Raw genomic sequence first — 60,948 nt, 5'->3', positions numbered from 1 at the left:
AAACAGTGCCCTAATAATGACCTTGAAAAAAATGAGATGCAAAAGATTCCCTATGCTTCAGCTATGGAAAGTCTAATGTATGCTTAAGTTTGTACTCGTCCCGATATTGCATTTAAAGTGGGAGTTTTGGGCAGATACTTAAGTAATCCTGGGATGCAGCATTGGAAGGCAGTAAAGCATGTAATCCGCTATTTGAAGAGAACAAAAGGATATATGCTCACTTATCAGAAGTCTGACAGTTTAGAGATCATTGGATACTCAGACTCTGGTTTTGCCAGATGTCAAGATAGTAAACGGTCCACATCTAGATATATCTTTATGTTGGCTGGAGGAGCTATCTCTTGGAAGTCTGTTAAATAGACTATTATAGCTTCTTCAACCATGGCTACGGAGTTCATTGCTTGTTTTGAGGCATCCAACCATGGGATATGGCTGGGAAATTTTATCACTAATTTACGTGTGGTTGATGATATTGAAAGACCATTGAAAATCTATTGTGATAATAACTCTGCAGTTCTTTATTCTAATAACAATAGGAGTACAACCCAGTCAAAATTCATTGATATAAAGTTTCTGGTTGTTAAGGAAAGAGTTCAGAATAAGCAAATTTCTATAGAACATATAGGGACTAATTTTATGCTAGCTGATCCACTTACTAAGGGTTTGGTGCCCAAAGTCTTTCATGAGCTCACTGCTCATATGGGTGTAATTCCTTATAGTACCTTAATTTAGTGGGAGTCTCATTTATGTTGTGTCTTCTTTATTTTTAATTTTTCCAGATATTTGTATTATTTGGATTTTCTACAAAAATAAAGTTGATAATTCTATTCTGAGCTTGTTTTGCGCAATATATATATATATGTTGCGTTTTGAATGGATCTCTATAAAGAATAAAGTTTGGACCAGTTGGAAACAGACATGACTAAGATCACGTTGCATGTAATTTCCATCCCACTTATCCATATTTGATCTATGTCATTGAGTGCATACAATTGTGGTGATCATTGTGATTTAGTCACATTAGATAATGTTGTTGTTGTATGAGATGGACCAAATTGTTTAAGGGGAGTCTAAAAGTAAATAACATACAGTTGCGCGCCTAAAGATTTTTGTGATATAAATACTTAAATGAATATAAAGCCTAAATGGGAGATTGTTAGAAAATTTATTTCTAATAATTATTGTGGGCTACATATATTATTTGTAGTATTTATATTAATTATTTACATTTATTTGGGCTCAATAAAAATGATCTAATTTTAGTGAGTCTTTAGACTGCTAACTAGAAAAAATTGATATGGGCCCAAATAAGTGGAAACCAGATCTGGCCCGTTACGGGTTAATGAGAACCCTAATAAGTTTAAAATCGTAAAAATGGTCATGGTCTCCAATATGCCAAATCAGAAACACACGTCTCTCTGTCTCCCCATCAGAAGAGTAATATTAAGTCCCATTAAGGAATCTAGTGATTTGGCTGAGGAAGATCATTGCACCAAAAGACTATTCCGCTGCAACCTTTTGATCAACGTCAATGGATACAAGTACGTATTATTAACATTAACTCTGTAATCTAAGACAACGGTTCTTAATTTTAATTAATGAAAAATTTCTATTTAACTTAAGAAATTATTCCAACATGTATATATACCTATAACCCAAGATAAGTGCTTATCATTATGACTTCTCAATACAAATGCCAAAGCAATCAAAACTCAAGACAAATGATAGGTAGTAAGCACTATTGGATTTTATTTTACTTTTATTAGGAAAAACTACAACGCACTATTGGATTTTAAAGCTTATATGATTATTATTATTTTTACAAAGTACTTTTAATTAAATTTATTAAAAAATGATAGATTAAAATTTGAATAATTGCATTAGTTTATTTATTAAATATGTTTTTAATTAAAAATCCTTAAAAGTAACATATATAATAATAATAACGATGTAATTTTTACTGAGTATTACACCACTCAATAACTTTATATTAAATGTGAATTTTATAAATCTAACTTTTAGATTGAAAGTTCGTTATCTTTAGATATATATACAAAATAGAGCTTTGTAATAATTCTTAAAAAAAATTATTAAAAAATCAATAAATAAATAAATAAAGAATTTGATGCGTTATACCTTTAAAAAAAATTTGTGGATGCAAAATAATTGTGTGATTCTTATTTCTTAATAAATCTCAATTAAGATTGTTAAAAAAAAATCTCAATTAAAAATAGAGTTAATCACTTATAAGTATAAATTTTTTTATACTAACAACTAATTATATCTCTTAATTGTATCATGTCACTATTAAAAATAAATATGTTTACAATGACATGATATAATTAAGACATATAATTAATTATTATTGTAAAATTTTTTTACTATGGGTGAGTAAGTCTTAAAAATATGTGAGAATGTATTGTGTGTGATGTGATTAAAGTTTCGGCGATCGTGAACCGTGATGGCAAAGCATGTTACTTAGCGTGGCAGCGGTCAAGCTCCCCCACCTTCCCCTCTTGTTTCGTTTGTTCCCCCTAAACTGTGGGCTCGGATCTTCAAAACCAGTTTCGCTTCTTTCTCATATAAATACCTCATCATCTTCTTCTTCTTCTTCTTCCTCCTCCTCTTCATCTTCAACCCCAAACCCACTTTCACTTTCACAACACAAAGCAATGGTGACGCTCCTAGTGGCAACCACGTCCGACCCTGCTTCCATCAACCCAGCCAACGCGCTGTTGGCCATGCCCGGCTGGCAAACCGGTCGCCATTTCCAGGTTCAAAGCATCAACCATTTCTGGGTTCTTATTACGCACCTTTTGCTCTTATGATTGTTACTTTTTCCTGTGTTGTGTCCACTAGGATGACATGAAGAGCTTTGTGAATGAAGAGGTGAGGGTGGTGCTGCATGGGAAGAGCATAGTAGCGGAGGATGACTTGGACAAGAGGTGGGAAGAGGTGACTGGGGAGGTTGTTCATGAGGTCATCTTCTTCAGCAAGCACACTGCTGCGTCCAACAAACCTGCCCTCACTGTTCACCCCATTGGTAATTTCTTCACTTGTCATTGCCCTTTTTTATTTTTATGAGCAAAAGGGTGTTTGTGTGTATAAGTTTTTCAACTTATTAGAAAAAAATCATTACTCTTGATTATAATTCACGTGGAGACTAGTTAAGAAGTGTGTGGTCTAGGACTGAAATAATTTTTGTGCAAGAGGGTGTTTCTATGCGTGCAAAAGGGTGTGTCTTGTAATGATTTGTGGGGTGGTGTGTGTATGTGCAGGAGTTCCTCATTTGCGTGAAGGTGATGTTCCACCGCAAGGTGGCAGACCTGGATGGGCAGCTCTGCCAAATCCTAGGATGGGGCCTTGGCTTCGACTTTTGAAAAACATTGCTCAGGCTCATAATCTGGTCCCTGAATTCGAGGTGTCTTTTGGACTACTTTTCTTTACTTGCCTATTGATGTTGTTTCTTGTGTGGTGTGTCTTTTGCTATCAACCAAATTGGCTTTTGTTTCTCTAGTTATATCTTGAGTTCTTTTGCTTTAGATTCAACGTTCCTGCAAATACATAGCTTGTTTCCTGTTGAAGGAAGAAGCCAAAATGTTAATTTGTTAAACTTTGAAAAGCAATTCTGGCAGAATTTGATCTGTTTGCTCAATTTAGATTACTTTGGAGGCAACTCACCATGGACCAGTGACAAACAAGCCAACCATGTTTTTGGAGATTGGTGAGTACTTTTTTCTTCTTCCTAGATATATTTTTGATTTATAAGCACATTGCACGGTGTATTAGTTAAGTATTGTGAGAATGGTGTTACACTGCTACATCTCTGCATCCTCCATTGTTTGGTTTCAGACGAAGTTATTCTTCATTTTGATGTTTAGTCTCCTTTTCCACTCACATTTATTTCTCCCTTTTAAAGGATTAGTTTGTTACTTTACTTGCAAAGAATGTTTCATCTTTTCTACGTTTTCCATGCAAAATGGAAATATTGTTTATCAGATAAATAAAATAGTTCCAAATTTAGTTTAGTCGCTAGCATCAGGAAAGTCCAGATTGGCAGAAGGTGTTGAAGAACATATTTTCAAAGTATTTTCAGTTTCTAGGGTTAATTTATACATTTTGGTGCTCAATGTTTTATTGATCTTTGTGGACTGTAAAGGAATTACCAACCTGTCCTTCGGCCCTTCCTCACTCAACCCCTCTCCCCCGACCTTATATTTCTCTCCCTACTAGCTACATAAGTTTTAGTTCTTAACTAATTGGGTTGTCATTGTTTTTCATCCAACCTTAACATTTTTGTCATGTCTGTTCAAAGCCTAAACATTCCTTTACGCATTCAGCCTTTGTTTGCCTTTTGTTAGTCCCATTAAGAAGGTTTATAGCAGGAAGAATGATAACAGAATATTAGTCATAAGGATTTATTAGTAGTATTACTTTTTACTGGGCAAAGAATTGTAATATAGAGAGTAGGAATAGATGAGGAAGTGATAGTTTGTAATTGTCTGGTAGTCTATAAATAAGAAGAAAGTTGGAATAAATAGGAAAAGGGAGAGTTAGTATGTAAGATTTGAATCATATTCAATGGGAGACTTCAGGACTCTTGAATACTGGGTTATATGCTCTGTTTTCAGTGATTTGTCTTGTCCATTTCAGTTTAAGAATCCATCTGCTACTGAACTACAAAGTACGTATTGATTTGAATAATTTTTCCATTTTCTTATTATTTGTAACCCAGTCCTATCAATTGGTATATGTGCTCCTAAAAATCCAGGGAGCCTTTTTGGTTCATGGCACCCACGAGACTGAAGGGATGACCAAAATCTTTGCAGAAAAGTGTTGAGTCATGGAGGTAGAAAGGGAGCTTCAAGAAGCCAGGCTCAAGAAGATCAAATACTTGTTTGAGAGCCTTAATCAAATGGTAGGTGTATTATGGGTAGAGCTTCCTCGATGGCATCAAAAAATGAGACTATTGGGAGCAACTCAATGGGGAGATTGTCAAATGAACATCAAGAGGAGTGTTGGATGGGGCTTGATATTCCCTTATTATTTGAGAATGATGCCTATGGGTGGGTGAGTAGATGGGAAGATATTTTCAAAATAAGAGGGGTAACTGAGGTGGAGAAATTACAAGTAACAATGGTGGCTATGGAAAGGAAAGCCTTGAGTTAGTTTCAATGGTGGAGTCTTCACACCAAATCCATATTTGGAGAGTTTTATAAATATTATCATTAGAAGGTTCTGAGTTCCAATCTTCAGTGATGCAAAATGCCTCGTGTCTTATAGGCTATCTTGTAAATGTCCTCTTTTCTCATCTGAATCTGTTGATAGCCAGATTTTAAGTCCAACTTGAAAAATACTGTTGTAGCCCCTAATTTATCCAACAAGTCATCAATCACTATTATAGGGAATTTGTCAGGTATAGTGAACATGTTTAATGCCCTATAATCTATACAAAATCTCTAACCTCCAAATAAACCCTAAACCAAAATTACAAGGCTGGAAGTGCTTGGTTTGATTATTCCCTCTTGCATCATTTTCTTCACAATCTTGTCAATTTCATTTTTTGGCAGTAAGGATTCTTGTATGACTGAATGTTGGGAATTTGTGCCCTTTTTTTAGGTTGATAGCATGATCATGCTTTCTCTGTGGGGTTAGTCCACTTGGTTCCTAAAAAACCACAGGGAATGGTTCTAAATCAGTCCTAATTTCTGCTGCCATAGTAACCTCCTTCATCCTACAGGGCCTTGATCATGGTCTTCTAGGAAGCTTGGTTATTGCATAGAGAAGGATCTTCCCTTAACATCAACTTGTTGTCTCCCTTTCTCTACTTGATGATCAAGTTTCTGAAATTAGCTTCAATGCCCCCCAAGCTGACTAGCCAATCCATACCTAAAACCACTTCTGTGTCTCCGAATTCCATCATGAAGAAATTTGTTCTTACTCCACCCCTTGCACTACCATCTTCACTTTCTTGCAGACCCCTTTATTTCTTACTTTCTAACCTGTCTCCACTTCAACAATGTACTCTGAGATACCCTCCACAGGAAGGTTTAGCTCCTTTACTAACTTACTGAATAAGAAATTATTGTTTCCCTAGAGTCTACTAATATTAGTACGAGTTTTTGATCAATCTTCCCCCAAACTTTAAAGGATTGATTAGAAATTGACCCTTCTTTACTTCTTAATGACAATTGGAGAGTTTTAGCCTCTAATTCCAACTTTTCCTTTTTTTGTTGGAACTCAGTTTCCTCCACTTTCTCTCTATTCCATGAGTACCTACCAACTGGTACTGCTTAAATCTGCATACATGTGCTGGCCCCCGTTTATCCCCACATTTTAAAACAGAGGCCCTTCCTACTAGTGTTATAAGAACCGGATTAGTCATCAACTCGGTCGAGATACTGGGTTGGCGGATTATTGGTTGAATCAGTGAATCACTAATTGAACCACAGGAACTGGTATATATAACATAATTGATCTGCATGAACCAGTATATATAACAAAATTCCCAGTCAGATGGGTCCAATCAGCCGGATTTGATAACAGTGCTTCCTACTCATCTCTTAAAGTTCAACTTGTATGAGCCTCTTTCCTGCCCCCAAAATTCTTCTCCCCCTTGGTTGCATTTGATTGCTTTGCCTCTGTTGGGCCTTGATTACTGTAATTGGGCCTGGGCCCAAATGGCTTGGTTTTTCCTGCATCTAAAACTGTGGCCACAGTAGTTTTGGTTTTTGAGATCGTTGTATCATCCCTCCAATCCATCTTCTCCTTATGCATAGTACTTTTTTTTTGAAGAGCCAAATTGTTCAACAACATTGACCTATCCATGCACCTCCCCGCTACTACTGCCTAATAGGCAGTTAGTTATATTTCTCTCTATTGAAAGACAAGAGATAGGAGAATGAATTCTGATATTATTGATTATCTATGAATCTGTCAAAAATACCTAACTGAGAAATATTAATTATCTATTTATATTGATTGGAAGAGTGTTGAAGAAGCAACCTCGAGGAGCTTGGTTGTAACTGTCAGTTACAAAAAAGTAACAGAATTACAAATGAAATGAAAAGCAAATGAATTAACAGAGGAAAATATGTAAAAAACTAATAACAGAGAAATGATATTCTCTTACACTCTCCATCCTAAACCTGATTAGTTGCATCGCACTCATACTATAATTAGGAGCATTGTTCCTCTTATGCCTTCTCTCATAAACCTTAATTATTTTGGGCCTTGGATTTGGCTTTGCATCATACTGAGATTGTATGTTCTAACATGAATCCATCTGCTACTGAGCTACAAAGTGGGGATTTGATTTGAATAGGTTTTTTATTTCCTTATTATTTCTCATCCAGTTCTATCACCTTCATCCTTGGTTTTTCATCTGTGTTAGCAATGATTAACTTTTTCCTCGTTGATATAATTTCCCTTTGCACATAAATGAACCACACCTTTACCTATATTTTAAAGTAGTTTGTAGCTCCCAATCTTCATTCTTAAGTTATGCTAGAAGCTGCTAGCAGTTAGAAAAAAAAATGAACTTAAATACAACAACTGGTTTTCTATTCTGGTATAGGTAGCACTGAAGATTATTGGAAGAGACAGGATGCGGCTCAAGTAATGGCAAAGGTTGGGTGGACTTTTATATTTTTTTCCATTACATTTCCATTAATATCTGGAATTTCCCTGTGTGGTGATTACATTCCTTTACAAAATTAATCCTGAATATAAAACAGCCCTCTGTCCATCTATACCAAAATAAATGCTTTCGATGGAAGCTGGTTAGTGATATTTTTTGTTTACCAAAATGAAATTTTGTTTGGGTTATTGCAGTTAGTTTGGGAAGGACTTGGACTTGGAGGTGGGACAGATGTAGGAAACTGGAGCAGGTAAACTGATAAAGCTAAGTTAAACATATGAAGTGACGTTAGTTTGGTTTGCATACTCATTTTGTATTTGGTATATACCTCCTAATATTTTCACATCTTGCTTTCATTCTGTTTCATAAGATGCAATATATGTTTAATCTATGGTCCTTTGATTTTACAATTCTGGACTTGGTGGACTATATATCTTCATGAAACTTTAAAATTGTTCGTGTTATTGTAAAATTATGGACTAGAAATATTTGGTTTGTTTTCTTTCGGTCATTAAAGCTTCCTTATACAAATGGTGAAATTTTTGTAATCTGAATCTGATTCTCACGCTCTTACAGGGAGAAGGATAACAAGAAAATCCTTCTTGGGATAGGTGGTGGACATTATGTACCTCGGCATATGGATGTAGTATTGTAAGTAGTCAACCAGTCATTGTCAGTGAGACATGTCTTTATAATTGAATTTTCTGATGTCAAAGAAAGACTAGAACTATGAAGCTATTGTTAATGTCATTAATTTTTAGGTAACTTTGGAAACCCCTTCTTACTTTACTCTGCGATTTGCTTGAAAGATTTGGACTGTGTATTTTCCTTTTAAGGTTTCAACTATTGGAATTTACTCTCATTATCCATTTACTTAATCAGCTGATGTGTCATAGTATTACTTGAAAAGGAGAATAATTTTATTATTATTATTCATACATATTACATTTTCCTTATACCTATTTGTAACAATCTAATCTTCTAAAATAAGGAAATAAGGAAAAATATTCTGAAAAATATCCTAGAAGATTCTATAGATATTTTCTCTAATTAGGAAGATTTTTTCTCTAATTACAACACTCCCCCTCAAGTTGGTAAATGAATATCAATCATTCCCAACTTGCCTACAAGATCTTGAAATCTACCCGGAGGGAGCCCTTTTGTAAAAATATCTGCTATTTGAAGTTCTGTAGGAACATGAGTTGTAATCACAAAGCCTCTGTCTAGATTATCTTTGATGAAATGTCTGTCAATCTCAATATGTTTGGTCCTATCATGTTGTACTGGATTATGGGCAATGCTCATGGCAGACTTATTGTCACAGTATAGTTGCACGGAGTTGTCCACCTTGATTTTAAGGTCATCCAAAATGATTTTCATCCAGAGTCCTTCACACATTCCTTGAGCAAGGGCTCGGAATTCAGTTTCTGCTCTAGAACGAGATACTCTATCTTGCTTTTTGCTCCTCCATGTTACGAGACTATCTCCAAGAAACATACAATACCCAGAAGTAGATTTTCTGTCAGTAATAGAACCTGTATAGTCAGCATCAGTATATATTTTCATAGTCAATGTATCTTCCCCTTTGAACAATAACTCCTTTCCTGGACTTGACTTCAAGTACTGGAGAATTTTGTCAACTGCTTGCATGTGTCTCTCTCTTGGATCATGCATAAATTGGCTCACAACACTAACTGCATAAGCAATGTCTGGTCTTGTGTGTGATAGATAAATCAATTTCCCTACCAATCTTTGATATTGGGCCTTCTCTACAGGAGCACTTTCTTCACTTCCAATTTTGTGATTTTGTTCTATAGGAACTGTTGAGGTTCTACATCCCAGCTTCCCTGTTTCTTTGAGGAGATCAAGTATATATTTCCTTTGGGAGATGAAAATTCCATTTTTGAAATAAGCAACCTCTATTCCAAGAAAATACTTGAGTTTTCCTAGGTCTTTCATTTCAAATTGGGCTGCCAATTTTTCTTTTAATGCCAATTTTTCTGTTTCATCATCTCCTGCAATAATCATATCATCCACATAGACAAGCAATTGAGTGAGTTTACCTGTAGAAGAGTGTTTTATGAATAGAGTATGATCTCCTTGGCTTTGTCTGTATCCCAAGGAAACCATTACTTTTGTAAATCTTCCAAACCATGCTCTAGGGGATTGCTTAAGACCATACAATGCTTTCTTTAGGAGGCATACCTTGTTTCTTTCATTTTTCACTTCAAAACCTGGGGAAATCTCCATGTACACTTCCTCTTCTAGATTTCCATGAAGAAAGGCATTCTTCACATCCAACTGGTGTAAGTCCCAACCAAAATGAGCAGCCAAAGCGAGAACAACTCGAACTGTATTCATCTTTGTCACTGGGGCAAACGTCTCCTCATAGTCAATCCCATAAGTTTGGGTATAGCCTTTTGCCACCAATCTAGCTTTATATCTTTCTATTGTCCCATCTGCCTTGTGTTTCACTGTGAATATCCATCTACACCCTACTGCCTTCTTGTCTCTTGGCTTATCAACAATCTCCCAAGTTGAATTTTTTTCTAATGCATTCATCTCCTTTCATGGCTTGAGTCCAATGTTCAAGTTTCATGGCCTCCTGGATTGAGGTAGGAATTTCTGTGGCATCAATGACAGCAATAAAGCTTCTGTGCTTATCAGAGAGATTGTTAGTGCAAACATACTGAGAAATAGGATATTTAGCACATGATCTTCTTTCCTTTCTCAATGCAATGGGTAAGTCCTCAGTAATACTTACCTCCTCACTGTTATCTTCAGGGATCCTCACCTCCGAATTAGACAATTTTTCTTGCTCGAGAGTCGAAGTGGGTTGTTTTCTTCTTTCGTATTTTTTGCCAAAAAATTTGTCTTCCTCTTCTTCCGCTTCTTCCTCATTGTGAACCATGGTAGCTTTATTGCTTAGATCTTGGGCATCCTGCAAAGACAAATATGGTAATGACAAGAAGGAGAGCTCCTCCACTTCAAGTGCTTTCTCCCCCTGAAGTGGTGGACTGGCATAAAAGGATTGTGTTTCCTGAAAGGTGACATCCATGGTGATAAAGACGCGACGACTCTGAGGATGATAACATTTGTACCTTTTTTATTAGAAGGATACCCAATAAAGACACATTTAAGAGCTTTGGGATCTAATTTACTACGATTAGGATGATGAGAGTGAACAAAAACAGTACATCCAAAGACTTGACTAGGTAGACTCGATATTAGAGGGCAAGAGGGAACAAAAGACAATAGAGACTCTATAGGACTAATGCCATTTAAGATACAGGTGGGTAACCTGTTGATGAGATATGTGGCGGTTAATACAGCTTCTCCCCAGTAATTTTTTGGAACAGACATTTGAAAAAGAAGAGCTCTAGTTACTTCTAAAAGATGACGATTCTTTCTTTCTGCAACCCCGTTTTGTTGAGGGGTGTTTACACATGTTAGTTCATGAACAATACCATTATGAGACAAAAAATTAAGAAATTCATGATTCACATATTCAGTACCATTATCAGACCTGATTCTTTTGATATTTTTTCCAAATTGATTTTGGACCAGACAGAAAAAATTAACAAAGATTTGGAAAACTTCTAATTTATTTTTCATAAGGTATGTCCATGTGACACGGGTACAATCGTCAATAAAGGTAACAAACCATCTAGCTCCGGAAATAGATTCTACGACAGGTCCCCAAACATCAGAGTGAATTAAATCAAATGGAGAAGTACTCTTTTTATTACTAATAGGATAGGATGCACGATGGTGTTTTGACAATTGACAAATATCACAATTAAAAGACTTAATAGACTCCTTAGTAAACAAATGAGGAAATAAGGATTTAAGAAGGTTGAATGAAGGATGCCCAAGCCTTTTATGATGTAGCCATATTTGGGAATTTGCCCACGTTTCAGATGTAGCTTGTTGACTCATGATTTTTGTTTTGTTTTGATCATTAGATTCCAACAAATACAACCCACTCTGCTCTTTAGCAGTTAAAATTGTCTTCCCCGTAGCAAGGTCCTGAAAAACACAATGAGTTGAGAAAAATGTTACTGAACAATTTAAATCTTTTGTGAGCTTTTGCACAGAGATAAGATTATTGGCTAATTGTGGAACATGTAAAACATCCTTTAATACAATAGATGATTCCAAAATTATATTCCCAGAGCCGCATATGGGTACACCTTGACCATTCGCAACTGTAATAAGTTGTTCTCTATTCCTTTGAATATATGATTTGAAGATCATACGAAAAGGTGTCATATGATCAGTTGCTCCTGAATCAAGAATCCAAATACCTTGTGACACAGGACCCACAGTATGGAGAGAACTCTTACCTTTCATGGACAGAGTACATGGTCCAGAAGGCTTACTTATTGATTCAATCATTCCTTTCAAACGATCTAGTTCTTCTTTAAAAGCTTTCATCTCAAAAAATCTGATGGTGGTAACTTAATGGATTGATTCGGCGACTCTGTCTGTGGCGACAACGATGAGTGGGCCGTGGAACGAACTTAGGAGGCTCCGGCGACCAGTTCTGTGACAGCAGCGGCGAGTGGGTCTCGTCGGAACTAGGCGCGTGGGACGTCACCGGAAAAGGAACAAAACTCAAAAACTCAGATCTACTCAAATCTGCGCCAAATGGGACGTCACCGACCCGTGGAATGGACTCAGGAGGCTCCGGCGACTCTTTCTGTGGCGGCGGCGTCGAGTGGGTCTCGCCGGAGCTAGGCGCGTGGGCTACACGCGCCGGCGACGGTGGTGGCGCGAGGCGGCGCGTGGCGGCGTATTTCCCGGAGCGAATTCCGGCGTTGTGTTCGCCGGAGTTGGGCGCACCTTTCTGTCCTATCAACGACCCCAACGGCTACGGCGGCAGCCGTAGTGGCCGGACAGTGGCGGCAGTGGCTACTGTTTGCAGCGGAAACGGAGCTCCCAAGATCGGGAGCTCTGATACCAACTTGAAAAGGAGAATAATTTTATTATTATTATTCATACATATTACATTTTCCTTATACCTATTTGTAACAATCTAATCTTCTAAAATAAGGAAATAAGGAAAAATATTCTGAAAAATATCCTAGAAGATTCTATTAGGAAGATTTTTTCTCTAATTACAATAGTATTATTAAAATTGATAAGTAAAATGAAGCATTTTGTCCCTCATCAACTTTTTAATTGTTATGTTGTCCATAAAATTCCATTGTCAAATTTAATGGCACTATGATAAAAGGTTATAAATTTAAATAGATTATGGAAGTATATTGCACTGCTACTCGGGTTATACTGCACAGGTAGTGAAATTAAAGGTGGCTTGTTTAAAGTTATCCTCTACTTTTTTATATCAAGTACAAAGTCATGTTTTATGATGCATCTTGACTTTGTGTGAATAATTTTAGGGACCCTGAGGCCCAAGGCCCATTTTTGGAAATGACCCACGGCCCATTTTTAAAAAGTATTCTAGAAGGAAGTGTAGGGACTTTGGCACTGAGGGTGGGTTTTAGTAAGCTTTAAATAGGGTTGTATGGTGTGTAGAGAGGGTGTGAATTATCACTGTAATAACTGGAAACAGTCAAGAGAAGAGAGATTTCCCTCGGCAGAGGAAAACACTCTGAATTCTGTTCATTTGGTTTTTTTTTATATTTTCTTGTTCCGTTTGTTTCTTTTTATTATCAAGAATCTATCAAATAGACTTCTACTAAATCCTTTTGAGAAGATATTTACATAAAATTTTATGACCATGAAAATGCTTTATAAACCTTGCCAGCCACCTTAAATTTCTTCACTGTAATTAAATAGCCTTTATTTTGGAGGCACTGTAAATTTAAGTAGTTTTCTCAAACTTGATACTGTATCAGTTACCTGAGGGTGACTTTGGAATTAAAATGCTAAATGTGTGCATTATATTTTCTTGTGGATATGGATTTTACTCAAATGAATTATCGATATACTTACTCTGCTCTTCCAATCCAGGAAAGATAATGTATGGGTGGGTCACCTACTTTCTGGATATTCAGTGCCGATGGAAGATCCAAGCCAGTCAAAAGGAGAAACAAATGCGGAGATTGGTGGAACATGGAGACATTCTATAAAAGCTGCATATGAGGCCACTAAATCTGCTTTTCCTGGTGGTGAAATTCTTGCACATCTTGACCACAAGTGAGCTTAATGAGCTTTATCCTTATGCAATCAACAATCTGTATATATTGCTAATGCTAATGCCAAAGCAAGAACTGAATGCTGTGTTAAAAAGTATTCTAGAAGGAAGATGTCATTTACATTCCCCATCACCTCTTTAGCTGACTTACTGGGTTTGCTTGTTAGTAGTTAGCTTTAACACTTTGATGCAAATACATATCAACTGCAAAATTTCGAAATCCAAAATGAGTCTAGAATGAGGTTTTTTGCACAAGGGGGAAAAAGAAGAAAGAACAAAACACTATTTTCCCAAGATTGTGTATCATGTTAAAAGTAATCATGTATCTTTGCTGTGTATGCTTCTGACTGTTATCATATGGACCTTGCTTTTGTAGCTAACTGCATATGACAAGTGTCTGAATGCTAGAAAGCAACCTTCTTATGATTACTTTCATCATTTCCAGTGTGTCACTTGTTTATCTTAAGGTTTTTAATATGAAGGAAGAAGGTATGTTATGGGCATATGTTGAAAATTAAGAAATCTACGTATGATGTCTTGTAGAACAAAATTTTCAACCTGTTGTATTGTGACAGACTGATTTAAGCTGTGTTGATCCTTGCTTTGACATCACAGATAGATAGACCTTTTACTCAACTAAACGTTTACCCAAAGCTTGTTTTTCATTGAAGGAGTTTCAAGGGCTGGCAGAAGAATGCCATAACAGGATTCCTTGCGGAGCAGAACATTCAAATTGGAAAACCGAATAACTTCTATTGAGTGTTGACACTTTGGCGGATATTATTGTGAACACGGCTTCTGCATAGACAGGCTGAAGATTTTGGTAGACCTTACAATCAATTTAATTCAGTTCTCAATATTATTCATATGTAAAGATTGCCTTGTGCATGTATTAAATCAAATATGCATGTAAGAACCTACGTTTAATAAATGAAGACGAAATAGATTATAGAACAGAGTTCATTTACATTACGTTTACATTGATTGGCTGATTTCTCATTATGATATATAGACTGTTGTATAGCTTTTAATTTCTGTATGGAAAGTATTCTCTACCGTGCACCAGCAAATTAAATGGTTCACCATGCACCTAATAAAAATAACACCCTACTAGCAGCTACAATAGTGCCACAATAAAAGTTATTTTAATTAAATTTATATTTAAAATATAAATTAGTAAATGAATTGCCAACAAATAGATATTATTTTAATAAGTTAACAGATTTTTATTTCAAAACTATAAAATAATAATATATTGCTATAGTGAATAAATATTTTTGTTAATAGGTTAATTAAATTTTATTTAAATCTCTAAATAAATAAATCATGATAACAAATAAATATTATCTTAATAGGTTTATTAAAATTTATTTTTAAATTATAAAATAATACATGGTATTAGTCATAGTAGTTAGAAGCTCATCACAAGCAAACCAATTGGTAATGGAGGTGGAGGATCGTCTTTTATTCATACGGGGAGCAAGAAGTATGGTTGTCTTGGTCACGAGAAACCAAACTGCTAGGATAAAATGTGACTTGCTTCAACAGGATGATGTAAGGACACACCAAAAGGGATCATCCTAATCTTGCTGTTAGTTTTTGCTGTTAGTTTTATCAGAGTGGAGCTATTCAACCAAAGAATATCAGGTAGTTTTTGCTTTTAGTGGTATTGAAGTGACTGTTATCAAAATCGGATCGATTATTAACTCTGTCAGATCATTAGATTAGTAGGTATATTCTTTTAACACTCGATAGATTATTTCAATCAAAAAATTTCTAACAATCTTTTACTTGGACTTCATATTCTTTTAAGCATTTATTTTATAAAACTTTGTAGGTACACATCCGTATGTTATTTATCTTTAGTCTCTTCTTAAAAAAATCTGGTTCATTTCATACAACAATAATGAACCATTACAGCTTTCATCATAACTCAATATGATTAAACCATAACGATCACCACAATTGTATATATTTAATGACATAGACAAAAAATGAATAAGTGGTATAGAAATTACATGCAATGTGATCTTAATAATGTCTATTTCTAACTAGTACAAATTTTATTTTTTATAGAGATCAATCCAAATGCAACATAAATATTGCACACAAAACAAGTTTAGAATTGAATAATAAACATTAACTTTATTTTTGCAGAAAATCCAATCAATACAAAATGTATGAAAAAGAACAAAACATAGAACATAATTAGAAATCCCACTAAACTAAGATACTATGAGAAACTATACCCATATGAGCAGTGTGCTCATGAAAAAATCTAGGCCCTAAACCCTTAGTAAGTGGATCTACTACCATAAAGTCAATCCCAATATGTTCTATGGAAATTTGTTTGTTCTAAACTTTCCTTAATAACTAAAAACTTGATATCAATGAATTTTGACTTGGTTATACTCTTATTATTATTGGAATAAAGAATTGTTGAGTTATAGTCACGATAAATTTTTAATGGCCTTTCAATGCCATCAACCATACATAAATTAGTGACAAATTTTTTGCAGTTATATTCCATGGTTGCATGCTTCAAAACAAGCAATGAACTCTACAACCATGGTTGAAGAAACTATAATAATTTGTTTAACAAACTTCCAAGAGATAGCTACTCCAACCAACATAAATATGTATCCAGACACAGAGTGTTAGCTATCTTAACATCCAACAAAATTAGAGTCTGAGTACCCAATGATCTCAAAACTATTAGACTTCTTCAATTGTTCACCATTCTTGAATTTTATTAAAATTGTAAGATCATGATTGCGTTTTATGTTTTGATGGAATTCATAGATCTAGATTTAGATCTACGTTCTTGATTAAGTTCGTGTTGAATTAGGTTGATTGAGAATTCAGATTTATTGTTGAACTATGAAAATTTTTTCGTATGGATTGAAACCTTGAATCGATATTTCTCCGATTGAATTTTCAAATCTTAATTCTGTATTTTGTTGATTAAATATTGTTGAAATATTAAAATCCCCTTGTTAATTATGTGATAAAATATAAATTAAAAGTGTTTGTGTTTTCGTGAAGAATGACTTAGATTGTTCCCTATATTACAAATCTAGTTTACTTTTGATAGTGACTCGGCAACACTATCACATCCCACATTTCTTTGGTTATAAAGTAGCTACAAAACTTGTCGTACTCAATTCAGGATAACAAGCATGCAATGAGATAGCGCACCTTGGTGTTGTTCTGTAGGATGTTGTAATCTTCATAAATATATTGATCCTTAGGCTTAGTGACAGCAACATCACCTTGTGTTATAATCTTGCATAATGGATATTGGGTGGACTTAATGTACATTTCCATTCGATTCTCCCGGTATGGGTAGTCTTCTCCATTAAAGGTTGGGGGTCTTGTAAGAGAAGCTCTTTTTGGTAGATATTATCCTTCATTACTTCCCATCTGAATCTTTTTCCTTTAGCATGTTTAGATGCTCAACCCCATTAAAGACTGAGCTCTGATATCAAACTGTGGAGAAAAGATAGACACTAAAAAGGGGCCGGGGTTGAATAATATATATCACAAAATCGCACATTTGCAAGTCATTGAAGTAGTATATGCGATAGAAGAAGCATTAGCAAGAGTGATTAATGAACACAAGCAATTTTTATACTAGTTTACCCCAACTAGTGAGGCTACATCTAGTTCTCAATCCAACTAGATTGAGTTCCAATAACTTTTAACAAAGTTACAAGTATTTTTTCATCAAGCCACTTCTGGCTTAACACAAGTGCTTTTTAACTAGCCTCTTCAAGTTACTACCCTAGTGTTCTTTTTACAAATAAGCCTCTCTAGGCTCAACCCCAATTATTCTTTTACAAAAAAGCCTCTATAGGCTCTACCATATAACAATGGTTATAAAGGTATTACAAGGTTGTTGTTATTGTCCTCTTTAGACATGATTACAACAAAAGTTTAACTGCAAGAGATCTTTTGAAGGAGATTTTCTATGCATGTGGTTTTGTTTTGAGTTGTATGTGTTCGCTATCTTTTTCTATTCTTTTGAGTTCTAGAGCTTCTTATATAGTAACTTCGAAAGAGATGACTGTTGTAGCTTCTTAAGCTTGATTCATAGAACTGTTTCGTCTTACTCTTTTCATCTGATCTAAAGAGAAAGAAAGTATCCAATGGTGCATTAAATGCTTTAATTAATGTCTTTCACCAAAACATACTCATTATCTTTGATAGATCAGGCTACTTATCAGAGTAGAGCAGTAAAGTGGGAATAGTAGGAAACAAAGTTAGTGTACATCAAGGATGCAATGCTTTTAGTGCTTCTTTTTTCATGAGATTCAGGATCTTTGTCCTTTGTTATGATACTCTACACACCTTTATACACCTTTAACAAAATGTGAGTTCCAAGACAACGACTTTCGATTTATTAAGGTATAAAGCATTTATTTGAAAATTCAAACATGTTTGTCACACAATAAATAATGGATATTAAGAACATGACAGACAATTGTATCCTTCGTATGATTTACTTCATCTTACAGACGCCACTTTATCTTACAAAGTTTGAAATAACGACTTTTTGAAAACGCTTTCTTGTCAAAAGACGTAGTGTTATCATTAAAACTTAAAAAAAATGAGATATCTAAGATCGTCTTTTGACTTAACAATATTTTTATTTTCAATTGATCCATATTTCTTTCTTTCTTTATATTCTCTCATTTGAGGATTTGTGTTCTTGTATATTAGAAGAGTATTAAATTTATGTTATAAGAGTTAGAAGTATGTGTGTGATCTAGCAAGAAACAATTGTATGACAATTGGTTATGTATCAAATTTGATTGTTATTGTTTGTGTTATTAAAATAAAAAAGTAAATGAATTTATTATTTGATGACTATATAAATTCCAAAAATAAAATAAAATAAAATTGACAAAAACAATTAGATAGAATTAAAATACATTAACATTATCAAAAAAATGAAGAAAAAAAAGCGATGAAATGTAACAAAATTTTCAAATATTAAAAACTCGTCCATAATATAATTTATGAACAATTGAAGAAAAGTTTAAATATTTTTTTTTATCTAAATTAACATCAAATATAATGAATATTTCTTTTTAATTATAGTGAATATATAAAGACACTAAAAATTATTATCTTTTTAAATTATCTTTAGATTTTTTTTTTACAGTTTTATCTTTAAACCTTTCAAAGATTAGTTTTTTAAAATTTAATTAAATAATATTATTTTTTAACTACATAAATAATAATGTTTAAGATTAGACCAATTGAATGATATTCATATTTCATATTTCTTTAAAAATTATATAATATAATATTAATAAAGAGAAAAACTCAAACATAAATATTTTATTAATCCGAAAACATAACACTTCAAGAGGTTTACACTCATCTTAAAAGAATACATATTATTTAATTTAATTAACATATTTTTGCACAAATATGCTTTTGATTTAGAAAGAAGAGTTTTTTTTTTTTTTTTTTTGTTTTTTAGCTCGGTTGAATATATATATATATATATATATATATATATATATATATATATATATATATATATATATATTATTTTTTTTAAAATGCTCTCTTATTATTATAAACTCAATCTTTAAAAAATAATTATATGATTATTTTTTTATACTTTTTTAATTAATAGTAATATTATTATTATTATAAAAATGTCAAATTAAATATGGTTTTTTAAAGCTTACATATTTACTATAATTTTCAAAAAATAATTTAAATTAAAATCATTAAAAAAAAAGTATACTCTAAAACTTGAATAATTGTAGTAATTTATTTATTGAATATACTTTTAATTAAAAATCCTTAAAAAAGTATACACCATATAAAATGACTAAATTAGAACGAAGTACATTTTAAATGAAGGTAATAATTTTTAACTTAATTAAAATCAATCCCTTTAAAAGTTAGTCTAAGATTTTTTAATTTACTCTATATATATAATAGTATCAAAATAAAAATATATTTAGCAAAAATATAACACAATAATAAAGTGTATTATATGTATTATAGTGGTATATTTTTTTCTCACATCTTTCTTTATATATATATATATATATATATATATATATAATTTTTTTTATTTGTATACTTTTTTTTTACTTAAGTATATTTTTAATCTCTTAAATTTAGGGTAAGTTTATTTATAGTCTCTCAAACTTAAAATTAGACTTTTTTAGTTCTTGTATTTTTTTTTTAAAATCTTGTTTTAATCAATTTACTCAAACTTTGCTAGAAAATCTGTAAATATCATCACATAAAATTTATCTATTTATGTTTTTATTAGTGAAAATATTATATTAAACTTGATGCAAATTATCTTAATCTATTACTTTCAAATATGTTATTAGTTATTTGAAGAACTAAAACAAGATTTTTTAAAATTGTATAAACTATATACAATAATTTTAAATTTAAGAGACTAAAAATAAATTTAGGCTTAATTGTGTTTTTGATCCCTCAAGTATTGTAATTGTGCAATTTTGATCCTCAAGGTTTTAATTGAGTAATTTTAGTTCTTAAAAGATTGTAATTGTGTGATTTTAGTCTCTTAATTTTTAATTGAACAGTTTTAGCCCCTCAATTATTATAATTGTGCGATTTTACTCTTTCCCATTAAAAATTTAGTAATTTTAGAATATATATATATATATATATATATATATATATATATATATATATAATGTTTTAAAATTATACAATTGTTTGCTTATTTAAGTTAACATATATTATAATTTTTGTTAATATATCAAATGATATATATTTATTATTACTACATAAATAAAATTTATATATTATTAGTATTTTAATATTATTGATAAATTAATATCAATAATATTTTTAGTATATTTATAGATAAACTAATAATTTGATAAATATGACTTAGTATATATTAATATATTTTAAAAAAAATATAAATATATAAGAAAAGATATGTATATTTCTAATTAATATACTTATATTTTTGTAAAAGTATATTAATATATAATAAATTACAATTATCAAATTATTAGTTTATATATAAATATACTAATAATATTATTGATATTAAATTATCAGTAATATTATAAAAATAATAATAATATATAAATTTTATTTATATATTAAAAATAAATATATATCATTTGATACATTGAAGAAAATTATAATATGCGTTAACTTGAATAGACAAATAATTGTACAATTTTAAAATATTGTATATATATATATATTTAAATTATTAAATTTTTAATGAGAGACTAAAATCGCACAATTATAATATTTGAGGGACTAAAATTGTTCAATTAAAAATTGAAGGACCAAAATCGCATAATTGCAATCCTTTAGAGACTAAAATTACCCAATTAAAATTTTGGGGATCAAAATTACACATTTGCAATTAGGGATGACAAATATACCCGTACCGTGGATAATAGTCGAACTCGTCCCGACTTTGATGTAGAATGGTTTGACCAGGTACAAGTATGGGTAAAACCCGATATATTAAATCGGGTACAGGTACAAGTATGTATTTACCCGCCCTGTACTCGTACCCGTCCCCGTTCCCATTATTAATTTAATACCTACTTTCGATTTAATTATGTTAAAGAATTTTAATATTTTATTATGTGTAATTATTTATTATAAATATGAGATAAAGAAATAACTCAATTATAATTATAATATAATAGAAAAATAATTTAAAAATATTGTAATTTTTTTACAAAAAATAAAAAATAAAAAAATTGACAAGTACGGGTACAGGTATACCTGATAGGGACGAGAATGAGAATAAAAATTATATAACCGACAGGAACGAGTACGAGGATGAATTTGACTCAAAAGGACGGGAACGGATATTATGAAACTCATACACGACCCACCTCATTGCCATCCCTAATTACAATACTTGAGGGATCAAAAACACAATTAAGCTAAAAAATTACTTTAAATTTAAAAAACTAAAAATATATTTAAACCTTATTTTTATCTCTCCCCTTTAACAAAGATAATTATCAAGTTGTTACATTTCAATTTTTATATTTATTTAAAATTTTTGAAACAATGAAAGGAGATTCTTTACTAGTTATTTGAACATAAAAATTTTCAATTGTTAATATTAAATTTATATAATTGCATCATCTTTTAAAATCATATAAAATATTAAAAAAATATTTTATTATATTCAAATTAATTAAATCTATGTACATTGCATGAGTAAACCGATTAATTAAACGCAAACCGGGGACAAGGCATTCATTATTATATACATAGTTTCCATTTCACCATTTTATCCTAGAAATTATTTATCGGACAAGTCTTGTGAACAGAAACAAAGGAGGAAAATTGAGATCATAAGATCAAAATACAACCAATTCTACTCCCGCCTACCACTTAGCTGATGCCAAGCATATTTACAGCAAATCTTCCTACCCTCTCAACTACAGCATCATCCAAATCTCATAAACCAGATGTATATTAATATAACAACCTACAAAACCTACATTTTTCATTCTATAGTCCCGCTATCGTACCCAAGTATTGCTAAACTTCAAAACTGGCATGAAGTACCAAGCCTCTGTCTCTGCCTCTGACCTAAGGTTATGGATTTCCTTTTGGAAAATGCTGGATACAGCAGTTCTTGAAACTTCTCCAGAAACATTGTCCATTCATCCTCAGTCATATCTGCCAGCTTCACAAAGCTTGTGCTAGCAGGAAGCTGCTCATTGGCACTCCTATGACCAGATGATGTATTCCCAAAATAACCACTATCTGCTTTTCCTCCTGAATATTTCTGGTGTCTCTGGCTTGTCTCACATAACATAGTACTTTTCAGTGACACAGAAAGTTTTGAAACCGTTGGGATTGTTTCCTGCCTGGGAAAAGTGACAAAATCCCAAGGATAATCTCCATCACTTTCCTCTTCTCCCTCTTCAATGCTCTCATCCAATTTAGAAAGTGGAGTGCGACCATACCCACTTTCATGTCCCAGTTGAAAAGGTGCTCTGGTTAGAGAATCATCCATAGCCATCTTTGAAAAGTAATCTGACCCGACTTCATCACAGTCTATGTCAAACTGAAATTCATCATCTCTCAAATCAACCCTGGGAAATGGCTCTCCCCTCTCCACCAACAACTTCCTCACCTCCAAGCAAACAACCTCCAGTTCACTGGGTTCCTCCTCACCACTGCGGAACTCCCTAGTCATCATCTCACCAATTTCAGCAAGACACAGACCATAAGCAGCAGCCTCCTTGAGGAAAATCGTGCAGAGTACCAAGACTCTCAAACAAGCCTCTCGGATCATGGGCAATTCCATTCTTAACATTTCACAATCTCGAGCAGGATCCAGATTTTCAATGTATGAGAGCTCATCCTCAGAGAATGGAATTGAAGCCTGAGGCCAATGAATCCACTCGAAATACGGGTCCTCCAAAGCTTCTGGCAGGCAAAGCCCATGATCAATAGGAACTAAATCCACCTGACCAAAAGCCCCAAGTTTTCTAACTAACAAATTACCAGCGTGCCTATCCGTGTTAAGAATCCTGATGTCTAATATCCCTATACGATGCACGGCACTAACAGGGAAGCTAGATGTCCCATGGTCACTCGCATCAAAGTCATGATGTATGAACTGCTGGAATGATGCAATCTTGCTAACTAACTTCTTCTTTCGGGTATTCTTCCCATTGACTCCATCATTGACATTGAAGATTGAGTGAGTAATCTTCACCAAAGCAGTTGGAGGCACATTTGCAAAATGATCATAGTCAAGGAGGTACGCTGCAACTTCCCGGAACCCTGTCTCCCCTACCCGAACTGATCGTTTCAAACCAGGCTGTCCAAGAGTTTTACCAACAAAACCTTTTGGGTTGTTAGGGGCAAAAGGCTCCTCATCAGTTGGTTTCACAATTGCAACACTCTCACCTCTGCTGTTCAGGAAATAGTATGCACCTCCAAGGCCACTATGAACAGGAATTGGATCGACACCCTGCTTCATGGCCTCCACAATATCCTTGACCATATGTTTCATTCTATCAAGACGATTTGATTGCCCTAATATCTCAATAGGACCACTTTTGTCCCTTTGCTGCATATCCCGTCCAGTGGGTGATAGGCATGGAGTGGATGAGCTTCTGTGCATAAGATTCCGTGTGAGAAGAAGGGGAGAGTCATTCCGAACAGCACTAAGGTCATTCTTCAAGACAATATCCCCAAAAGTTAGTGAGCTCTCTTCAGTTGGTACATTAAGGGCAATCTGCAACCTCCTCTTCACAGTATGCACATTGTCACTACGATCCAATTCCATGCCCAGGACACACCCAGATTCAGTTTGCACAAAAACACGTCTCCTACCAGTAGGTTGCCTCCCATCCATGCTCTTGTTCTCATGGTACTCCCTGCCAAGCGGGCTCCTGAATAAGGTCACAGCCATCTGGGTTTGAACAGGACTGTCCAAATTATGAGACATGAACTTCGGGGTGTGATTAGATGACTTTTGCAGGGGAACCAGGGGTTGCAGTGGAAGAAAGCTTCTTACCTCCCCAAAGGATTGCCAAATCCAGTGCTAGTGGCAATTGAGACCAATGTCTTGTTCCCCAATGATCATTAATCACATGGTAAGAATCCAATGTTACTAAAGCTCCCAGAGTGAAGGACTATGCCAAGAATGGGGACAGATTCTAGCTGACTACTACATTGAGGCCATCATGCGAAGATGGTAGAACAAAACTCTGCAGAGATTCCATCAAAATTCACAACACATCACAAATCACAGCAAGAAAGATAAACTAATGTAAGAAATAAACAAAATATTCTAGTAGACAAAACGGATCATGTTCAATTAATTTGTAGTAAAAAAACTAAACACTCAACCAATAACAGCAAGAAACAAATTACATAACTTGCAGCCCCATGCAATCACAACAAAGTAATTTCTTTATATCAGTAGGAAAGAAATAACAGCAACAAGGCTCGTACCTAATACCTCAACTCCTACTACTAGCTCAATCCTAATGGTTCTTCTCAAAAACGAAGTAATGAAGAGGCAATTTCACGCCATTTAGAAAACTAAGGGTATTGGTGCACTGTGCACTCTTCTGAATTAAAATCCAATTCACACAAACAAAATCCCAAGCATTATGACAAAACCACGAACAACAATTAACAAATTGAGAACAACAACAACAACAATAACATATAAACAAACAGAATAACAAGCATTTAAGGCCTCGCAACGTAAGAAAACACAAAATCCGGAAAGAATGCTTTTTCATACAATTCAATAGCCGTGTTCGGGTGCTAACCGAAAACGTAAAGAAACCGAAAGAATCTTAAAGAAACGAAAACGAAAAACATAGTTAGAAAGAGCTGAAAAAGAAGAAGGATTGAAGGGAAATGAAAATACCCCATGATTATGGAACCAAATTCAACGGCGTCATTGCCTCCAAGAAACACGAGAGGCACAAAATTTTCATGGGGGAGTGAGCTTCCGCAATGTTGAGAGAATCGAAGGAGGAATCGGGAAAGTTAAGGAAAGAACATGTTAAGACAATAAGTGCTGAAGAGGGAGTCGTCCGAGTTGACTCAGATGCCTGATTCGTTTCCGAGCGACTATGAAACCCTCTGCTCCTCTGTTGTTTCCTCAGCATCGGATCAGAATGTTCTTTAACCCAACGCGTGAAGCCTGCCTGGTTAGAAAACTAACCCTGGTTAGAACGCTGACCAAGGAAGAGTCTGGAAAATGGACGGGGACCGTGAGATCTTTGCGGTGTCAGCGGAGGGATGACTGCCACGTGGAGTCAAGGGATTGGAAAGTTACGTACATCTAATGTCAGCGAATGAATTGGGAGTTTTTGGGATGCGATCCTCTGAAATTTGAGATATCAAAATTATGGTAACTTAACACATCTCAATCGTTGGATTTGTAATAATAGATCAGATTGTGACACGTGTACAAAATATATTTTAACTTAAATGTACATGTGTCACAATCTGATCTATTATTACAAATCCAATGGTCTAAATGTGTAAAGTTACCCTATTTTTCCCCCTCCAAAATCAGGAGATCTATTTCCGAGTTTTTCTTCCCCGTCCAAGTAAATATAGCCGGACATAACAAGTAAGAAGGAAACGGAAATAATAAAAAAGGCTGCTTCAGAAAGTGAAAATTAAATTATGATTTAAATATCTTTCTAATATGTTAAATTTTAGGTAAATTTATTTTTTATTTATTAAATTTAAAATTATTTTTTTTAATTCTTGAAATTTTAAAAAATATTATTTTAGCTCTCACTCTCAAATTTTGTTAAAAAAATCTATCAAATAGTATTGTATAAAATATATTTATTTATATCTCTATTGATATATTTATTAATAATTTTTTTTCTGACAATTTTTTTTAATTGATATCTCTATTAATGAAAACATTACATTAAACTTAGATAATTTTATATAATTGTCTCAATCTGTCACTTTCAGATGTATTCTTGGTAATTTGAGAGATTAAAACAAGATTTTTAAAAATTATAAAGATTAAAAATAATAATTTTAAATTTGAGAGATTAAAAATAAATTTATCCTAAATTTGAAAAACTAAAAATATATTTAAATATTATATTATTATTAGAATTCATTATAGAATAATTGGTTATGATTATAATAAATTATAATTATAATTAAATTTTGTTATGATAACTTTGTTAAAAAGTAATTTTAAGATATTTAAGTTTATTTGGATATAATAAAAAATAATAATTTTTATATAGTAAATCAATTTTAAAAAGAAAGTTATTTAAAATAATTGTAAAGTTTAAATTTTTAGCTTCAGTAAAAGAAACAGATATCTAAAAATTGAAGTTGTTGATGCAAAAATACAACTTATTTTGTATACAGTTTTTTCTTCTTGGAAAATAACTAAAAGTGGGAAAACTAAATTTTCCTAAACTTGTTCTAAAAATAAAAATAAATAAACAATAGGATAATCACTAGTGCAAAATATAGAATTTACGTCAGGATTTTCTCATCGAACATAAAAATATCCAACATAAAAAAGACACGGTGACAATTTTGAAAATAAGTTAAACTTTTTTACGTCGAACTACATAGAGGTCCGACGTAAAATTGAAAATCTACGTCGAACAATAGTTATAGCCGACGTGGATTTCAAATTTTACGTCGGACCCCTATGTAGTCCGACGTAAAAAAACTTTTTATTTCCTCTGGGCGCCTTGTCTTAATCGCGTGCGAGGTTATTACATCTGAGTTTTGGGCGTTTCTTCTGATAGCGATTTCCGGCAAAGGGTTCCTGGAGTACGTGTGGGTGTTTTGAGTGACGGCGATTTCTGACGAAGGACTTCTCGTTATCTGTAGATGATTCCGGGGATTTCTGACCGATTGGATTCCAGCGAAGAACTTGAACGATTTGAGGTTAGTATTGGCTTGCTTCCATTTTGAGTTTTCTTTGAATATAATGGACGCACGAGTTTATGTTTCTACATCTGAAATTCTATATTTTTGTTCAAAGTAATATACTTGAAAATTATCTGAAATTGATTTGGTTAAAGTTGTGGTACGGGGGTAAGTTGGGAATGTTGAGTGATGGTGCATGAGGGATGGTGAATTTTAAAATTTAAATTTAAATATGTTCCTAATTTTCATAAATTTAATATATAATTTAAATATGTTTTTATATAATACACTTCGTTGATTGCCTTGTAATTTTTGCTGAGAAGAGGAATGTGTGCTAGTATAGTGATATATGAAGAATGATTTATTAAAGCACAATTAGTAAGTATATACTAGTTCAAATTGAAACAAGAGTTCTTCCTATTTCTATTTTAAATTTGTTTAATATTTGTAAATATTTAATTTAATTTTGATCTTTATATTTTGATAATTTATTTTTTTAATTTTACTCATGAATTTGATTATTCTAGAAACAATATTATTATTTTTAATTTTGAAATACAATTTTTAATATTTGCTTACAGATTTTGGCAAGATAAATATTGTAATTACCCTCCCTCTGTATATGTTTTTTTAGGGCTGTTTAGGGTTTAGGGTTTAAGGTTTAGGATTTAGTTGAGTTATGAATAACTGAGTCAATAGTTTGTCTTAATAAATTAACTTACTTTATTATTTTTAAAAGTATTATGTGCATGATATACATGAAATTATAACCTACATAGTTATGGATTGATGTTGGATGAATGCACGTCGCATTAGTGAAGAGTACAAAAATGGAGTTGAAGAGTTCTTGCAATTTGCTAGAGAAAATGCAAAACCTATCAAAGGAGCATATTATTGTCCATGTGTTCATTGTCTGAATCAGATACGTTAGGTAGTTGGGGAAATATGTGATCACCTATTTATCTTTGGTATTGTGAAGAGTTATACAATATGAACATGACACGAAGAAATTTTAGACATTCCAACTATGTCAACAACAAAATTTTTTGAAGGGATGAATGATAATCTAGAGGACATGATACATGATGTTGGTGAAGAAAATTTTGGAAAAACACATGTGTATGATAGCTTGAAGTCTAATTTAGAGCAACCATTGTACCCAAGATGCAATAACTTTACAAGATTATTAGCCACTTTAAGATTGTTTAGTTTAAAAGCAAGAAATGGATGGGCTGATAAAAGTTTCACAGAATTGTTGGAGTTGTTGAAGGAGATGCTTCTAGAAGATAACACGATACCTAATCGTAACTATGAGGCGAAGAAGATACTATGTCCCATGGGTTTGGAGTATAAGAAGATACACGCATGCCTTAATGATTGTGTATTGTACACAAATGATTTTGCTACATTGAAGGTGTGTTTGACATGTGGGTTGTCGCGGTTCAAAAAGAAAGCTAATGGAAGTAGTGGTGAGGAAGAAATAGAGGGTCCCCCTGTTAAGGTGTTATGGTACTTGCCAATAATACCTAGGTTTAAAATATAGTTTACCATTAAAGAGGATGCAAAAAACTCACATGGCATGCAAATGGTAGAATATGTGACAAACTTCTTCGACATCCAACTAATTCTCGCAATGGAAGAGGATTGATGAAACATTTCTAGAATTTGGTGCAGAGTCAAGAAACTTGTGAATTGGACTAGCTACAGATGGCATGAATCCTTATGGGAACTTAAGTAGTATACATAGTTCATGGTCAGTTTTGTTGGTCATTTACAATTTGCCTCATTGGTTATGCATGAAGAGAAAGTATATTATGTTGTCTATGATGATTTCAAGACCCCAACAACCAAGAAATGACATAGATGTGTATCTTAGTCCATTGATTGATGACTTGAAATTGTCATGGGAAACAGGAGTGGAGGTCTTTGATGCATACCGTGAAGAAAAATTTACTTTGCGTGCAATGTTATTTTGCACTATAAATGATTTTTCAGCATATGGTAACTTGAGCAGTTATAGTGTGAAGGGTCATTATGCATGCCCTATATATGAAGAAAACACAAGTTATACCCAATTGAAACATGGGCAAAAGATTGCATACACTAGGCATCGCAAGTTTCTAGTTTGTAGTCATCCATACTGTAGATTGAAGAAAGCATTCAATGGATGTCAGGAGGATGAAGTTGCATCGACACCACGCAATGGTGAACAAGTATATGAGTAGGTGAGAAATATTAACATTGTGTTTGGAAAGACACAAAAGAAGTCAACTGAGAAAAATATATGGAAGAAACGGTCAATATTATTTAATCTTCCTTATTGGTGCATTGCTAAACATAAAAGGAAAGACAAAAGATGGAGTGAAAGCAAGACTATAACAACCTGATTTTCACAGATTGTACGAGGGCCCAAAGCCCAATAGGGGTGATTTAGTATCTCAGAACGGGCCATTCCAAAATACTAAAAGTGCCTACATATCTTAGTTGGGAACGGGGCGTTCCAAATTACCAAAAAGGCTTGTAACCCTAGTTGGGAACGGGCCGTTTTGGTTTAAGAATGAGTTGTTCCAAATATGGACGTTATGGGTTAAATGCAACCCCAGAACGGGCCGTTCTGGTTTGAGAACGGGCCGTTCTGGATGTGAAATTTTACACATGATGAAGAGTCCAAAATGGGTCATTCCGGATTTGAAACGGGTCGTTCTGGCCACTCTTGATGCCTATAAATAGAGCACTCTAGTACTCTCAAAAAGCACACCTTTCAATTTTGACTTCTTTCAGTTCTGTCTTCTTTTCCTTCTACATTCTCTGAACAACGAAGGGAACCCAGAGGAGGAGACCAACTAGATCTTGCTCTAGTTTCAGCTACTGCTTATCGAGGTACGAGGGAAAAAAGGATTATTTGTATGCAAAGTTACATGAGAGAATTGGGTAGAGAAAAAGTCCCTTAGAATTATGGGTAATTTTGTATTATTTTCTGTTTGAGGAATTGATGATCCCATTAGATTTTGTATGTATTGAGGATTAGAAATATATATTTAATTTGCAAAAATGATGATCTGGGAGAGAGAACGAAATTGTAGAAAAGTGTCTGTGAGTTAAGTTTTGGAAAAATTGGGAGGTTTTACTATTTGAGTTAAGATTCTACTAAATTGATGATTCTATTGTTGAGATCACAAATGTGTGTCAAGGACAACAACAAACAACAACAACTTAGAAGTCAAAAACAAAGTCAAAGGAAAAGTGTTATGTAATAGGAAATAGTCTTTAAAATTGATTTGATTGAGTTTATTTGTTGTGTGTGCTGTGTGCATAAGCTAAATCTATACCTAATCTGATTAGGGAGTGTATGATGATGAGTTAAAGGGAGTAAAAAGTTATTTTGAGACTTAAAACGAAGTTTTGAAAACTAACTTAAAATAATTGATTATCATTAAATATAATCGATTATTCTAGCAATAGGAAAAATGTGATGTCTTGCTGCAATAATCGATTATTTGTGAAATAATCGATTATCCCAGAAATGACTCTCTGGAATAATCGATTATCCAACAAAATAATCAATTATATTGTTCTTGGTTGGTTTCCAGAAAACCTGAAGAACAAAATAATCGATTATTCTTTAAAATAATCGATTATCTGGTTCTGAAACTTTTATAAATAGTTTGAACATTTTGAAACTTTAGAACAGAGTTAAAATTGAGAATCAAAATTAGAAAAGCGTTTTTGTGGAGTCTTTGTGACAATCTTGGAGAGTTTTCTTTGTGAATCCAAGAAGAAAAACGTTTGTTAAAAACATTGGAAAAAGATCATCATCATCATCACATTCTTGAAAGGGAAGAGATTAAGATTTTCTTCTGAATTCCAGGTGAATTCGTTCCTTAATTCTTTGTGAATACTTGTAAATCTTGAGAGGGTTTCTCAAGTGGTAAGGAATTCTTGTAGTGGGTTTCTACAAGGGGTGCTTTCTTGAGGTCAAGAAAGTGGTTATCTTGAATGTAGGAGTATATGCATGTGTGGTATGCTTGTAAACCTTCTTCATTAAGATAGTGGAACAAATCTTGATCAGGTTGTGATTAAGGACTAGATGTAGGTCACATGTGGAGTGGCTGAACCAGGATAAAAGACTTGTACAATCTTCTCTTACTCTTATCTTTTACTTTGTGTAATATCTTGATTGTGCATTAAAGAAGATTGTTCTTGATTAACATGTGTGCATGAATAATGTTGGTTTAAACTGAATTAAAGCATTACATATTGGTGTTAACTTTGAACCTCATTATTGTGTAATCAAGAAAACATATAGGTTTCATTCTTCTATAACAAGTCTTTAAAGAAACTTCATTGAAAATTCAGTCTTAGAAAAGTTTAAGTGAAATAAAGATCCTAAATACTCTGAAATTTTTAAAGTGTCATAGAATCCAATTCACCCCCCTCTTGGATTGTGCCATTCTTTTCTAACATCTATTAGGTTTTATATTAATTTATAAATATTATTGTTACATTATTTGGTAAAATTGATGATCTAGATATGGAATGTGGTGCGCTGCCTTCGTACAAATGTATACATTATATCTACTGTTTTAATATTGAATTGATAACATGACGTGAGTATGTTGACATGAAATGAGATGTTGATGTGATATGATTGTGGTTCCTCACACATATGACCAGGGATGAGACGACCCTTGGGTAAATGATGCTACAGGGATGACGTGCCCCTGACATAGTGTGGGATGAGTGAGACAATTAACACGTATCACTTATGTCAGATGTGGCGTGGCCTTGGCATAGGGTTAATTGTAAGATTTGTGTGGATTGTGAATGTGATTGTGGTTCCTCACACATATGACCAGGGATGAGATGACCCTTGTGTAAGTGAGGCTACAAGGACGGCGTGCCCCTAACATAGTGTGGGATGAGTGAGGCAATTAACTCGTATCACTTATGTCAGTTGTGGCGTGGCCTTGGCATAGTGTTAATTGTAAGATTTGTGATGATTGTTGATGTGATGTGATTGTGGTTCCTCACACATATGACCAGGGATGAGACGACCCTGGGTAAGTGATGCTATAGGGATGACGTGCCCTTGGCATAGTGTGGGATGAGTGAGGCAATTAATACGTATCACTTATGTATAGAGTGGCACGACCTTGAGGAGGCGTGACCATTGGCATAGTGTTAATTGCAAGATTTGTGATAGATTGGTGTGATTGTGAAATTGTGATGTGAATATGATGCATGATTGATAGAATTAGAATGTATGGATATGGTTGTAAAGACTTCATTAATTGATGAGTTATGATAAGATTATGTTGTGTTTTTCCTTGTGTTCTTTACATATAGATGTTTTCTTTTCTCACCATACAATTTGTGGATGTTTTAGGTGAGGAAGATTCGGCTATTATTGAGATTCATAGTGGTGAATCAACTCACCTCTGGAGATTAAAGGTTTTGATGATAACAAAGTGTGGGACAAAGCTGACCAAGGACATCAACAACTTAGAAGTCAAAAACAAAGTCAAAGAAAAATGTGGCTATTATGTTATGTAATAGGAGTAGCTTATAAATTGTTTTGTTGAGCTTATTTTTTGTGTGTATGCTTTGTGCATGAGCTAATCTTTATCTAATTTGATTAGGGGAGTGTATGATTATGAGTTTAAAAGGTTAAGAAGTTATTTTGAGACTTAAAACAGAGTTTTGAAAACTAACTCAAAATAATCGATTATCATTAAATATAATCAATTATTCTAGAAACAGGTAAAAAGGATACCTTGCTGCAATAATCGATTATTTGTGAAATAATCGATTATCCCAAAAATCACTCTCTGGAATAATCGATTATCCAGCAAAATAATCGATTAAATTGTTCTTGGTTGATCATCATTTTTTTTATAAATTGAATCCACAAGAAGAGTGCACTAGAAGTAGGATTACACTTGAAATTTTGAGTCACAAAATGTTTAGAAGATTTTCAAGAGAATGTGATTTGAAAACTTAAAGAACACAATGGAAACCTAACTCTAAGGAAACTTGCTAGGACTAATAGCAAATCATGAACACAATAAGGTAAAAGAAAAAGCACATATAGGAGGCAAAAGAGACACAAATCCGAGAGCAAAATATGAGACAAAATTCAAAACAAAAACAAGGTTAAACATGCTATTCAAGGAATTTGCAACATATAAGGATTAAACACAAACTTCTAAGACAAAACATAGATTCAAAACCAAAATCTAAATGCAATGCATGAGGTCCAATCACGGACACATACAAGGAATGGAGAGACTCAAAATAAAATCAAAATAGCACAAGCAAAAAGTTCCTAAACATTTGATTGTGGAAGAAATTCAAAACAATCAAACAATGGATCTATGGAACAATATATGATTAAAAGCATATAGATCCGAATTGAAAAACTCAAACAAGACAATTAGAACTCAAAGAACACACAAAAACACAAGAAGAAAAATGGACACAAGAAGAAGGACTTATCTCCTTGAAGAACCTTGCTCTTGATACCAAAAATGATGGAAAAGGTAGGGAGAAGTGATGAATGTTCTTCTCCTTAGCTCTCCTTATGCACGGATCTTCTTCAATGGAGATAAACCGAATGTAGAACACCTCTAGAAGATGTAGAACCTGCGGATTAGGATTCCTAATCCATAGAAGGAAGCATCCAAGCTCAAGCCTCAAGGGATTGCACACTTCAAAGAGAAGGAAAATAGGTTTTCCTAGGGTATTTTGAAGGCACTCTCTAAGACTTTCTCTCTTGGAATTTCGGTGACTTTGAGGGAGAAACTTGGCTCAATGGCTCTCAAATTTCTGAATATTCAAAGTGAGTACAATAGGTGAGAGGAGGGAAACATATAGCATCCAAATTTGAGGGGAACACTTGGCGCCACATGATTGGTCACATGTTGGCGCCAAGATTTGAATTCAAATTCAAATTTGAATTCAAACCTTGTGTCACATGCTCATGACCGGTCATGTAGAGCTAAATGAGAGATTAGGTTGAATTTAGAGTGAATTTAGGGTTGCATTTCGGTGTCACACTTGTGCAACCAAGGTGGTGCCAAAAGTGTGACCTAAATGCAACTTAAATTCATCCTAAATTTGACATAATTTGTCCTAATTCAAATGAACTATTAAACCTCCTTAAACCCTAAACTAATGACCAAAATACAATGGTCTAATGAATACAATCAATAGGAAATATTACAAGGAAAATAATGAGCCCAATATTGGGTACCAAAAGCCCAAAGGCCCATGAAACCCAAAACTAGGCCCAACTAGCCTAAACCCTAATCTATGGTCAAAATACAAGACCAACATGAAAATAGATTCCTAAACTAAGAAAGTACAATTAAACATGGTGTTCAATCAATAAAAGCCCAAGTGAGAAGCACCCTAGGCCCACCAAGCCTATTGGGCCCACTAAGCTCTAAAGCAGTCAAATCTTCAAATAACCTCCTGGCCATAGCTCTAGTGGTTGGGCCTTTAGCCCATGCTCTTCCATCAGAGTGTATGCATGTGTGGTATGCTTGTAAAACTTCTTCATTAAGATAGTGAAACAAATCTTGATCAGGTTATGATTGAGGACTGGATGTAGGTCACATGTGGAGTGGCTGAACTAGGATAAAAGACTTGTGCAATCTTCTCTTACCCTTATCTTCCTTCTTTGTATAAATACCCCTCAGCCATATAGAAACCATCAAAAGCTTTTTGTTGACATTTTTTATAATTAACACCAAATTCAAGATCTTCTTCATACAATTCCCTAATATTATCAAATCCAAGAATTTGAGTCCCTAGGGACACAAGCAAGGTATGTCTCCTAGATAAAGCATCAGCTACAACATTGGATTTTCCTTTCTTGAATTTAATAATATATGGAAATTGTTCAAGAAACTCTAACCATTTGGCATGTCTCTTATTTAATTTACCTTGACCTCTTAAATATTTAAGTGACTCATGGTCACTATGGATGACAAACTCTTTGGACACAAGATAGTGCTCCCAAGTTTGTAAAGCTCTAACCAATGCATACAACTCCTTATCATAGGTAGGGTAATTGAGGGAGGCACCTTTTAGTTTTTCACTAAAATATGCAATGGGGTGTCCTCCTTGCAATAACACAGCTCCTATGCCAACTCCTGATGCATCACATTCTAGCTCAAAAGTCTTTTCAAAATTAGGTAGAGCTAAAATGGGTGCATTAGTAAGTTGATCTTTAAGTAATTGAAATGCTTGGTCATGCTTGGAAGTCCATTCAAATAAAATATCTTTTTTGACAAGCTCATTCAAGGGTGAAGCAATGCTAGAGAAGTTAGGTACAAATCTTCTATAAAAACTTGCTAAACCATGAAAACTCCTAACTTCACTAACATTTTTAGGCTTGGGCCACTCTTGAATGGCTTTAATTTTCTCGGGATCCACTTGAACCCCATTTTTGCTTACAATGAACCCTAGGAAAACCACATGATCCACACAAAAAGTACATTTTTCAAGATTTGCAAATAATTGGTTTTCCCTAAGGATCATCATAACTTCTCTAAGATGTCCTAAATGATCATCTTGAGACCTACTATAGATTAATATGTCATCAAAATAAACAACAACAAATTTTCCTATACATTCTCTCAAGACATGATTCATAAGCCTCATGAATGTACTTGGTGCATTAGTTAAACCAAAAGGCATAACTAACCACTCATACAATCCAAATTTGGTCTTAAAAGCAGTTTTCCACTCATCACCCTTTTTAATTCTTATTTGGTGATAACCACTTTTAAGATCAATTTTAGAAAATATGGAAGCACCATGTAACTCATCAAGCATATCATCAAGTCTAGGGATTGGGTGCCTGTACTTGATTGTGATATTGTTAATGGCCCTACAATCACAACACATTCTCCATTTTCCATCTTTCTTGGGCACTAACAATACAGGCACAGCACAGGGACTCAAACTCTTTTGTACCCAACCCTTATTCAATAATTCATTGACTTGATTCTCGATCTCCTTAGTTTCTTGAGGATTTGTCCTATAGGCTGGTCTATTGGGTAGACTAGCCCCAGGTACAAAATCAATTTGATGTTCTATACCCCTAAAAGGAGGAAGGCCTTGTGGACCTTCACTAGGGAATATATCATCAAATTCTTTTAATAAATGAGAAACTTGAGGAGATAAAGAACTAAGTTCAATGCTTAAATTATGACACTGAAGCATACCTTTACAAAGAAGAATGTAAGAAGGTTTTTCAACAATTAAAGTTTCTTTTAAAGGTTCTTGTTGAATTCCTTCTTTTAGAAAAGATTTCTCTTCATCCTTCTTTGAAAACTTATGCTTCTTTTCCTTCTTTTCTTTTTTTTTTTATTCAAGTTTTTTTCTTCTTCTTCTCTTTTCTTTTTCATTAGTACTTGATCCTCTATCACTTGTGAAGGAGACAAAGGATGAAGTACAAATTTCTTTTCTTTATGAGTGAAAGTAATTTCATTGGTAAGGCCATTGTGCATGGTTTTCTTGTCAAATTGCCATGGCCTTCCCAACAAAATATGGCAAGCTTCCATTGGAACTATGTCACAAACCACTTGGTCTTCATAGTTACCAATAGAGAACTTGACTTTCACTTGTTGATTAACATTAATATCCCCATCTTCATTAATCCAATGAAGTTGATATGGTTTCGGATGAGGAATAATAGTAAGACCAAGCTTCTCCACCAACCTTGTGCTACAACAGTTGCAACAAGACCCACTATCCACAATGAGAGAACAAGCATTGTTTAAAACTTTACACCTTGTGTGAAAAATGTTCTCCCTTTGTGAAAGATGGGACTCATGAGGTTGGCTTCCTAGAAGCCTTCTAATCATGAGAAGTTGACCATCACAAGGATATGCACTTTCAATGGAATGGTCTTCCTCACTTGATTCACTATCACTTAAAGTAGTGGAACTAGATTCATCAACACTACTATAAATGTCTTGCCCCTTCAAAATCATCACCTTTTTAGTTGGGCATTGAGAGGCTATGTGTCCTCTCCCAAGACACTTAAAGCATTTGATATCACTAGTTTTGCTACTAGAAGTGACAATATTTTTATTTTCTCATTTTCTTTTTCTTTTTCTTTTTCTTTGCCAAATTTCTTAGAGGAATCAAAGTGACCCTCCCTCTTGTAGTCTTTCTTAACATAAGAGCTAGATTGAGTTTTACCTTTAAAAGAGGATTTTCTCAAATTTTGTTGTTCCACCCTTATACAAAGTTGGACCAAGTCATCAAGGTCCCTATAACGGAGTAACTCAACTCTATCTCTTATGTCAAAATTAAGACCACTTAGAAATCTAGCAATGGTCAATCTTTCTTCTTCCCTTATCCCAGCCCTCATGAGATATAACTCCATCTTTTGCCTATACTCCTCAACACTCATACCCTTTTGTTGGAGCCTTTGGAGCTTATCCATAAGCTCCCTACTATAATAGGAAGGTATATGCCTTCTTCTCATAGCACTCCTTAACTCATTCCAATAAGTGATGGGAGGATCATTATGAAGTCTTCTCTCTCTTTCCAAGGATGTCCACCAATACATGACTTGTCCTTGAAAAGCTAGGGTGGCTAAGGGAACTTTTCTTTCCTCACCTACTTTATGACAAGTGAAGATTTGCTCCACTTTCATCTCCCAATCTAAGTAGGTGTCCACATTATCTTTTCCATGAAAGTAAGGGAGATCAACCCTTGATTCCCTCACTTTGTGTTCTTTAATGACTCTCCTAGGTTGGTGTTGATAATATGCATCAAGATTTAGGCTATCCTTATTGTGGCTAAGAGAGTCATGGGAGCTCTTGGTTGAGCTCCTTGAGGAACTTTTTTGACTTTTTGGTTTATTCAATTTTTTTAAAAGTTTTTCTTCCCTTTGCTTAATCTTTTGGATTTCTTATTCCAAAGCCATGATTTGTACTTCTTTTTCAAGTTTCTCTTTTTGTTTTTGAAGTATCTCATCATTTTTCCAAAGTTTTAGTGCTTCAACCTCCTTGACAATTCTTTCAAAACTTTTAGGAGTATCAAAGTCACTACTACCTTGAGAATGATGACTCATGGTTAAGCAAAAAGAATTTGTATGCTATGCAAAAAGTTATAAAATGTTTTTGAGATTTTCTAGGAACAAAAATAGCACTTGGAAGTCTAAGTGTACAAATTGCACTATCAAGGGAGGTGAGCTACTAAGAGCCACTTAATAACCAAGCCTTTTCAAGTGGAAATCACTAAACTCCTTTGTGGTATCTTTGATTCCCCAAAACTTTTCACAAAAAATTTTGAATGCTTTTTCACAAATTGTTTCTTTTGACACTTAAACTAAGCGTGAACTAATAAACTACACAATTCTAGACGTTTCAAGGCAGCAAAATTAAACAATTAAGGACAAGAAACTTAAAGGAAGCAAGAACAAGTAGCTAGTCGGATAACCCTAAGTGGAAGCTTGAAACATATGAAATTTCCAAGCCACTTCCACTAGTACTACACGTGAGATGCTATCAAGGATGTAGATATACCTGACCAGCTTCTTAATACTCCCTCCAAGCTTTACAAATTGATTTAAAATACAAGAGTTTTGACAAAAATGTAAACTAGCCTAGGAAAACAAGTAAATGATGGCTTTAGTGACCAATTAGTGACGGATTGTTGTGCAAATTTTCCAACACTTAACCAAGTGTTTAATCCGCCACTAATCCTTCAATATGATGCTCCTGGACCTGCAAAAGAAACACAACAAAGAGGTTAAAGTGGCTGCCTCACAAGGTGAAGGGATTGGTCACTCAAGTGAAGGAAATTTAGGAGGATTTTGGTCACTAAATTAGGTCAAATTTGGTGATTATAGTGTCCAAAATTTTTCCTACTCTTTGTTGAGCAATGCTTGATCCTTGAGCAAGGATTTAAGGCCACTTCCAGCACAGGAAATTATTGAAAGAAAACTAGACAAGCAACAAAGCACAATTTGGAAAGCTTATACCAAAATTAAGAGTAATATGTGTATATGACAAGACTCAAAGAAGTTCAACAAGTAAAACTGGAAAATTAAGACTCCAAAATGAAGCTAGCACTCAGTTAGAATGAATCCTAGATAGGTACTAGAGTAGATGAAGAAAACAAAAAAAATTTGAAAGCAATTGGACAAGTATAGCAAAAGTAGTAGCCAAAACAATAACAAGGAACCAAATGAATTTTCACCAATGTACACCTCTCGGCTTTTGTATTTTAAATTGTCTTATATATATATATATATTTTTTTTAATTCTTTCTTTTTCCAGTATCAAATTAAGATTCCAGAGAGTGTTTTTGCCTTTTATTTAAAATTTTTCTAAGGTTCCAAGCTATAGAAAACGAGAATACAAATCAGCCAAAAATTAGGTCAAATTTCAAGTGAGAATGATAAACTAGTGCACTAGTTTTAGGTTTTGGTTTGGATTCTTTTTGAACTATTTTACTTTTCAACTTTTAGGTCTTTTAGGCTCTGTTTTAAACTCTGTTTTCCAGCCTCTTAATCATCATTTTTTTTATAAATTGAATCCACAAGAAGAGTGCACTAGAAGTAGGATTACACTTGAAATTTTGAGTCACAAAATGTTTAGAAGATTTTCAAGAGAATGTGATTTGAAAACTTAAAGAACACAATGGAAACCTAACTCTAAGGAAACTTGCTAGGACTAATAGCAAATCATGAACACAATAAGGTAAAAGAAAAAGCACATATAGGAGGCAAAAGAGACACAAATCTGAGAGCAAAATATGAGACAAAATTGAAAACAAAAACAAGGTTAAACATGCTATTCAAGGAATTTGCAACATATAAGGATTAAACACAAACTTCTAAGACAAAACATAGATTCAAAACCAAAATCTAAATGCAATGCATGAGGTCCAATCACGGACACATACAAGGAATGGAGAGACTCAAAATAAAATCAAAATAGCACAAGCAAAAAGTTCCTAAACATTTGATTGTGGAAGAAATTCAAAACAATCAAACAATGGATCTATGGAACAATATATGATTAAAAGCATATAGATCCGAATTGAAAAACTCAAACAAGACAATTAGAACTCAAAGAACACACAAAAACACAAGAAGAAAAACGGACACAAGAAGAAGGACTTATCTCCTTGAAGAACCTTGCTCTTGATACCAAAAATGATGGAAAAGGTAGGGAGAAGTGATGAATGTTCTTCTCCTTAGCTCTCCTTATGCACGGATCTTCTTCAATGGAGATAAACCGAATGTAGAACACCTCTAGAAGATGTAGAACCTGCGGATTAGGATTCCTAATCCATAGAAGGAAGCATCCAAGCTCAAGCCTCAAGGGATTGCACACTTCAAAGAGAAGGAAAATAGGTTTTCCTAGGGTATTTTGAAGGCACTCTCTAAGACTTTCTCTCTTGGAATTTCGGTGACTTTGAGGGAGAAACTTGGCTCAATGGCTCTCAAATTTCTGAATATTCAAAGTGAGTACAATAGGTGAGAGGAGGGAAACATATAGCATCCGAATTTGAGGAGAACACTTGGTGCCACATGATTGGTCACATGTTGGCGCCAAGATTTGAATTCAAATTCAAATTTGAATTCAAACCTTGTGTCACATGCTCATGACCGGTCATGTAGAGCTAAATGAGAGATTAGGTTGAATTTAGAGTGAATTTAGGGTTGCATTTCGGTGTCACACTTGTGCAACCAAGGTGGTGCCAAAAGTGTGACCTAAATGCAACTTAAATTCATCCTAAATTTGACCTAATTTGTCCTAATTCAAATGAACTATTAAACCTCCTTAAACCCTAAACTAATGACCAAAATACAATGGTCTAATGAATACAATCAATAGGAAATATTACAAGGAAAATAATGAGCCCAATATTGGGTACCAAAAGCCCAAAGGCCCATGAAACCCAAAACTAGGCCCAACTAGCCTAAACCCTAATCTATGGTCAAAATACAAGACCAACATGAAAATAGATTCCTAAACTAAGAAAGTACAATTAAACATGGTGTTCAATCAATAAAAGCCCAAGTGAGAAGCACCCTAGGCCCACCAAGCCTATTGGGCCCACTAAGCTCTAAAGCAGTCAAATCTTCAAATAACCTCCTGGCCATAGCTCTAGTGGTTGGGCCTTTAGCCCATGCTCTTCCATCAGAGTGTATGCATGTGTGGTATGCTTGTAAAACTTCTTCATTAAGATAGTGAAACAAATCTTGATCAGGTTATGATTGAGGACTGGATGTAGGTCACATGTGGAGTGGCTGAACTAGGATAAAAGACTTGTGCAATCTTCTCTTACCCTTATCTTTTACTTTGTGTAATATCTTGGTTGTATGTAAAAGAGATCATTCTGAATTAACATCTTTGCATGGGCAATATTGATCTGAACTGAATCAAAGTATTGCATATTGATTGTACGTAACTTTGAATCTCATTAACGATTAATCAAGAAAGCATATAGGATTCATTCTTCATTAACAAGTCTTTAAGAAACTTCTTTGAAAATTCATAAATAGAAAAGTTTGAATTGAAATAAAGATCCTAAAACTCTGTTAATTTTTTAAAGTGACATAGAATCCAATTCACCCCCTCTTGGATTGAGCCATTCTTTTCTAACAGCTATGAGTGGCATCTAGAATGCCAATAGTTGAATTATGGGTATGCTCTGATATTGTGACATCGGGGTAGAGAATTTCTAGGACATGGATTTTATTTGTATATGGAGTTGTACTTATTATTTTGAAAACATTTTGTAACCTCTTAAGTTTTATTTTTCAAGTTTCATTTTCAAAATATTTTGGATATTGAAGAATGTTTCTAAAGGTTTTTATGTGAACCCTTTTACCGATGTTGAAAAATTTTATTCTTTAGCTTATTTACATTGTTACAATATATGTGTTGGGGTAGTAAGGGTGTCACATTTAGTGGTATCAGAGCAGGTCGATCCAATCGGCCGTGAGTTATGAGTCTACTATGTTTGTTTGGTAGATGAATGATGGAATGAATTGATTGTGGAACTTATTGATATGCTAGTATGATGATTGATTATGTTTTTTGTTATTTAATTGTGTGTACTCTAACAATGTTTTGCTTTATGATGAGGATAATGGTGATGATAATGATGTTTCCCTTGTGTTGTTAGTGTTGTGCTTACTTGTACATTGTTTTCTCAGAATTTGGCTGAAAGACATGATATAGCTTAGTTGATGCTATTCATGATTGCTTATTTGTTTTGATACTTCTTACTTATGTAAGAAGTAGTGGTTGAGTGGTATCGCTCGTGTTGCGAGCATATGTACCAGTAGTAGTGGACGAAGTCTTGTGCTAACCAACTAAGACTATTAGAACCTTGGATGTGGGTGAGACATTGATTTGTCGAGTGTATTAAGAGTTTACGATTGGTGGATTTTCTGAAATCTATAGTTGTAGCGATTGAATTCAAGGAGGTTGTATGTTGAGAATTGGGGTTTTGGTATTCTTAAGGAGTGGTTTAAGTGTTGATGATTTTTGGAGTTGGTGCTTGCATGTTAACCTTTTATGGTTTAGGTAGCATGTGAGTTTTATTTTCTAAGTCTTTTGTGATGAATATGTGAGTTGTTTTGGTTTAGGATTGTAGTGGGAAGCTTGGATATGAGTTTGAGGTGGAAAGGAGTGGGTTTGGAAGGATTGAGATATTTTCGTGGGTTTAGGTGTTGATACACTATTGCTGTCTAGTATAGAGGATGTTTTCGCTGCAGTTTTGTTGTACTAGTATGAGTACCGTATTGATAGATTTAGATTTTATAGTCTTCAGGAAAGTTGTAGCCTTGGATGTTATTTTTTCAATAGAACTGAAATAAGATAAAACGAAGGTCTAGAACTCCAGTTATAACTGCTTTGGTGATCAGAAGTCTAGTTGTTAGCGCTGAATATATTTGTTGTGGTTTTTAAATTTTTAGCTAAGAAAATGATCTTTTTAGAATCTTATGTATTCATAAGAGTTGTAGCTTATTCACTTGGCTTTCTTTTGAGATAGGATTGAGATCATTTGGATGAGTATAACTCTCTAGGTATCATTTTCTTTGACAGTTGTTGAAGGGAGATGTATGCAAGGATAAAAAAAAAACTATTTCGGTTATCTTGTTCTGAGGCATTGTCATATGGATTGAAAGGTTGTTTAAGGTTGTATGATGCTATGTGGTAAAGTTGGTTCATGTACGTGATATATGGAGTAAATGGTGATTGATTCATACATGCTTAGGGATGGTATATATGAAGGTTTAAAGTAGGTATTCTAATATGATTTGATATGCATGTATGTTGATATGAGGATAGATGACCTTATGGATCAATTAGTGAATGTTTGTGTGTTTAGTGAGATTGACCTTAGGATGTGATATCATCATATTAGAGTTAAGGGTGAAGATATATCCAAGACAACTTTAGGCTAAGTTATCTAATTATGATTTTTGATTGTATGAAGTGAATTTTATAGGTCTTGTAATTTCTAGCGAAGGTATAATATAGATCTATTTAAGGTAGAAGTTGTACTTAAGTGGGAGATACCTAAGTCAGTTAGTGAGATTAGGAGTTTTCTTAGATTAGCTCATTGTTATTGGAGATTTATTGAGTAAATTTCTAAGATAGCATTACCTTTGAGCAAATTGACTAAGAAGAGTGTTGTCTTTGTGTGAGATAGTGAGCGTGAGAGTAGTTCCCAAACTCTTAAGGAAAGATCGACTAGTGCACCAGTGTTAGCATTGGTCGATCTTAGTAAGTCTTTTGTTGTATATGTTAATGTTTCTAAGATAGGTTTGGGTGGAGTGTTGATGCAAGAAGGAAAGGTAGTAGTTTATGATTCTAGGCAATTGAAAATTCATGAGAGGAATTACCTACCCATGACCTTAAGTTAGCGGTTGTAATATTTATACTAAAAGTTGGAGACACTACCTGTATGATTCTAAGCTTAAGGTATTTAGTGATCATAAAAGCCTTAAATATCTTTTGGCGAAAGGATTTGAATATGAGACAAAAGAGATAGTTAAAATTTCTTAAGGATTAGGATTTTAATCTTAGTGGTTATCTAGGTAAAGCCAATATGGTGGTCGATGCTTTGAGTAAGAAACCTCTACATTTATCTTCCCTTATAATTAGAGAGACGAATTTTTTTGGCTCAAATTAGAGATTTAAGTTTGGCTTATAAGGTTACCCTTAGTAGTGTGAGACTAGGTATGACTTGAGTAACTAATGGATTGTCAAAGGGAATTGGAAAAACACATTTAGATTATTCATTTTGGTGGTAAAACGTGAGACTATAGGATAAGGTGATGGATAAGAATTTGACTTGGGTGTAGATGTAGTGGTGAAATTAAAGATTTGGTATGTATACCTAGTGAACTTACGCTTAGGTGCTTGATCTTTGGAGAGGATCATAGAAGTAAAATTAATATTGTGGCAGATGCCTTGATTAGGATGACCATTCACCTATCATCTTTGATGATTTAAAGGTTGGATCTGATAGAAGAATTTAGAGACTTAAGCGTGATGTGTGAGCTCACCCTTTAGAGCATTGGATTGGGTATGTCGAAAGTGACTAGTGAATTAATGGATGAGATTAGAGAAGCACAGGATTTAGAGTCTTTCTTAGTGAACCAAGTGGAGAAGATTGGTAGGAGTATAAATAACCTTTTCTGAGTAGGAATCGACGTTGTTTTGAGGTGCAAGAACAAAACTTGGGTGCTTAGTAATCCCGAATTAAGGAAGATGATCTTAGAGGAAGGACATAAGAGTACTCTTAGCATTCATTTAGGAGCTACTAAGATGTATCAGAGTAGCGTAGCGAAAGTGTAGTGGCCTAAGGTGAAGAGAGGAGTAGAGGAATTTGTGTACTCGTGTTTAGTATGCTAGAAGTCTTTAGGACTTTCGTAGCCTTTAGACGTCCCATTTTGGGAAGTGAGATGGTGTGTAGATAAACCTTGGTTGTAGGCTTGCCTAAGATGATTACGAAATTTGATTCTTTTTGGGTTATAGTGGATAGACTCACAAAGTTTACTTGCCTTACCCTCGTTGATAATAAACATTCCTTGGTGAGATTGTTAGAGTTGTACATCAGTAAGCTAGTGAGGTTGCATGGGAATTAGAAAGCAAGATGCGAGGAGCCTACCTATTTCTGTTTTCAAGTGCATTTTAGGGACGAAATTTCTAAAGGGAAGGGAGAATTGTAACAGCCCAATTTTCACAAATTGTACGAGGGCCCAAAGCCCAATAGGCATGATTTAGTAGCCCAGAACGGGCCGTTCCCGAATTGGAACAAGCCGTTCCAAACTACTAAAACGAGGGTGATTTAGTATCTCAGAACGGGCCGTTCCAAAATACTAAAAGTGCCTACATATCTTAGTTGGGAACGGGGTGTTCCAAATTACCAAAAAGGCTTGTAACCCTAGTTGGGAACGGGCCGTTCTAGTTTAAGAATGGGCTGTTCCAAATATGGCCATTATGGGTTAAAATGCAACCCCATAACGAGCCGTTCTGGTTTGAAAACGGGCCATTCTGGATGTGAAATTTTACACATGACGAAGAGTCCAAAACGGGCTATTCCGGCCACTCTTGATGCTTATAAATAGAGCGCTCTGGCACTCTCAAAAAGTACGCCTTTCAGTTCTGACTTCTTTCAGTTCTGTCTTCTTTTCCTTCTACATACTCTAAAGACCAAGGGGGACCCAGAGGAGGAGACCAACCAGAGCCTGCTCTAGTTTCAGCTACTGCTTATCGAGGTACGGGAGAAAAGGGGATTATTTGTATGCAGATACATGAGGGAATTAGGTAGAGAAAGAGTCCCTTAGAATTATGGGTAATTTTATAATTGTTTCTGTTTGAGGAATTGATGATCCCATTAGATTCTGTATGTATTGAGGATTAGAAATATATATTTAATTTGCAAAAATGATGATCTGGGAGAGAGAACGAAATTGTAGAAAAGTGCTTGTGAGTTAGGTTTTGGAAAACTTGGGGGGTTTTACTATTTGAGTTAAGATTCTACTAAATTGATGATTCTATTAGGTTTTATATTAATTTATAAATATTATTGTTACATTATTTGGTAAAATTGATGATCTAGATATGGAATGTGGTGTGCTGCCTTCGTACAAATGTATACATTATATCTACTGTTTTAATATTGAATTGATAACATGACGTGAGTATGTTGACATGAAATGAGATGTTGATGTGATATGATTTTGGTTTCTTACACATATGACCAGGCATGAGACGACCCTTGGGTTAGTGATGCTATAGGGATGGCGTGCCCCTGGCATAGTGTGGGATGAGTGAGACAATTAACATGTATCACTTATGTCAGATGTGGCGTGGCCTTGGCATATGGTTAATTGTAAGATTTGTGTGAATTGTAAATGTGATTGTGGTTCCTCACACATATGACCAGGGATGAGACGACCCTTGGGTAAGTGAGGCTACAAGGACGGCGTGCCCCTAGCATAGTGTGGGATGAGTGAGGCAATTAACCCATATCACTTATGTCAGTTGTGGTGTGGCCTTGGCATAGTGTTAATTGTAAGATTTGTGATGATTGTTGATGTGATGTGATTGTGGTTCCTCGCATATATGACCAAGGATGAGACGACCCGGGGTAAGTGATGCTACAGGGATGAATTGCCCTTGGAATAGTGTGGGATGAGTGAGGCAATTAATACGTATCCCTTATGTCTAGAGTGGCATGACCTTGAGGTGGCTTGACCATTGACATAGTGTTAATTGCAAGATTTGTGATAGATTGGTGTGATTGTGAAATTGTGATGTGAATATGATGCATGATTGATAGAATTAGAATGTATGGATATGGTTGTAAAGACTTCATTAATTGATGAGTTATGATAAGATTATGTTGTGTTTTTCCTTGTGTTCTTTACATATAGATGTTTTCTTTTCTCGTTGTACAATTTGTAGATGTTTTAGGTGAGGAAGATCCGGCTATGAGTGGCATCTAGAATGCCAACAGTTGAATTGTGGGTATGCTTTGATATATCGGGGCAGAGGATTTCTAAGACATGGATTTCTAAGACATGGATTTTATTTGTATATGGAGTTGTACTTATTATTTTGAAAACATTTTGTAACCTCTTAAGTTTTATTTTCCAAGTGTCGTTTTCAAAATATTTTGGATATTGAAGAATGTTTCTAAAGGTTTTTATGTGAACCCTTTTAGTGATGTTGAAAATTTTTATTCTTTAGCTTATTTACATTGTTACAATATATGTGTTGGGGTAGTAAGGGTGTCACAAAGACAAGATTTGGTGGACATGGGTATATGTTCCGAGTTTCATCCACAATCTGTTGGAAAATGCACTTATTTGCCTCCAGCTGTCATACTCTATCAAGAAAAGAAAAGAAAAGAAAAGCTTTTGTGAGTGTTTACGCGGTGTGAAAATTCGACAAGGGTACTCCTCAAATGTTAAGAGTTTGGTGTCTATGCAAGATTTGAAATTAGTTGGTTTAAAGTCTCACGATTGTCATGTCTTAATGCAACAACTTTAGCCTGTGACTATTCGTAACATTTTACCAACTTCTGTTAGAGTTGCTATTACTCGATTGTGTTTATTCTTCAATGCCATTTGCAAGAAAGTAATTGACCCTCAAAAGTTAGATGAGTTGGAAAATGAAGCAATCACAATCTTGTGTCAGTTGGAAATGTATTTTCCACCATCATTTTTTTATATCATGGTGCATTTGATAGTTCATTTGGTTAGGGAGATTCGATTGTGTGGCCCGGTTTATCTTAGATGGATGTACCCTGTTGAGAGATACATGAAGATCTTAAAAGGATATGTCAAGAATAAGTACTATCCAGAAGCTTTTATTGTGGAGAGGTACATTGCAGAAGAAGCCATTGAGTTTTGTTTAGGGTACATGTCAAAATCAGAACCAATAGGAATTCCTAAGACTCGGCATGATGGGAAACTTTTTGGTAAAGGTACTCGAAGTTTAAAGATTAGAACTGTGAGTCGAACAGAAGTTGACCAAGCACATTTGTACATATTGAACAACACTAATGAAGTAATTCCTTACATATCGCAACACATACATGAAATCAAGATAGCACACCCCTGAATGAATGAAAAATGGGTATTGAATGAACATAACAAGAGTTTCTTAGCTTGGTTTAAGAAAAAAGTTTATGGTGAGGTTAATGCTTCTGATACACTTTTGAGACTCGCTCGTGGGCCTAACAATGGTGTCATTACATTTGGTGGGTATGACATTAACAAATATTGTTTCTATACAAAGATAGAAGATGACAACAGTAGAGTACAAAACAGTGGGGTTACAATTCAGGCTGAGTCTGTGCACTTTGCTAGTTCTAAAGATAAAAATATCATTACAACATCCATGAGTTATTTCAGAGTCATACAAGACATATGGGAAATTGATTATGTTACGTTTAGAGTGCTTGTGTTCAAGTGTAAATGGGTTGATGGCAATATGGGTGTGCATACATATGATTTAGGGTTTACTTTGGTTGATTTGAACAAGGTCGCTTATAAGGATAAACCTTTTATTATGGCATATCAAGCATGGCAAGTTTTTTATGTCAAGGATCCATGTAATGAGAAATGGTCAGTGGTCCTTGAAGGAAGAACCATGCATGAAACTCACGAAGACGAGTTTCTAGATATGCATGAGACACCGTCTTTCTCAAGTAGAACATTTAGTGTTGTTGTGGACAATGAAGTGGACGAAATGCATGCTATTCGAAGTGATCATGATGAAGGAATATGGGAAGACATACCAACCTAATAGGTATGTGTTTGTGTATTATTCGTTGTTTTTTTACATTAATTTTAGGCTTAAATATGTTATTGATCCGTCAAGTATAGCAATTATACATTTGTTTGCTTATTTTAGTCCCTTAAATGATATTTTTAGTATATTTATAGATAAACTAATAATTTGATAAATATAGCTTAATTTATATTAATATAATTTTAAAAAAATATAAATACATAACATAAGATATATATTTCTAATTACGATACTTATATTTTGGTAAAAGTATATTAATATATAATAAGTTATATTTATCAAATTATTAGTTTATCTATTTATCTATTGACTTTATTTGTTGTTTTATTAATGACATTGTTATCTTTTCAGGATTATGGCCGATTCAGGGTCTAGCAGTGTCAAGAGGGAATGTAGATCTGTCACCCGATTATTTGGGTTGACAGCGGGACAAATTGCCAAGGAGAGGACACAGGTAGAGATGGATCCTTATTCTGGCAAGGCGTTACGCCCAAATGTTGCAAAGTTTAAGAACTATTTGGGAGTCATAGCTCGACGACATGTTTCTATTATCATTCCATCATGGGATGACGTTGAGGAGGTTGACAAGAACCTCATGTGGCAGGATATTCAGGTATATACTTGCACATTCCTTCAATATTATATAACTTAATTACGTTATTTATTATCTGTTGTTATTTTGACAACAAAATTTTGAGATTCCCAACACTGAGGTGATGAGGAAGAAGATTTTATCTACTCTTGGAACCAGATGGAGGGACTTCAAGACTTTCTTGACACGGGAGTATGTATTTGAAAAGCGACAAAATGAGACTCTCTGTCTAAAGTACCAGATTAATGACGAGGAGTGGATGCAATTTTGTGCTAGTCGATTGGACCCTTCTTGGCAGTTTAGTTATTGATAATTCTTTCATTAACACATACATACTTAAGGTATATTTTAATCTCATTTTCTTATTTGCATTATTGCAGGCCAAAAGAGTAGCTGGCCAAGAACCACAGAAGCTGAATGAAGCACCCCATCTATTGTCACAAGCGGGATATGAATTGAAAAAGAAGATACTCGTGAAGGCTAGGGCGGAGGCATTAAGGGTTGAGTCTGCTGACCTTATGGATCCACCTCCTCGCTATGAGATGTGGATAGCAGCTCAAACAAAATCAAATGGACAAATGACTTCTCAGTATGCAAGGGTCATTGCTAATAAAATAGTAAGTAAAAATATACGTACTAATGCTCTTTATTTCAACTCATTCAATTCAAAAGTGATGTAGTTTAGGGTATACTTACTTATTGTTAATATGTTGCAAGATGATTTAGTTGAGCAGGCCACCCAAGGCTCATTTGTTTTCCATGGTCGGGATGATATCCTGAAAACGGTCATAGGAAGGCTAGAGCACCCAGGGCGTGTGCGTGGTATTGGTGGTTCTTGGAGTCTCCGAGATTACTTTGGTGCACCACCATCGAGGAGCAGGGTTGACTCTTGCAGTCAGGAGGCTTTGTAGAGAATGGAGATGCAGTTTCAGGAAAAATTGAATAACATGCAACAAGATTTTGAAGAGAAGTTTGAGACTTTGACTCGTTCTTAACAACAGACTACAGTTGTTAATGATGTTGTCCGAGTGAGCACTAAAGGGAGTTGTGCTGCTCCAGATCCCTCAGGGGAACATACTCACCATTGATGTACAAACTAGTGTAAGTTATATGTTGAGGATGACCCCCCATGTACAATGGCTATTGGTCGAGTATTTGAGGGTAGCTCAACCATCCATGGTGTCCCTCTATAGCCAGATTGGACACGAGTTGTGGTTGATCATGTTCAAGATGCTGCTGCTCTAGTGCCTTTTCCCAACATAGAGGTTCAACTAGTGGGACAAGCAACAGGCACATTCTTGGCTTGTGATGGAATAAACTTGGTGAAGTGATTGTTGTTCTTCCTCAAGCTCCATCCATGCGTCCAATCTAGCTCTTAGAGGTTCTTCAATGGTGAAATGCGCAATTAAGACGAGCTCCAAAGCTTGTTTAGAAGCCATTCTTGTAGTTTGGTTCTTCTTGAAGAAGAAGAAAGGAGAAACCAAGGCACAAAGGAGAAAGTCCTTTGTGAAGGTTCCTAAGGGAGAAAGTTTCTCCACGGTTTCTAGGCTCTTGGAAGAGAGAATTTTGAGAGAAAATTCTGATTCATAACATCCAAAAGTGATTACAAATGAGAGGTTTAGGAATTTATAGAAGTAGGTAGCTTGTGGAGCAAGCTAAGCTTAACCATGGTTCAAGTGAATCATGGTTGGCTTAGCTTGACCGTCCACTCTAGTTTAGGAGGCTTGTGGAGGAAGCTTCTATCTTAGCTTTCTTGGGAAGCAAGCTAAGTTAGAAGCTTGTAGCACAAGCTTCCTAAGGCACCAAGGTTTAAGAAGCAATTCGACCAAGGAGGAAGCTAGGCGGCCTTGGGCTTGTTTGTCCACTTAATCCGTTTCAAAGATTTTGGATTTGGTTTAGTCAGGTTCACCCAATGATGGTGAGACCTAGCTAAATCAATTACTTGAAAAATATGGAACAAAACAACTTCAATATGTAAAATTTGGTCTAGGCCCAATTCTGACCCAATTGCTAATCACACCCTCATGCCTTGCTATTTGCCACCCCACTTCTACTACTCAAAAAATGTAAAATGGGTGACCTTTAATACAAGGTCAAATGGAGCAAAAGTCTCCAAAAAAACCTACTCTAAATACACAATAGAATGTTCTATAAAAAGGAAATAAAGTGCCTTACAAATACAAAGGCAAAAAGAGACCTATACAATGAAAACTACATACAAAAGAACTATGTCTTCTCTTCAAGATAGGGTGGTCTATTTGAAGAGTACCTTAGGCTTAGAAAGCTCATTGGCCTTCAAGCTATCCAATCCCTCTTGTATGCTTCTGGCCACAGCTCTAGTAATTGGGCCCTTGACCCATGGTCCATCATCTTGGCCAAGACGTTTGGTGATGCCGCTTTCAGCACGAGCAAAGGTAATTCTATTATTGCTCTTTTGTATTCTTATAAATTTTTTATTGTTTAACTAACTTTTATCATTTGTTTAGGATTTTATCAATCATGGTAAGGAGGTAATAAGAGAACCTATTATTGATGATGCTGATATCCCAAAAGCTGAGGATGATCCCATTTTGATGGAATCATGCCTAGGAAGGCAAGGGGTGACAACTTGAAGGATCCAAGAGGAATGAGCTAGACATGAAGGTTTGGGCTAGTCAAGGCCCAATGGGCTTGGAAGGCCCAAGTTGAGCTTCACATGGACCATACCTTGAGATACTCATTTTCTTCTATTTTGTATATATTATATTAGTATATGTTTCATATGTTTTGGTCTTGTATTTTGGACCACATAGAGTAGCATTTTTGGGCCATAGGCTTATTGGGCCTAGTTTTGGGCTTCATAGGCCTTTGGGCTTTTGGTACCCAATATTGGGCTCATTTTTTTTCTTTTATTATTTCCTTTTATTTGTATATGTTTGGCCATTGTATTTAGGTCATTAGAGTAGGAATTTAAAGGGAATAAGTATTAGGCATGGTTCATGGAAACTTAATTACATTTAGAAGTAATTAGGATTACATTTGAGTCACATGTTCTGTGCCAAGGGTGGCTGCACATGTGAAACCTCAAATGAACTCTAAATTGCACCTAAATGCAATTAAGCTTTCTAGAAGGAAGTGGCTGCACATGGGGACTTGGTGGACGTTCAAAATTTGAATTCAAATTCAAATTTGAATTCAAATTTTGGCGCCACTTTGAAGGCTTATGAGTGGTGCCACCTCACTTGAATCCGTAGCCTATAAATACATCTTCCCTCCATTTTGTAATCACTTTGAATCATAATAGATATTTCTGAAATTTCATTCATCCAAGTCTCTCTCAAAGTCTCTCTCAAAGGTTCATAGCCTTAGCCTTAGGAATCCTAAATTCTAAGCTTAGTCCGTGAGCTTTCTTTTGAGTTTCTAGCTAGGATACTTCCATCTTAGCTTAGGAATTCTTTCATATTTGATATCCATTCTAAATTCAAGTCCAAAATTCATTATCAAGGAAGAAAGATCCGTGAGCTTGGAGGAGGCAAGGAAAGATCAAGTTTCACTTCACCTACCTACTTCCATCATTTTTGGTATCAGAGAAAGGTTTTCTTCCTTGAAGGTTAAGTTTCCTCTTTCACCGATTGGATTCTAGATTTTTGGTGTTTGGAATTGTCATATCTTGAGTTTCCTTGTGGATCTATATATTTTTTAAAATCAATTTCTTATAGATCCAAGTGTTGATTGCATATATTTGTTTCAAATCCGCAATCAATTCTGTTTAGGATTCAACTTGTGCCAATTTTTCTTTTGATTGAGTCAATTTTGTGTTCATCTTTGATTCGGTCATTTTGATCCATATGCATGTGATTTCTTTTAATTTTTGAATCTTAAGTTTTGTCTAAGTCATGTTTGAATTACTTTAAATGTCATACACAATTCAAGATGTGCTTGTTGATCTAATGCTGAAAATTTTTGAGTAATTTTTGAGTTTGGCCGAGACTCATATTTTCACTATATGTGCTTTGCTTGTGTGTTTTTATCTTTACATCTTTGAGTTCATATTCATCATTAGATCATTGATGAATTCCTAGAGTTAGGTTTCCATTGTGTTTAAAGAGTTTTCAAATTTCAAATTCCAATTCAAATCTTAATTCAATCATTGTTTCTTTGAGTTCTTAAGTGATATACCTATTTCTAGTGCATTGTTTGTTTTGGATTCAAATTTTGGAAAAATTGCTTGATGGAAAACAGAGAAAATACAGAGAAAATTGAATCAAAAGAGTTAAAAAATAAAATAAAATAAAATAAAACAAAATACAAAAGAGTCCAAAACAACTTTCATCATTAATGTACTAGAAATTGGAATTTTCATTTGAAACTTCTAATGATTGTAGATCCGGTTTGTGAACATTTATTTTTTTGAATTTTTGGTGTAAAAGGCAATTTATCTTCTCTGGAATTACATTTTGAATTCAGAAAAACAAAAGTTAAAAAAAAAGAGAAAGAAAAACAAAAAGGAAAAAGCCAAGAAGAAAACAAGTGAGAAAACCAAAATTTCATTATGTGATGGATCTACTAATTTGATTCTAATCTTTTGTAATTCCTTTACAATTCTTTTGGTCTTGTTAATCTACTCTAGTGCTTATCTAGGAACATTCTTTTTGAGTGCTAGCCTTCATTGGAGTCTTAATTTTCAGTTTTGTTTCTTGGCTATCTTTGAGTCTTGTCAACATATACTTAATTATTTGATTTTTGGTATAAGCTTTTTCTAATTGTGCTTTTGTTGCTTGCCCAAGTTTTCTTTCAAAACTTTACAGTGCTAGAAGTGGCATCAAATCCCTGCAAGAAACTCAAACATTGACTCAACAAGATTAGAAAAGAAGGATTGTTAAGTCTAAGGCAAATGAGCTTAAAATTTGACCTAATTTTGGTGACCAAAAACTCCTAAACATTCCTTCACAAGAGTGAACCTTCCTAATCATTGTGAGGAGCCATTGTTGTTGTGTTTTGTTGTTTATTATTTGCAGGTCTCAAGGTTAAACAAGGACTTCAAGAATTGGAACGGATTAGTGAAGAAAAATTGGTGGTTGAAAAATCCGTCACTATTTCCCTTGTAAATCCGTCACTAAGTATGTTTTAGGCTAGTTTAATTTTTTTTGCAAAATTTCTTTGATTTCATTCAAATTTTAATAGCTTGGAGGGAGTATTAAGAAGCTGGTCAGGTATATCTAACTTCTTATAGATCACTTACGTGTAGATCTAGTGGAAGTGGCTTGAAAATTTCATATGATTTCAAGCTTCCACTTAGGAAACCGATTAGCTAGTTGATCTTAATCTTTGCTATTATTTAATTGTTATCTTTGATTTTTGTGCTTAGTTGTTTCGACTAGTTTGAGTAGCTTTTAATTGTTCACTTTTAGAGGAAGACAAGAAAAATTGTGAAAATCATAAAACATTAAAAATTTGTGAAAAGTTTTGGGGAACTAAAGTTACCATAAGGAGGTTTAGTGATTTCCAATTGAAAAGGATTAGTTATTAAGTGGCTCTTAGTAGCTCACCTCCCTTGATAGTGCAATTTGTACACTTAGACCTCCAAGTACTAATTTTGTTCCTAGAAAAGTCCAAAAACATTTTCTTTTTGCATAGCATATAAAAATCTTCTTGAAACTTAACCATGAGTAATCATTCTCAAAGTGATAGTGATTTGGAATCTCCAAAAAGTTTTTTTCATATTGTTAAAGAGATGAAATCACTAAAACTTTGGAGGAAGCAAGAAGTAAAAGAAAGGGTTAAAATACAACTTGCTTTGCTCGAAGAAGAGATATAAAAGGTTAAGCAAAGAGAAGCAAAAATTTTAGAAAAACTAAAACACAAAAAGAGTCATAAAAGTTCCCATGGATCCACAAGCTAAGAGGAAGTAGGTAGCTTAAATTTGGATGATTATTACCAACCTACTCCTAGAAGAATTATAAGAGAGCCAAAAGTGAGGGAATCAAGAGTTGATCTCCCTTCCTTTCATGGAAAATAGGATGTGGATGCTTACTTGGATTGGGAGATGAAAGTGGAGCAAATCTTCTCTTGTCACCAAGTAAGGGAAGAAAGAAAAGTCTCTGTAGGCACTTTAGCCTTCCAAGGACAGGCTATGTATTGGTGGACAGCCCTAGTTAGGGAAAGAAGACTCCATAATGATCCAACTATTGAGTACTGGAATGATTTAAGGAGTGCTATGAGAAGAAGGCACATACCTTCTTATTATAGTAGAGAGCTTATGGATAAGCTCCAAAGACTCCAACAAAAAATATGAGTGTGGAGGAATATAGACAAAAAATGGAGTTATATTTGATGAGGGTTGTGATTAAGGAAGAAGAAAGATTGACCATTGCAAGATTCTTAAGTGGTCTCAATTTTGACATAAGAGATAGAGTGGAGTTACTCCCTTATAGGGGACCTTGATGACTTGGTCCAACTTTGTATAAGGGTGGAACAACAAAATTTGAGAAAAAATTCTTTTAAAGATAAAACTCACTTTACTTCTTATGTTAAGAAAGACTATAAGAGGGAGGGTCAAGTTTCCAAATATGACTCCTCCAAGAATTTTGTCAAGGGTCAAGAAAAAGAAAATGAAAAAGATGTGGAATATAAAAAGATCACCTCACATACTAGCTCAATGACCAGTGAGATTAAATGTTTCAAATGTCTAGGTAGAGGCTACATTACCTCTCAATGGCCCACCAAAAGGACCATGATCCTTAGGGGTAAATACATTTATAGTGAAAAGTCTTCTTCTTCTTCATTTTCTTCTAGTGAGAATGAGGAGAAAGTTAGTGACCAAGAGGAGAAAATAGAAAAACTTTATCCTGTTGATGGTGATCTTCTTATGGTAAAAAGGCTTCTTGAAAGTCAACCTTGTCCCACGTCATTATCACAAAGAGAGAACATCTTTCATACAAGATGTTTAGTTTCTAAAAGACCTTGTTCTCTCATTGTTGATAGTGGCTCATGCTCTAATTGTTGTAGTACAAGGTTGGTTAACAAGCTAGCTCTCACCACCATTCCTCATCCTCAACCGTATAAACTTCATTGGCTCAATGAAGGTGAGGAATTGGAGGTCAATCAACAAGTGAAGGTCATGTTTTCTATAGGGGAATATAAAGATAAAGTGTTATGTGATGTAATCCCTATGGAATCTTGTCATATTTTGCTAGGAAGGCCATGGCAATTTGACAAACATACTATACATGATGGCCTTACTAACAAAATATCCTTCACTCATAAAGATAGAAAAATTGTATTTCATCCTTTAACACCACCCCAAGTGTTTGAGGATAAAAAAAATGAAAAGAAAAAGAAAGAAAGAAAGAAAAGAAAAAGATTTATTAGGGAAGACTGAGGATGAAGGGGTCTACTATGCCCCATCCTGATCCTTATAAGTTATAATGGATTAATGAGGAATGAGGGATTGTAATAGACCAACAAGTAAACATACCAATCTCCATTGGCAAATACAAGGATGAAGTATTTTGTGATATAGTGTCATTAGAGGATGGTCATGTTTTAATTGGGAGGCCTTGGCAATTTAATGATAAAAGCATCCATGATGGACTCACAAATAAGATAAGTTTACACCACCAAAAGAAAAAAAATTGTATTGTGCCCTTTATCACCTACCCAAGTGAGTTAGGATCAGCTCAAAATGAAAATTAAAAGAGAAGAGAGAAAAAAGAACAAAAATGTAAAAAAAAAAGTCTCCCCTTAAAGAATAAGGAAAGGGAAAAGGAGGTATCACATTTAAAGGCAAGTGTCCCCTCTAAAGAAGTTGTTCACAAAAGTCACCTTTCAGTTAATAATGACATCAAGAAAACATTTTTGCTTGAATAACCTTTATACCTTCTCTATTGTAAAGAGACACTTGTTGTCACTAGTCATGAACTTGAGTCTTTACCACAAGGGGTTTAAAAACTCTTAAAGGAATTTGATGACCTATTTCCTCAAGAAGTTCCAAGTGTGCTTCCTCCTTTAAAAGGGATAAGACTAATCCCCAAGAGACAAAAGAGATAGAAGTTCAAGTTAATGACTTGTTAGAGAAATGTTGGTTTCAAAAGAGCCTTAGTCCTTGTATTGTACCTATCTTATTAATGCCCAAAAAAGATGGCAAATAAAGAATGTGTACTGATTGTAAAGCCATCAATAATATCACTATCAAATATAGGTATCCTATCCCTAAGCTTGATGACATATAAGATGAACTTCATGGTGCATGCATATTTTCCAAAATTGATCTTAAGAGTGGTTACCACCAAATAAAGATCAATCAGGGAGATGAATGAAAAACCACTTTTAAAACCAAATTTGGACTTTATGAATGGTTAGTCATGACTTTTGGATTAACCAATGCACCAAGTACTTTCATAAGATTAATGAATCATGTCCTAAGGTATCAAATAGGAAGGTTTTTTGTTGTCTACTTTGATGACATATTAGTGTATAACAAGACTTTAGGTGAGCATCTTGGACACCTAGGACAAGTTTTGTCTATCTTGAGGGATAACCATCTCTATGCCGACTTGGAAAAATGTAATTTTTGCAAAGAAAATGTGAGTTTTCTAGGTTTCATAGTTGGGAAAGATGGTGTTCATGTTGATCCTGACAAAATAAAGGCTATCTAAGAATAGCGCACTCCAAAAAATATGCGAGAAGTAAGGAGTTTTCATGGTCTAGCTAGCTTCCATAGAAGATTTGTGAAAGACTTCTCGCACTTGCTTCACCCCTAAATGAATTAGTCAAGAAGGATATTCTTTTCATTTGGGGAGAAACCCAAGAAAAAGCCTTTGAAAAATTAAAAGAGAGACTTACCAATGCACCCATTCTATCTCTACCAAAATTTTCTCAAACGTTTGAGTTAGAATGTGATGTATCTAGAATTGGCATTGGTGTTATGTTGCTTTAAAAGGGCCATCCCATTGCTTATTTTAGTGAAAAACTTCATGGCCCTACCTTGAACTACCCCATTATGACAAGGAGCTTTATGCTTTCATTAGAGCCTTCCAAGTTTGGGAACATTACTTAGTGACTAAGGAATTCATCATACATACAGATCATAAGTCACTTATGTACATTAGATGGCAAAGGGTGAAGTTAGATGAAAAACACATAGAAGGGGGGGTTGAATATGTGTGTGTGTGAACAGAGGAATTTTAAAAATGTTTTCACAAGAGGACTCCTTTTTCGTCTAGTAAAATGGTATTAGTGAAAGCTAAACAAGAGCTGCCTAGGATTGGTGTAACAAAAATCATTTTGCGTCTGGGAGTTTCATCTTTTGCTTAGAGAAAATACTTCTTAAACAAAAAATCGTTCTTTTAGGATAAGAACAAGTATGGTTTTCGTCTGAAGATAGTTTTAATAGACGATAAGCATTAGACGAAATTTTCAATATATTGGATCAACTAAATAAAGTGTGTCTGAAACATTAAGGCATAGTGCAAGTATTTTTATACTAGTTAACTCAAACTGAGCTACGTCCAGTCTCCTTCAAATGAAGGGTTCCATTATATGTTCAATGAATTATAAGTATTATGACCACTTCTGGTTTGCCAAGTATTGTCGACCACTTCTAGCCCGTCAACTTCACCTACTGACGCTAGTATTCTTTGATCAGCCACTTCTGGCTTTCAATGAGTATTCTCGACCAACTCTTGGCCCTTAGTATTCTCAACCACTCCTGGTTGGCTAATAGCACTAGTATTCTTTGTTCAACCTCTTCAGGCTCCTAGTGAGTATTCTCGACCACTCCTGGTCCCAAGTATTATCAACCACTCCTGGTTGGCTAACTTCACTCATTAGCTCTAGTATTCTTTGTTAAGCCTCTTTAGGCTCTCAATGAGTATTCTCGACCACTCCTGGTCCCAAGTATTATCAACCACTCCTGGTTGGCTATTAGTACTAGTGTTCTTTATTCAGCAACTTCTAGCTCTCAATGAGTATTCTCGACCAACTCTTGGCCCGTCAACTTCACTCATTGACGTTATTATTCTTTAATCAGCCACTTCTGGCTCGCAGTGAGTATTATTTGACAAGCCTCTCCAGGCTTTACAAGTATTCTTCTACACTCACTAAAATGTATGATCCTAAGTTACACTTAGAACACCTTAGACTATAGAGATAATTACATCAATGTACATTTGACTCCATAAGCTCTATCTCTGGTTTCCTCACTTCATGGGCTTGATATCATTCTTCGTCTATCTTTTCTAAAAGCCAGCCTTTTCAGGTTCGAAGTTGTAACATATATATAGTCTTGTGAATTTTGCCTGTTACAAGTGTCCGTTGAAGCGGACATAGTTGTTCATGACTAGTTTGATCTTTCATTTAATGCTGAGGATCTTGCATTAAATCTTGCTTCTTGTTAATGATCATTGCGTGAAGTCTTCTTCTTTTTGCTAGTAGTAGTGTCTGAATTTTGCAGAGACATAGGAATCTTTTTGTCCTTTTCTGATCACGTGGCTGTAGAGTGTTGTCCTTATCTGAAAAGTGATGTACTTTTTCTGACACATGCATGTTTTTGCTTTTGCGTGCTTTTCTTCTTCTTCTTCTTCCTTTGATCATGCTATCATGTTGAGAGCATTCAATTAATCATAGATGGTGCCTTGATTGTCTTAGGAGACTTGATTCTTTAAGTGCTTGCGTGGCAATCTTCGTTTGCATTTGTTAGTCCAATGCATCTCAATCTGTGATTTTTTTCTGAGCATTTGAGTTTAATGCTTTGACTTTCTTTTGATCTGGTCCATCGTTACAAATGGAAAGACTTTGTTCTTTGTCTGAAATATCTTTCAGTCTGTGTTGTCCTTCGTCTTATGCGTAGTTAACTTTCTTTTGACGTTTAATCCATTTTTGTCTTGTTCTTGATTTGGTCTTGTTTTGGCCTTTCATTTGATACTTCAAGACTTTGATTAGTAGTACGCTTCTTCTTATGTTGGCTGTCTTTTCATCTGACTTGATGTTTTTCTTCCTTTCTCTTGGCACATGCACATTCTCTATTCCTTTGACTTTCCTGTACTTATATTTTTCTGAAACACTAACACGCTTGTTAGAACTAACAACATGTATTATATTTGTCTCATTCAAAACCTTGCTGAGAATTGCTTTGTCTGACTCAACAAAGGGAATTAAATAAGTGACATGCTAAGTGGGTTGAATATATTGAACAATTCCCTTATGTTATCAAGTATAAAAATAGGAAGAGTAATATGGTGGTTGATGTCTTGTCTAGGAGACATTCTTTACTCTATACCTTAAGTGCTCAAATTCTTGGATTTGATAACTTAAAGAAATTGTATGAGCATGATCATGACTTTTA

At 34.4% G+C, this 60,948-nt stretch overlaps 2 protein-coding genes across 4 annotated transcripts; one reads left to right on the top strand and one right to left on the bottom strand.

Annotated features, from left to right (window-relative positions):
- The first annotated feature begins 2,446 nt into the window (after positions 1-2,446).
- GEK1 (D-aminoacyl-tRNA deacylase) lies at positions 2,447-14,758 on the top strand. 2 transcript variants are annotated; one of them, XM_020355280.2, is made up of 9 exons: positions 2,449-2,774; positions 2,860-3,043; positions 3,279-3,421; positions 3,661-3,724; positions 7,577-7,629; positions 7,834-7,889; positions 8,216-8,290; positions 13,619-13,804; positions 14,474-14,758. In XM_020355280.2, the coding sequence occupies exons 1-9, from the start codon at positions 2,472-2,474 to the stop codon at positions 14,559-14,561; spliced, it is 1,152 nt and encodes a 383-aa protein (XP_020210869.1). In that variant the 5' UTR covers positions 2,449-2,471; the 3' UTR covers positions 14,562-14,758. The 2 variants fall into 2 exon arrangements, with proteins under 2 accessions (XP_082931193.1, XP_020210869.1); XM_083075067.1 differs by lacking the exon at positions 8,216-8,290 and having other exon boundaries at positions 2,447-2,774.
- Positions 14,759-22,029: 7,271 nt separating this feature from the next.
- Positions 22,030-25,465, bottom strand: LOC109796721 (phosphatidylinositol 4-kinase gamma 5). 2 transcript variants are annotated; one of them, XM_029271090.2, is made up of 3 exons: positions 25,207-25,465; positions 24,340-24,532; positions 22,030-24,250 (listed from the first exon to the last, which is right to left on the bottom strand). In XM_029271090.2, exon 3 carries the CDS (start codon positions 24,232-24,234, stop codon positions 22,351-22,353), a length of 1,884 nt encoding a protein of 627 aa, XP_029126923.1. In that variant the 5' UTR covers positions 24,235-24,250; positions 24,340-24,532; positions 25,207-25,465; the 3' UTR covers positions 22,030-22,350. The 2 variants fall into 2 exon arrangements, with proteins under 2 accessions (XP_029126923.1, XP_020212070.1); XM_020356481.3 differs by having other exon boundaries at positions 22,030-24,532.
- Positions 25,466-60,948: the final 35,483 nt, after the last annotated feature.

The sequence above is a fragment of the Cajanus cajan genome, chromosome 5, assembly GCF_000230855.2.
Source record: "Cajanus cajan strain Asha chromosome 5, NIPB_CcT2T_4, whole genome shotgun sequence".
NCBI lineage: Eukaryota > Viridiplantae > Streptophyta > Magnoliopsida > Fabales > Fabaceae > Cajanus > Cajanus cajan.
The sequence above is the reverse complement of the archived record's forward strand: the minus strand, read 5'-3'. Positions and strand labels throughout refer to the sequence as shown.

Excerpts from the sequence above, each read along its gene's own strand:
- GEK1 (XM_020355280.2), top strand. The coding sequence starts at position 2,472 with ATGTTACTTAGCGTGGCAGCGGTCAAGCTCCCCCACCTTCCCCTCTTG. Across the intron at positions 3,044-3,278 it reads CCTCACTGTTCACCCCATTG|GAGTTCCTCATTTGCGTGAA; the intron begins GTAATTTCTTCA and ends GTGTATGTGCAG. Across the intron at positions 7,890-8,215 it reads GATGTAGGAAACTGGAGCAG|GGAGAAGGATAACAAGAAAA; the intron begins GTAAACTGATAA and ends ACGCTCTTACAG.
- LOC109796721 (XM_020356481.3), bottom strand. The coding sequence starts at position 24,270 with ATGTCTCATAATTTGGACAGTCCTGTTCAAACCCAGATGGCTGTGACC.